General features: G+C 40.2%; 7 protein-coding genes across 8 annotated transcripts; 5 read left to right on the plus strand and 2 right to left on the minus strand.

Annotated features, from left to right (window-relative positions):
• Positions 1-2,062: 2,062 nt before the first annotated feature.
• On the minus strand, positions 2,063-3,109 carry LOC115819188 (ras-related and estrogen-regulated growth inhibitor-like protein). The gene is made up of 4 exons (XM_030782745.1): positions 2,989-3,109; positions 2,734-2,787; positions 2,569-2,645; positions 2,063-2,476 (listed from the first exon to the last, which is right to left on the minus strand). Exons 1-4 carry the CDS (start codon positions 3,107-3,109, stop codon positions 2,063-2,065), a joined length of 666 nt encoding a protein of 221 aa, XP_030638605.1.
• Positions 3,110-9,391: 6,282 nt separating this feature from the next.
• dcst2 (DC-STAMP domain containing 2) lies at positions 9,392-15,953 on the minus strand. Its single transcript, XM_030783116.1, has 15 exons — positions 15,695-15,953; positions 15,372-15,542; positions 15,013-15,114; positions 14,712-14,906; positions 13,781-13,846; positions 13,373-13,586; positions 12,922-13,079; positions 12,411-12,575; positions 12,062-12,229; positions 11,601-11,701; positions 11,216-11,346; positions 10,761-10,888; positions 10,342-10,435; positions 9,899-10,058; positions 9,392-9,457 (listed from the first exon to the last, which is right to left on the minus strand). The coding sequence occupies exons 1-15, from the start codon at positions 15,951-15,953 to the stop codon at positions 9,392-9,394; spliced, it is 2,178 nt and encodes a 725-aa protein (XP_030638976.1).
• A 341-nt stretch (positions 15,954-16,294) lies between these two features.
• dcst1 (DC-STAMP domain containing 1) lies at positions 16,295-23,492 on the plus strand. The gene is made up of 15 exons (XM_030783117.1): positions 16,295-16,442; positions 16,537-16,611; positions 16,697-16,825; positions 16,914-17,053; positions 17,155-17,323; positions 17,497-17,640; positions 18,077-18,198; positions 18,533-18,687; positions 18,865-18,964; positions 19,037-19,132; positions 19,356-19,482; positions 19,610-19,726; positions 20,570-20,712; positions 22,614-22,724; positions 23,253-23,492. The coding sequence occupies exons 1-15, from the start codon at positions 16,295-16,297 to the stop codon at positions 23,490-23,492; spliced, it is 2,016 nt and encodes a 671-aa protein (XP_030638977.1).
• Positions 23,493-24,740: 1,248 nt separating this feature from the next.
• On the plus strand, positions 24,741-46,466 carry adam15 (ADAM metallopeptidase domain 15). The gene is made up of 26 exons (XM_030783119.1): positions 24,741-24,978; positions 25,736-25,759; positions 26,419-26,513; positions 31,507-31,583; positions 31,723-31,801; positions 32,054-32,130; positions 32,897-33,101; positions 33,248-33,313; positions 34,276-34,347; positions 34,753-34,922; positions 35,321-35,405; positions 35,508-35,656; positions 36,039-36,216; positions 36,339-36,431; positions 36,662-36,857; positions 37,255-37,363; positions 37,630-37,825; positions 39,098-39,175; positions 39,264-39,375; positions 39,751-39,901; positions 41,209-41,317; positions 42,911-42,976; positions 43,903-43,983; positions 45,181-45,249; positions 45,436-45,617; positions 45,748-46,466. The coding sequence occupies exons 1-26, from the start codon at positions 24,741-24,743 to the stop codon at positions 45,812-45,814; spliced, it is 3,024 nt and encodes a 1,007-aa protein (XP_030638979.1). The 3' UTR covers positions 45,815-46,466.
• Positions 46,467-50,098: 3,632 nt separating this feature from the next.
• Positions 50,099-55,444, plus strand: sema4aa (sema domain, immunoglobulin domain (Ig), transmembrane domain (TM) and short cytoplasmic domain, (semaphorin) 4Aa). Its single transcript, XM_030783120.1, has 13 exons — positions 50,099-50,117; positions 50,501-50,661; positions 51,390-51,488; positions 51,594-51,690; positions 51,923-52,045; positions 52,361-52,488; positions 52,620-52,795; positions 52,915-53,056; positions 53,207-53,390; positions 53,474-53,589; positions 53,881-54,044; positions 54,258-54,349; positions 54,792-55,444. Exons 1-13 carry the CDS (start codon positions 50,099-50,101, stop codon positions 55,442-55,444), a joined length of 2,154 nt encoding a protein of 717 aa, XP_030638980.1.
• Positions 55,445-56,174: 730 nt separating this feature from the next.
• si:dkey-7j14.6 (membrane-spanning 4-domains subfamily A member 4A) lies at positions 56,175-60,118 on the plus strand. Its single transcript, XM_030781778.1, has 7 exons — positions 56,175-56,272; positions 56,689-56,893; positions 58,349-58,450; positions 58,721-58,777; positions 59,054-59,209; positions 59,411-59,530; positions 59,726-60,118. The coding sequence occupies exons 2-7, from the start codon at positions 56,720-56,722 to the stop codon at positions 59,831-59,833; spliced, it is 717 nt and encodes a 238-aa protein (XP_030637638.1). The 5' UTR covers positions 56,175-56,272; positions 56,689-56,719; the 3' UTR covers positions 59,834-60,118.
• A 5,554-nt stretch (positions 60,119-65,672) lies between these two features.
• nudt17 (nudix (nucleoside diphosphate linked moiety X)-type motif 17) lies at positions 65,673-68,176 on the plus strand. 2 transcript variants are annotated; one of them, XM_030782387.1, is made up of 9 exons: positions 65,673-65,833; positions 65,918-66,022; positions 66,150-66,263; positions 66,363-66,546; positions 66,817-66,842; positions 66,984-67,076; positions 67,319-67,417; positions 67,660-67,796; positions 67,938-68,176. In XM_030782387.1, the coding sequence occupies exons 2-9, from the start codon at positions 65,948-65,950 to the stop codon at positions 68,107-68,109; spliced, it is 900 nt and encodes a 299-aa protein (XP_030638247.1). In that variant the 5' UTR covers positions 65,673-65,833; positions 65,918-65,947; the 3' UTR covers positions 68,110-68,176. The 2 variants fall into 2 exon arrangements, with proteins under 2 accessions (XP_030638247.1, XP_030638246.1); XM_030782386.1 differs by having other exon boundaries at positions 65,673-66,022.
• Positions 68,177-68,946: the final 770 nt, after the last annotated feature.

The following is a 68,946-nucleotide window of genomic DNA, read 5'->3' on the forward strand; positions in this document are numbered from 1 at the left end:
GAAAGTGAGTGCTAATTGAGGTCCTAATTGAAGTCTTGTTTGACCTATGGTTGGTTTATTGTCAAAGCATCTCCGATTACGGAGGAAAGTATGGCAGTTGGTATTGTTTAGAAATGAACTTAATGGCCTTCTCATATATCAACATGGCTGGGTGAAAAGTAACAGTCACCCACATTAGACCTTTAGTCAAGAGGTACGGGTGCCTTATTGAGAGTTCGAGTTGAGTAGTGTGGAAGCCTTTGTGTCAGAGATGTTAACTGTGTAAGTCTATGTTTCACCATAAGAGGATCTCATTAGTTAGATTAATTTGAATAGATTTGAAGGAGGAAGTGCTATGTGACCAACAGACTGAACCAACTGAATGAGAATGTCAAATGATTGCTTTACATGTCCATCCTCAATGATTTTCTTAATGTAGCATTCTGACAGAAATATAAAATTCCATTTGCCTTCCAAAGTTTTAAGAACATTCTCTACATTTTTGGCTCGCGTGAACTTGGCAGTTTCAGTTCATGCATCATCATAAGACATCTCATATCCTCAGGTGTCAGATATTTCATGATGGAGATGCAAATTAAAGTGCTCTGTAAATCATCAATAGATTGTCAATTAGAACATGAAACCCTGCTGCACAACCAAAGCATCACTTTAGCTACAAATTATTCAAACATGAATGACTCCATATAGCAATCAGACCATAACAGAGGTTGAACATTCTGCAGTAAAACTCTGAAATGCGTGTGGTTCATGTTATTGTCACACATATGCAGAAATATTGTGTGTATGTACATTACACCTGTCTCTATATATCTGATATCTGATATCTGTTATGTTTGTTTTATGGTGACTGAATTTGAATTGGGAAGGTTTGATGGATTTGAATGTATTTAAATAAAAACTATGTGAAGTGCTTACAATATTAGATATAACAATGTATCAGTTTTAACCTGAGTTGTTGATGAAAGGATGTAAAGTAAGATGACGGATCAGTCAGTATTGTTTCAATTAATGTGTTTTCTCCTAGACAATTAGTGAAATTTAAACTGAAAAGATAATATCTAACAATTGAGAGAATCGTTTCTTTTTTTGTTTCCACTCATCATGTTAAGTTCATAGCAATGTATATTTTCAATATTTCTTTTATTATCTCTTCCTCAGCTGAGGTCAGACCATCTTTTCTTTGATTCACATAACTTGTCAACTGATCGCAATAGCGCAAGTCAGTGTGACATTACATTTTTAATAAATATACGTAACTTTGATTTCAGTTGTGTATGACAAAAAAGTAGATGGACAAAGCCAATATTGTATTCATATCTTAATTTGATCATTAAATTAACAACAACCAAGTGCCTTGAAATATTTATTTCTCAACAAAAGTTACATTTGTACATGCACAGCTCTTTCCAGAGATGTGGAATTATTATACATCACTCTTCTCAACCAACAGCCTTTTTTTTCCTGTCCCAGTCTTATTGTGCTGTTCCTCTGAAACCTGCTCCAGTTATCCTCATGAGCACCACAGACGTTAGAGGGTATTTATCATCTGCAACTGTAACTATACAAATGTAACTATACAAGCAGTGACAAAAAAAAAGTTTTTAAGTATTTTTTACACAGGTCGACTCAACCCCTTCAGTGTACCCCACATCTGGACCCTTAACTGCAGGGTTCCGAAAGGATGACCTGTTTCACCAAAGGACAAAACTCATGTCATATGGCAGCCTCTCAGATCATTGCACACTCACAGTCTGGTGTCTTAATTGGTTTATGAATCTGAAACTGGCTCTCTCTTCCCTCAGAAACATAAATTCATGTCTTGTGCCTTTTAAACATCAACTTCATCACTTTCTCACTACTGCTCAGGTTTCCAAGCAAGTAGCCTAAACAACTCGAGTTTCAACTTACAACTTCCTTGACCATCTCTCATCTTGACATTCAGTGTCCCATAGCCACTATCAGGCCAGACATTCGTCGCTCATGCCTTAACTTAGTCGCTGGACTACCCATACCGATTTTAGAGACTATCTATTTTGTCATCTCCAAAATCAAACTTGTCCATCTACTCCGATCGCTTCTTCCCGAAGACAGCAGACACGCTCCTGACGATGCCTTTGATTCCCGCGACTCCTTTTTTGAGAGCCCGGGACTCCTTGATGAGATCTAAAATTTCGTGAAACACCAACAGCACGCCGTGGTACGTTTCAGCAGCAGATATTTCAAAAAACCCGCAGTCTGCGGAGAGGGCGAAGAGTCGACCTTCCTCACTGGAGACTGCTCTCTGATGTTGTAGGTCTCTTTTGTTTCCAACAATAATTATGGGCGCTGACGCAGAAAGCTTTCTTGTCCGACGGATGAGCTGCACCTGCTGCCGCACCACATCAAAGCTGGATCGGTCACAGATGCTGTACACAAGAATCACACCGTCAGCCCAGTGCAGTTGCTTGTCGCTTATTGATTCCGTTGTTTCGCAACTCTGAAAGAAATCCAAAGATAAGTTAACACACGACGAAAAGAAGAAAAAATCTACATGAAACATGCACTGGCTTACGTAAGGTCGAGTCTTACCTGCGGATACAGCGAGTCCCATATGTTTAAGGAAATTTCTCGTCCATCGATTTTGTCATTGTGATTGTATATTGATTCTGAGAAGAAGAAGGAGCACAGTATTAAGACACTGTCTGGTCCCAGTCCCCATGTGTATAGGTAATGTTTGCTTTTTAGCAGACTCACCTATATCGCCGTATTCACCGATGAATCTTCGTGTGAGAAATCGTACAGTAAGAGCTGAAATTGAAAAAAAAAATCATGAGGGTGCTCGTGTATGATTACTTGAGTGGGAATGACGACAAATGTATCAGATTCACGTCGCAATTTTCAAACTTGCTAATCCATTGACTGATCGGTTTATTGACTGTTTTCGGTTCAGAAACGTTCTGCTGCAGAACAGGCATAAGATAACTGATAGTAAAGCTTAAGTAGACTCACCTGATTTTCCCACATTCTCTGCCCCAAGTAATAGAATATTCGCCTCCACTTTGCCTCCATGCTGACTTCCATCCATTGCTTTGCTGCAGTGGTGGGAATTTGGTTTGACTTGGACAACCATTTGAAAGGAAACAGTACAAACGTTTTGTGTCTGGGTCTTTATGGAGAGCTGAAGAGTGCAACTCGAAGTATTTATCCTCTTGAGGGGCTACTGTGGGTGGGTTTATCGGATCGCGGAGTCGTAGCTTAACCAATCAGAGCATGGACCGTCTGTGCGTAGGCTACTGCCATGTAACGCTCCGAAAAGATCTTGGCTGTGATTCGGGATTCAATAACGACTTTTTTTCACTGTAATTACACCTCTGTCTAATCCCAATTCTTCAAAATACTTTTGTCTGTGAAAAATTTGCATTGCTGTGAAATACGGTAAATTACACAACCTATATACAACCGATAAGTACACTACTAAAGCCAGATGAAAAGAGAACAATAGTCAGACATGTTTACGAAATAGCTGAAGGTGTTAGTAGTTGGAGTTGAGGATAATTGAGCGAACAGTCAAAAGAGAGATTTGTGAGTTTTGTGGTGAATATGTGTGCCATTACGTGTGATAGAAATAGATTATAGATATTTGCAGTTTGACAGGACTAAAATGCCAGTGAACAATGAGAAATTCACAAATTAGTGTTAACATTAACGTCTTTACACGGAGTAAATGTAACGACTGTTTTCAAAAGTGAATCACATCGCATGCTCACCCAGTTCTATATCAACTTGCTGCGTGCTATCGTTAAATTACACGGGCGCGTCTGCCCCCTGCTGGTGTGTTGTTTTGCAATAACCGCATAGTAGCCTATATATTCTGTTCAAAACGGTGTAAGTACAGTCTTTAACTTTTGTCATGTGTACAAAATGAGACGCTTTAATTGCAGATATCAACAATCGTTAGAAATATTAATTTGCCTAGATTTTACAGAATTTCTCGCCCAAAAAATTGATTGTTGGGTCTCCAGATCTCTACATACGTGAGTCCCCGTTGTTCCATTAAACACCAACAGAACTTTGTAAACATATCATGTATAAGGTCATGTTTTACACTATTAAGTAATGCTCATTTAAAATTCATGACATAACCAAAAGTGGAGAAACTGAGGAAAGTTAGATTAAAATGGTTAAAACTAGCATTCAAACATTGTTCAAAAATTAGTCTTTGTTTAGCATACTTCAAAATGATTTCTCATGTCTTTCTCTGCACAATAGTTTTTGGCATGGATCTGCAACTCCTTGTCGGTAACTCCCTCATTCTCTCTCATCCCTTCTTTATCTCTGCAGAATTCTCTACAGTCTCTTTCTCTGCACTGCTTTTCTCTCTATCACCCTTCAGATAAGAAAGGAGGGAGAAATGGAGTCCTCCTTTACCTCTTTTGACGGGATTCAGTGACATCCATCCTCCTCTCCCTGTGAAGGTAATATGAGGACTTAAGTTTATTAAACTGTATTGATGTTTAAAAAAGAGTAGTAAGTATGGCCACACAAAACTTAGTCCCAGTAGTTTTGGGCCGCGTACTGCGTATTATAAATAAAGTCTAATTTATAGACACCTTTGCCAGGCTTGTTGGCAGTGGGAAAGTCAGGGTGTGATAAAGAGCAGCTGGGTTGGGAGAGTTTAGCTGAGACTTGGTGAGATGAGTCTGGAAAGACGTAGTGGGGGCCTAGCTGGTTTAGATGAGTTCAAATGAGACATAGTGGGCTAAAGTAAGAGCAGATGAGTCATGGTGAGGAGCCCCAGGTAAAGGCGTGGGGACGAATGACGATGACAGGAGTCAGACACATCGCAAGCAGTGGAAGAATGAGAGTTTTGAGTTGGAAACTGTCCACTCAGGCTAGACATCAAGTTGGTCTGAATCATAGCATACCTGAGCAAAAGGGACAATTATGATAACAACCTCACAAAGATAAAAAAAAAAACGTCTATGACGGTTTAAAAAAAAAAGCATAAAAATATTAAGTTCTTGATAAACAGTTAATTTATTTGTACTTTTTCAAAAGTTCTTTCTCTCTAAGACCAGTTAATCAAATGTTGATTAACTCATTCTTCAAAGACCTAATGGAAAGATTAAAGACAAGTGGAGGAGGTTTACAGGAACTCAGTCTACAGCAAAACAAGCCACACATAACTCCAAATAACTCCACATAAGTTCAGTTCCCAGGTGGGGCCACTGCCAAACCTCTTTTCAAGAACTCACTCATTCACTTCTGTGAAAAGATAGGCAGCACTTTATAAGCATTAATACCACATTAGTTTAGGAAGTCTTACATAACTTTCAGGCAAAGCAGTCAAAGAAACAGGTGCTACATTCTTTGAGGTTTAGATTTACCTGTGTCCAATTCACCTAGGAACAGGAGTTCCTAGAGTTGAGTGCAGAAGGAGGGGGGAGGGGACTTTATGTTATGTTGTTTGTCAGGTCCCCTTAGGCCTTGAAAGATAAACAAAAACATGCCTGCAGCATTTTTTCAGATTACTAGGCATTATGTAACATATACTTCAGTGTGTAACGTAGTGTTGTACCTGTGTTTAACATGTTGTACATGTGTCTAATGTCTTTAATATTTTTTTTTTACTATATATCAATGGATATATCAATGTTAAATGATACAATTTAACAAAAAGAAACCAGTCGTTATCTATCGTTAATACTTTTATTAATACAGTACAATGAATCCTATCAAAAACAATAATTGCATACAAGATCCATGATTATTTGACCACAGTCAATTATTGTTATTATAATTATTACAATAAAACTGTATTGTATCTTTCACTTAAACGTAATAACAATATGCTCTAGCACCATACTGTGTTGCCATATTCAAGTTACTGTGTGTATTTGTGATAATATTTTCAAGTTACAGTGGATGGAATGGTACAGATGGTTCCAATGAATGAGGAGTTGCTTGAAGATAATATGAGAATGAAAAAGAAATGGGCAGTGAGGGAGGGACAGATAAGACCTGAGAGGCAGTCATGGACCATTTAAGTGATTTGCCGTAGAGAGCGGGAAGTGGGAGTGCCCGACAGCGGCCGTTTGCTCAGGGCTGGGCCAGGCCGGTCACCTGCCCCGGGTCTTAGAGCAGCAGACAGGTACACTTTATTTTCTTCTCTTTACTGAGCAGCCCGTGCTGATTGGTGGCCACATAGTCGACCAGTTTCCAAAAGTCTGTAAACGACACATCTGACTGTCCTTCTGCCACCTCCATCACCTCCAACACTTTGGTAAATCCCTCCTCATCGTCTGTAATCTGTACAAATGTACAGCAAGTTAAGCTTTAATCAAATGATAATCACTGAATGATCATAAAATGTGTTCACAAGCGAGATTTGGCAGATGGCATGAATAGCTCTGGATTTGACAGCATATAACTTAGAGTCTCATTCACACTATTACTCACTCTGTGTTTAGGATGAGATCATCATAATTACATTTATGAGAAGTAACAGCTCACAGCATGTGCAACAGCACCAAAGAGACCACGGTAAGATATTGGTTCGTGTAAAAAGAACATAAAAGCCTACATAATGTTTTACAAATTTGAATGTGGACTGAAATATTAGCATTACAGGTGTCAGCAGGCATTACATATTCCAGACTCAAAAGTTTATATGAATCAGAATTCATACTTGTACTGACTGACGACTTTACATATCAGGACTTACCTTAACCATATTGGGGAGCTCTGTGGAAAGAAGGGTTTTGAACTCCTCTACTTTCAGAGTTGGGCCATTATCAGGAGCAGCCTCATGAAACTGGGAGACCAGCGTATGTATGGCCAGCTCTAGCTCTGTATACTACAGGAGAGAAGGATTTACATTATCAAAAGTTTGTCTTACAACTGTCCTTACAACTGTCATTGTTAGAAGCAAATATTTTTCAAAATATTCAAATATTTTTTCCATCATTTCGTTGAAGAAAGGATGACAGATTCAGACATTTTGACAATATTCAATGGACACACAAAACGTAAGACCCCTCACTCCTGGGGCCGATACAATTTACCTAAACCCAAATTATAAACTCAAAAAGTAAGGATGGCCCAAAAAAAAAAAAAAAAAACCAACGCCTTTAAAAAAATTAAAAAGCTGAAAAATCTCAATGAGGACTAAAAAAAATACTGAGGAGTATTTTGGGTGGTGATTACTATTGCTTTCACGGAAGTCTGTTTACTCAGTTATTTGTAAACTACTTATTCTGTTGCTTTCTGGTTTACAACTAACAGTCTGCATGGAGATACCACGAAAGGATATTTGCTTTCTGGGCGTAGCTGGGACAAAGCAGTTTTGACTATGGGGCGGTCATAGGTGAGTCCACAGGTGAGGTTTGCTGCCGAATGTAGACTGCAAGACACCCGGTAGCTAAAGGATTATGCGGGAATTATATATAAAGCAATATCGAATTCATATTACTATCAAGATCGAAGGAATAAAACAACATATAAGCTCCCTGACTCCCGTGCTAAAAGATCAAATGACGAGCCGACCGCGCCAGAATTGAGAGTGTGCAGTTAACAACTATACAGAAGGAGTTTACCACTCAGTCGCTGACAGCAGCTTCTATGAAACACGTGCAATCCATTTCGTTTTAAATCAGAATGAAGTTTCGTAGATAGCTTAAAAGTTTGTCATTCGGTTGTTGAAACTACCTAACAGACATTTGTAAAGGTAATATAACAGGTTGTCATGTTGCGGGTGAAATTAACAAAATATTGTTTTTTGCTCGCTTATTTGTTCTAGCCAAAGCAGTAGTTCACATATATAAGATATTAAAACAAAAGCTCACCTGTGTCGCCATTCAGTCGGCTGCGCGTCCCAAACTTTGCGGAAACTACTACAAGTGAATCGGTGAAATGGTATTTTACCACTCCTCTGCTGGCTCAGGTCTGCGTGTCCTCCCACTTTACACGTCAGTCTGTCTGAAATGGACGCGACAACTCAAATGATGGATATCACATGCTTCAAGTCATGAAAACCGCATGAAATCTTCGGGATAAATCCTTAATTGAATTTTCAGTTACGGCTGTCGGTAATTTAGGAATGTCTGACCTCCAAGGAGTCACTCATTACTTAATATCACAGACAGTACACAACTTTTCTTTTTCTTTTTTTTATAATGAGGGGTGAACCTTGTGCTGAGGTTGCTCATATCGGGCATTCCAGAGGCACTAGGACATTCTAATGTAGGGGATTAACAAAAGCATAAACCAGCCCGTCCACATTCTGTTTGAAAAAGATAGCGAAGCTACTTCCTATCTCTCATTCTAACAGGTCTTTGGGTCGGACAATGTATGTTAAGGTATGCACAGACAAACATGTTGCACATGTAGCTTTAAAAATACACAGATGTGGGTTGCAGTAATAAGTCCTGAAGTTACTGAATTACATGTACTTAAATCACAACTGGAAGAACTAACAGATTCCACCAAATGTATTTTTCATTTTTACTCAGGTTTATTTGCAAAGAAAGAAAGAATAAAAGAAAGTTTTACTCATTATGACTCATTTTACTGTTTACTATCCTTCACATTATCAAACAGAATGACAGCTTTAATTTTAGGGCAGTAGTAGCACCAGTGGGTCAGAGTGGAAGATGGTGATCTTTTTTTCTAACTGCAGAGCTTGAGCAAGAATGTGCTTGTTGCTTATCTCGAAATGGTGCCAAAATGGATTTTTAGAAAAAGACAAATTCATTTCCGCCACCATTACATACCACTGTGAGTACGGTTATTTACTCAACTGAAGACGGTCCAAATGCCATAAACAGCATGACGCGCAGTGTTAGCATCAGGTAGCCTACGAAGTCTTACCTTATCCTTTCAACTCATCCCACAATAACCCCTCAGCCTTAACATATTTAGAACAGACTCATCTTTGTGGGGCAAAAAGTTTTGTGTGTCCAAATTTAAGCCATTGGTTTGAGTAGGCGTACCTTGTTTACCTAGAGGATTATTTAGAATACTGACACAGAGACAGCTTACTGTTAACTGTGATGAGAGTGCTGGTTTACTTTATTCTAGTGGTCATACTGATGTTAATTTAGTTTTCTGTGACTGATCACACTCCAGTCCTTAAAATGACGCTGAGAAATAAAGGCTGTGAAATGACTAGTTCACCCTTGGTGCTGAGGATATTCATTTAGTAATCAACCTTGACTCGTGTTGATTTTTTGAGCGCTGCTTTTACTTCAAATACAATCTTTGTTTTTTGGGGTTTTTTTTTAACAAACACCACTTGTATTTGAGAAGGGTTTTTGAATACAATAGAGAGGCAATGGGAGTTGGTAAGTGTCTTTTATTCTTTTTTTTTTTTTTTCATCTGTAAAACAAAGGCAAAACAACACTCCTCAAGACCCTAAACCTGGTTAGCTGGCCCTAAAGCAGTGGGATCGTACAGTTCTCTGTCCTGGGAGTGAAATGCCTGTTGGAGAAAGCAGCGGAGTCACTGGTCACTGTCTGACTCCTCCTGATTTACACATCCTGTTCCCATAAGGCCAGTAGGATGTGACCCAATGTTATGACTGTGGCACTCAGAGTTTCCCCATGTTGAGTGGACCTGACAGGTCGTATCTGGTTCACTAAAACAACAAACACGCACACACACACACACACACACATTTCCCCCTATAATAATAATGTAATAACAATAGTACGAAACAGCAAAAGCTGATCAACAGGCTGTTCTGGTCAACTGCTTTTTTGGCAAAACAGAAAAAAACTGATTCAGCAAATGAGTACATGAGGTACAACATAGTAACGGAGGTTGATTTTTCTGGCTTTTTGAGCATTTTGAGGACCAGCATTCAGAATCACACCAGATGCTGATTTCTCTGTTAATGTCATTACTACACTCAGTGCTCACATGCCTCATACTATGAAGGCTACAATGTTGCCCTCCTCGCCCCCTGGTCGCCACGGAGATGCGTCGCTTCATCACCTTCCTCATGTCCCTCCTCTGACTGATGTGTGGTGAGCTCAGTGCAGCCGTCCACAAGATGACTCTCTCATCATCACTGGAATCTCTGGAAATACACAGAAATTTCTTTAGCAAACATTTCTTAATAATATTATCTAAAGGAGATATAAACATATGTGTAGTTATGGATGTGTAAATAAACCATTTGGAAACAAACACATCACAGAGTGGAGACAGCTAAATATACAAGTCAATATTATCAGACACTAAACCGAAGTCTGTGGCTAGCTTGCATTTTGACTTTCTAAATAGTCTTTGTGAGCAGAAGCTGAATATAATTTTCTCATCCAGTAAGACTGTTATTTTTTTTTCTCCCCATTTTGACTCACAGCTCCTCCTCTGAGTCTTCCTGGAATGTCAAGGGCCCCATGCAGATGGCACAGATGTTTTTCATCAGCCTAAAGCACTGACTGCAGTAGACTCCTGAGAGACAAATGAACAGGATTTTATATCCTGTCTGATTCATAATTACTAGTATTTCCTTAATCAACCAAGATATGGTGAGAACTATTTCTGACTCATTTTTAAAGGCAGAGTCATGTTACTTCCCATTGGTAACTGAGCTCTTGGTGCCTGTGTTGAAGGCATAGAGACAGTGCTCTGAACCAGGATCAAGAAATTCTTCTTCACCCTTTACTAATTCAGTTTGGTTGCAGGAGCTCAGATGGGATCCAGACCACCCCGTCAATTAGCGGACTGCATAGAAAACACGTTGACACTAATGATGTCAAACGTTAAATGGTTTGACCTTTGCACTGTGAGGTACTGCAGACGTGCACATTGGGATCATCCTTCCCAGCCATCAACTTTCCACAGGTCATGCAGGAAACATCAAAGACACCCAGAAATCTGGCAATGGCTGGTCCACCAGGAAGGCTGAGAACACAAGACCAGATCAGACCTACAACACAACTGCGTCTCAGATGCTTTAGATGTATGAGATGTTTTCTAGCTCATGCCAGAAGAATGTCATTCAGATCAATAGCCAAGTACTACCAGTCAGATGTGAGCATGTTTACTAACTCATCAGATAATTCTGGTATGCTGATGTTTTCTTACTTAAAATCATCAAGCACGATATGTATGGTGTTCTGTATTTTTCAAGATTTCAAATTTTGTCAGCAGGTCACACTTACTGAAAATAAAGGGGGGGGGGGGGGTGGTATGTGTGTGTTTGTTTGTGCTTTCCCTATTTACACTCACTACAGGGACAGTGTTTGCAGCAAACTCATGTGTTGTCCATCCTCCTTGCCTCTGGCCACAGACCTGAGCAGGGCTTTACCTAAGGACTTGCGCTGGGACAGAATACGCTGGCGCAGTAGTAGAATCCTCTCCTGTTCCATAGTGAAAGAACAAGACACAGGGCTCTCTCCTTTTTTTTTTCTTCCTCGAACTACATGCTTGGAATTCTTGTCATACTCAAAATGCCGTTTAATCCAAAAGCATGGCGGGCAGCGTCTCTCTCATAGTTAAAGACAAACTGGTCAATAGAAAATAAAAATGTGATGCGAAAAAAAAATTGTTGCTAGTGTGCCCTGTTTTCTCGACTCCAAAAGCAATAATATTTAATTGCCTTATTGATGCTTACTCTCTCTCTTTGGGGGTGGTAACTGGCACAAACAAACCGGCGTAAACGCTTGATGTAGCCTCCAGTAATGACCGTAAAGGTAGCCAGGCCATAAAGAAATCCTGGGATGTAGTGTGCCAAGGGACAAAAGTCACTGTTGTGTCCAAATAAAAGTTAACATGAAATTGACACTCCTTTTTATTATGACAACCGTAAAATTAGAGTGAAGTGTCATTGAAAAAGTAAGAACAACATTTGGAGAAACATTAAATCGCACTGCTCTGGAAGGATAGAACAGTAAAAAGATCAATTTCAGCCAATGAATTCAAAACTTTCAAAAAACGTTTGCTGTGAGGAGGCAAACTTCGAAAATGTCAGTTGTTTTCACAATGGCCACAAGATGTCCTCGCAAAACCACAAGGTGTTTAAACAAGCATAGTTTTCTGTGCTCTCAAATAAAATAACTGCATATGAAAGTGTACCTATGACCAGATATCCTGTGTAGTCAGGTTCCAGTGGTTCCATAAGGCACTTTTTGTCAAGAACAGTGATGTTCCCTCTTTGCAAAACATCAAAAGAGGCCACTATGTCCTTGAAGATATCCGAGGCGTAGCCTGATCCATTCACTTGTATCTCAAATATAATGGGAGCTGGGGACAGACACAGAATTCATGAGGCTCTGCTGTAAAGTATTTAAAACACAAAGTAAATTTAAGAGGGTTAAGAGGGTTCAAATGTGTGTGAAGATGAGACCAGCCCCGCCCCCCCCCCCAACACACACGCACACCCACACACACACACACCCTCAGCATACCCACACAGCTGTCTCACCTCTAGCTACAATCTCCCCCTGGGCTTGGTGGTGTACAACATCAAATACCCAGAAGACCATGACATCCAGTGCAATGACAACACAGGCCATAGCCAGGTGCTTGAGGACGGACAGCATGCCAGCAGCAACTGTTCGTCTCTCCTCAGCAGTCAGGTACAAAGACCCTGGAGCAGATAAGCACGAGGAGAGAACTTGATGAACAGATTCTGTGCCATTCAAAGCTTGCGTTCAGTAAAAAATATATACGGTTATGTGTGAGGAAGACATTGACATTACTTGAACGCTGTTTACTCTTGCCCCTCTTGAGTAATTAACATATCTTTTGGTCTTTGAGCTATTTGCTTTAATTATCTTAGGACACTGTCTTGACTGCCTTTCCCTTCACTGAAGTTTCTCCCTCTAACTGTTATGCATTCTAGTCACATGACCTTTTAAGCTCTTTAAGGCCTTTTGACCCTTCTGTCTATCTAACTTGTTCTATAGCCTCACCCATAAAGGCTTGTCACTCACTTGGTCTGATGTAGGTACGCGCCTCTCTCTGGCTGAGTGGTAGCACTGCTGGCTGTCTCTGCCTGGACCATCTGAGGTCCATCTCCACAAACTGGTCAGTTATATAAATGTTGTCAAAGGTGTCACACTGAAGGTAGTTGTTTTTGTACAGAACAGCCCTACTCGAAGTCACACACACACAGTCAAATATGAGCCCAAACATATACGTGTGCTCATACAAGTGCAAACAACACAAAATATTATGCTTATTTGATGGTTTTTCATTGAACATATGCATAACATATACATCTATGCTTTGTTTGAACTCTTTTTAGAACAACTTGTCCATCATGTCATGTGGTCTAATTCATTAAACATGATTTTTAAGTGATCCATTAAGTCAGTTAACGTTGTTACTAAGTATGGACAGGGCGCTCGACAACCATCCGTTTAAATGTGATGAAGGACTTACTGAAGGTACATGAAGAGCAGTAGGACCAGGCTCATATAAGCCAGCAGTCCTGTGAGTCCCTGGAAATAGATCAGATCTTCACTCACTTCCTCCATCATATCCTGAGCCATCTCCTGAATCGATTGGCTGCTGTTGAGCTGCAGGTCATAGTGCGTCGAAGCTGAGATGTTGAACTCGAATTCTTTTTTTATTTGCTCAAATGCTGCTAGAGTTGCTACAGAGTGAAAAAAAACACACATTACGGCTTGAAACAAACTAAAACATGTCCTAAAATGCATTTAGCATTTTCGAAAGTCAAAAGGCATTTCGCCAATCATGTTCACCTAGCCCCACGAGGAATCTACGTAATAAAATAATCAAAATGAATGCAGTTTCTAAAAGAAACATTTCATTTTATATGTTACTCACAATCAGCTATCTTTGCCTTCAAGTGGCTCACAATATAAGTGGGAATGATACAGAAGAACTGTCCAGCTACAGAAAAATGGCAAAATAGGTCACAATGAGTAAATAAACAAAGACATGATATAATATTGCCTTATACTTAATATACATGTTAGTTTTGGTTGTGGACGATTATCTGCTGCGACCTGAGTCAAATATGGACTGTTAAACATCACAAAACATGTCCTTTGAGGTAAGAGTGGAACAAACAAAACTTGACCTAAGACAAGCATTTTGGGCTTATTTATGATGATGAAGTAATGACGAACTAGAGTACTGAATAAAAACAAAGAGACATACCTTAAAGTAGTTTTTTTTTAAAAACTGTGTAACTGGTTCAGATTGTATATCACTATCTCTTATTCTCCCCTAGTCTCTGTATTATGCGCTAATGTTTGGATCTACAATTCCAGTTGACAATTCCAGGCAGGCAGGACTGAGCCTGAAGCGGATATCAAACAATAATTCATTTGAGAAGAAAACATGGAGCAAAAGAGGGAAGTGAGTAACTCATAGGCACCCAGCACAGGAATGTCAGAGGAAACACCAGCCCTGTGTGCTGTTTCAGGTGACCACTAAAGCAGTTTTCAACACGGAATACTGCCAGTCTTCTTTTACCTTCAGCATTAGTAGTCAAGTAGTCACTGCAGAACCTCAAATGACAGTCACGTATACCACCACCACCAAAAACAAATTAGATTATTACTCTAACATTACTGAATATAATGATGAGGATGCTACAGTAAAAGAGAGATATTGTCAAAGAACACATCTGAAACATATAGACTATATGAGATACTCATGTTTGACTATGTCATTCCCTCAAAGTGTGCAGAAACTGTGTCAATTCAAAGATACTACATAAATAAGCTTTTGAAGCCCATGGGAAACTGACCACGGGCGAGGCCACAAAGAGGCCTGAAGCCCTCCACGATGTTGCAGAGGAAAGAGAAGATGGAGAGCTGCTCCATGCAGTCCTTGTGGGCTTCGTCAAAGAGCTTGTGGCACTTCTTCTGAGGTGTTCCCAGCTTCTCGTTGCACACCTCACCGATAGTGACCAGAAAATGGAGTACGTTCCTGAGTGTGCGAGCTAAAGAAGTGGTCACATCAGGAAACTCTAAAATTGTTCTACTATGCACAAAAATCAAATGATGCTAGTAGCGACAGAAACTATTAACCTTGTTCCTCTCACTCACCAACATGTCGAACGGATTCGGACAAGGCGTCGAAAAGCTTCTTCACCCTCCCTGTCATAGAGTAGACATTCCTGGTAACGGCTTTGATCTTCTTCAGCACGGCTGTATATGTGAACCAGTGAGAATAGAGTTATGCAGAGGGAAGCCTAATAGAATCAGTCAGTGTTTGCTGCCTGTCATTAAACATCACAGGTATATTATATTGAGCATCTTGTACACCTTGAAGATGAGATTTAGTTATTCACCAGAAATGCACGTAAAACGCTTTTTTCAACCTAATGAATTCTACCCCTGTGAGATGTAAAAACTTTTGCTGAAGTTCTTGTCTGACGTGTTCCTATCAGTATTAAAAGACTTACGCAGCAAAGGTGCGGCAGCCCGGCGCATCAGCTGCTGTGTCTGATTCATCACTAGTTCGGTTCCACACACAACGCTGTCCGCGGCACGGTCGAAGTTCTCCAATGTGTTGCCCATTGGGCCTTTCATGACGGCGGTGAAGGCGAGGAAGAGGAGGAACCTCTTACCATGCACTGACAGGCGATGACACACATGAACAGTGGAGATCGTCTTGAATTTACGATATTTAAAGTTGGAATAGGGCACATGGTCTGAGTTTAACAGCTTTGACTACACCATATAGATTTAATGTTCTGATCTGAGTTAACATACATTTAGAACTTACTTGAGCACAGCATCGGTAGCATGAGCATAACATTTGCGCGGACACGAGAGGAGAAGGCCATACCGAACGAGATGAAAACCGCTATGGTTACTGTACTGATTAAGCAGTACCAGAGATCATGTTTCTGCACAAGAAGAGCGGTCATGCCATAAACGAAAGCGAGAAATAGGCCGAGAAAGAACCCTGTGGCGTTGTCTTTCGCTTGGTGCACGGCAGAGCTGCGTAACAGACGGGTAACTCTTTGTCGAAAGCGTTTCATGACTGATGCTTCAGGCCTTGAAGTCCTATATCTGGGACAAATTAAAAGGAAATAGACAAAATAAGACTTCTGAATTTTGATGAAACATCAGTGCGATGACCCCGTCAGAGAAGGTCCAAGATAGTTGTCCTTTGGAATAGAATGGTTCGAGTACGTTCTAAGAAGCCACAATGTTATGACATCACGTCATGTCTGTTGATTTGAGAAACTATAAACATCGCACCACCTATGGATAATACCAGGGAGATCAAAATAACTAAAACACCTCACACAAGTAAGTAGACCTATTTCCTAGTGAAATCACTCATTTATCATAACTGGTTGCTCACCACTGAAAATTAATGGGGTTTTACCTATGCGTAGCTCTGGAGCAGGTCAGTGGACTTGTCCTTCCCACTCTGGCTCACAGGTTCCTGTTCAGTCAGCCATCAGAGTTTTCAGTGGCCCGGGTATTCCTTGGAGCTGCATTTGGGGCTGTCAGTGGTGCAGGTTTGACCGAGCTTTGCAGATAGAATTTTTACGATTTCATGTAAAGGAGTTGAAGTGTTGTCATTGTGAAAAAGGATAACGTTGCTTCTCTCAGGGTTATTCCTTGGACTCATGCACAACATCTCAATGACCATCACACACAGACTAATTGCCGGATGTGTTTTTGTAGGTAAGTAGTCTTCATTAATTATTATTATTATTAGATGAAGACTGCCACAAAAAGGTAAAACCAAAAAAATGCTGATGGTTTTCAGGTATATGTATCCTCGGTGGTATGTTCTCCTCATATTTCCGGTGCTCGGTTCTTTTGATGTTTCCCAGCATGCTTGGCTCCCGTGGGCGGGCCTACCTGATGCTTTTAGTTCTTAATGGTCTTTACCAAGGTACACCTTAAGTGTTATATCATACACATTCGTAAGACTCAGTAAACCATATTTAGCTCAGACTCACACAGTTTTTACTCTCTATCAGGTCCAATATTCAATATCCACCGCAATGTTCAAAATGTGGCTTTTTCTATGGGTTGCAACATCGACTTGCAGATAGAACACAGTAAGATCATGTGGAGGATGGTAACAGAACCTATGTTACAGGTCATGCAAGACATTGTGGTAAGTCAAAAAAAAAAAAAGAAGAAGAAGAAGAATGAAAGATAGCGTGGTGATGATGTGATCTTTAATCATTGCTGTGGGGGTGTCCTCCTCTTGATAAGCATGACAATAAAGAGTTCCAGCATGAAGCCAGGAATGTGAGCACACAATTCAACCGGATCAGAGATGAGGTGATGGGCCAGTATGGATATGATGCTCTCCAGCACTCCACCTCCTCAGGAAATTCCACCCAAGATATGTTTTCAGCCAAGACTATGATGCGATGTGATTGTGAGTCACATACTTTTTCCCCCAAAGCTCGGACATATGCTTAGAGTTCCAGTTCAGTAGTAACAACCAACAACACCATTTCAGTTAATGCAGATAATACGTATGATATGGGCTTTTGTGAAGGATCAACATGATAATCACTTGATAAGATAGTTTAATGGTCCACTTGACAGATGTGGTGGAGCAGGGCATAGGCCGTTGTCGAGAATGGTTCAGCAGTAAGTGGCAGGAGTGCATGGATGCCATCAAAGCCCCTGTGATCAACCACTTGCTTTGTGTGCCTATGAAATTTGACTTCCTGTGCAATGTGATGAGAGGTAGGCACAAAGGCCAGTAGGTATGTCACAGTATTCCAAATGCTGGGGTGGTCAGTCCCCCTCCTCAAGAGACAAATTTGAGGAGGATTTTGTTCTGACTCTAATGTAACACTAAATATAACATACAGTGGCTTCTTGGGGCCTTGATTGGGTGGATGAAGTATGTTTGTGTAAATATGGAGCAAAAGCCTGTGGTTCTCCATTAGAGGGATTGCATTTCACGTGTCTATCTTATTGTCGACGTAGATGTCATTCATTTACTATCATATTGTCAGATTAATATCCTCTATGGCACCTTAAAGGTCGTGATGTTTTAACTACCACTGTAACAATATGAGTTAAATTACATTGCTGATGAAATGACAATCAGAGCGTCTTAATATGAGGACAATCAGAGGTGTGACCTCCAATTCACTAAGAGTTGTTTTCCATTCAGTTATGACACCATGGTGCAGAGAACACATTCCAGTGGAAGGAAACTTTGGGCAAACCTTCGACAGGCTCAATTTGTCTATTAGTAGACTGGCTGAGGAGTTCACTGCCAAAGTTGTGGTTCAGGTGGTTCTCACACTCAGTCCGCACACCTGCCAGGCAGCGGTCTCCCTGCTGTTTTTACTGTGACTCACAGCTGACTTTGGCTCCTAATGAAGAAACTCAAATATGCCATTAAACTATCTACCGTTTGTTAAGTCCTCAAATCTCACCTTTATAGTGATGCACACATGCTCATACCTTTTACATCAGTAAAGTAAGAGCTCAGTCAGTCAGTCATCTAATTTAACATCATCTCTTTTCAATGTGTTTCACAACATAGACAGGGAGGTTTCAGACATGATTCAGAAATTAGGATATGTAATCTTCGGATGTGTGTTCTGTGGTATTTTGCCTTTAGAAATTGGAACAGCAAGCTGTTTTAGGAGTGACAGTCCTTAAGGAATTCACAAAGGAACTGAGAAAAGCTTTTGAAGAAAAGATGATTGTTTTCGAACAAATAGCAGAAGTTGTTCAGATCCTTCTCTCATTTACTTTCATCACCATCTTCACCTCGTAAGTTGAAATATGTTGTTTCATCCTGAGCTAAGAGATAAGAGATAGATTGACTGTGAAAGAAGATATTTGTACCATGTGTGGGTTTTATGTTTGACCATCTTATTAGTTATGTGATACTAGTTTATTAATATGCCTCCTGTAACTCTTCTATGATTTCACTTTTTTTTTCTGAAGAGCATTTGGGTATGCAAGACACTACTGCCGTCATATTCGCTTTGACAACGTGTACATTACGACTTACTTCAAGCAGATTGATGAACGAAGGAGAAGAGCGGTAAGAGGAATGTCTCATAAAATAATATGCCGTTCTTGAGTTCAGCATGTAAATGTGTCCAAATTGTTTCAGGGCAAAAGGTATTTATTACCTCTGAAGAAAGTTGAACAAAGCGGCTTCATCAACCCTTGGAGTTTGTCCATCCATCCCAGTGAACTTAAACTTGTGGTATCATGATGTTTTTTTGTTTTTTTTTGATTATGGAAATCTCAGTATTAGAGTTTAAATCTTGACTTCCATGACTGCTTAGTTTTGCCTTCTCTGTGTAGACTGCAGCAAAAGATTTCTTTCTCGTGTGAGTGAGCTAGTATACAGCCTGCTGAAAGCAAAGTAGTCGACCTGTATAAAAAATATATGTGAAGAGCACTTATGTGGAGTGTGTTATGTCCAGGCTCTGGGTCTAATACAGGTCCTCTTGCTGACTCTGTTTGTGTGCATTCTTCTCACCGTTGATGGGATCCTTTATCACATCTTCGATATCATCCGGAGACACACTTTCACACAGTTCTCTGTTACCAGTAAGGCTGCAAAGACATAGACACACAGTCATCTGAATAGCTGAAAAACTGAATGTATTCACATATACTGTCGCTATCAAGGTATATATGTCTGTCCACTCACACTAATAGATGAGTTTTTTACTAGGCAGTCATCATGTGGATATTGACATCACTGGAGAGTCCATGTTGGCTAAACTGCTGAGGAAAACCATTGGTGCTTTCAATACCTCCTCAAACTTAGACATACAGACCAGTAATCAGCGTAAGTGGACCACTGACCTCACACAGATCGACTTAGAACTTAGAAATTCAGGTTCAGAGCTGCTTTGTTACACACCGCAGATTGTTAAACGCTTGATGTTTGACATGTTTGATGTGGTTGGAAAAGAGCTTCACTGCACAGGACACCTGGAGATTTATTGACGATTTGTTACATTATAAGCTAAAAATGATGTTGTGAGGTCATCACTCAGTTCTGAATGAAAATATTTCACAAAATCTGTACTATTACAGAGCATGAGATCTGCTCACAGATCAGTTTGTTCACTCTTTGTCTTCACAAAGTTCTTCACAAAGCTCTGTGAAACCCAAACCCCCCGTGCCTGGCTGAAGTTCATATGTTCCAGCCATTGATTCATTCATGCCAAGCTCTTCATGTAGCCAACTGACATCTGTTGTCTGGCTGTGCCGCTAGGCTAATAAGAGATTGTTAATGGGCCTTTTAAAACCTGGAGAGCTGCCTGGGTTTCATCCAAGTAGGTCTCATTTGACTGGCACTGACATGGCTACTCATGTCTGAGCTCAGGCTGACTGCTGTCTGGAGTGCTGTTTATAATTCCACTGTAACAAAGACACACATACTAATCTGGGTCTGCTCCTTTTTGCCACTTCTTTTTAAACAACACCCATCATAGCTTTCTCTGTAACTACCTAACAGAACAACGAGCCTTGTTTAGAATGACTAATCAGGAAAAATCCGTGTCTGAGACCTGTAAGCAATCAAAACCTCCAAGATATCAAATTGTCATAAGAGAGAATCACAGTCTAACAGCTTAATATTGTTCATTGGATTTTATGATTAAATGTGTTGTTGACCTCCGGGCAGATTGTTTACCCCAGCCGCGTGCCTTGGCCCCAGAGGACTACCTGTGGACCTTTCTGCCCCTGTTCATGATGGCTCTCATGTGCTGCCTGCAAGCCTACAGCAACCGCCTACGCAGGGTCATCGCCGCCTTCTATTTCCCCAAGGCAAGATTCAGCATGCCACACATCCTCCACACTCATCTAACAGTGCCAACTGCAAAAAAAATAAAGTCATATTCACACAGTTTGTACGGTATAAATGGGATAACAGCATTTGCAGGTTTTCATCAGAAGAGTTGTATGTTAGTAATTTACTCACCCAAGCCTTCTAAGGTCTAAATTGAATGTGAATTGAGAATAGTGTTGTATAGCTGAAAGTGACAGAGTCTAGGTGCTGACTAGGTGAGTAGGTTTATAACCCTAAACAGGATCTTTCTCCTCAGCTGAGCAGCTCTCATGAATGAATCAATATGTGGTGCATTTGGCCGCTGTCCATGACAGTCACGTTTATCATGTTATGTAACTGAGCAGAAGCTGAATTAATGTCTGGAGTGATTATGTTTAGACTGTATCACATATGCACATGGTTAATTCCTTAATCTCCAATCTCTAAATCTTATTACAAACTGCACAATCTCGCCTCCCAATCTCATACAGTCACGCCTTAAAAATGTAAGGTAAGGAAAATATGGAGCAATGAACTGCTGTCCAAGTTCTTGTTCCTGCTAGTATTACTTTTTTTTCCAGACACAAGCTCTTGCCTATCCAGATAAAAATTTTAAGACAGAGATGAAACTATAGCAAGAAATATCTGGCTATACGGTACAGTTAGCTGATGGATGCTGTGGTTTGTCTCATTGCACAACATCTTGCTGTTCTTAACTGTGTATGATTTGTATTTTGTGTTTTTAGTCCCTGAAAACCAGTAGCTCTTATGCAGTATGCTGTGCTCTCTGAAGAACATGTTGGCATCTCTCCCAGTCAGTTAATGTTTATTCAACCAGACTTTCCAGCAGAAGGATATTTATTATTGTGCAGCCTTTCTAGGACTGACACAGGACGATTTGAACAAATATGAAACGTCTTTTATATCTATCATGATCAAAACAAACTAATGGTATAACGACATCCTGGAAGACTTTCCCTCATATTGCTCCTATTTACTGTAGCTTTAATATGACAAATAATATTTTGGATTCCATTTTTTTCCTAACAGATCCTTGTTCCGATATATTGTGGAAGTCTGAGCAAATGCTGTGCAGATTTTAAGGGCTAAAAGGAAATTAAGAACATCAGTGTTTAAGAAATTGTTTATTATCTTAGTAAAAAAAAAAAAAAAAGCACTTTAGCAGCCTTGTTTTAAACATTCAAGTTAGGTTACAATTCTGATGCTCTCACTTAAAAATTGAGAACCACGAGGGAGCGAGCATTCAACTACAAAAGCAGGATCATGGCTTTTCTTTTTGGAAATAGGTATTTAACCATACCTCTGAGCAAATATAAGTTATTATTTAACCAATACGTAAATAAAGGCATGGCTATAGCTGGTTGTAGCCCTCATGTGGTACTTTTGACTGTGTTGAAAAGGGTGAGACAGCATGTGTGTAGCATGAACGCCGTTCTTTTCTCCAATCCGATAAGAAATGCATTTTTGCCCGAGTGCGCTGAAAGGAGTGCTGAGCTCAGAGGGTTTAGTATAATAGCATTAGACACAGTCAACTGGGAAGGCCTGGTCTGTGGTGAGGTGAATTAGGCTCCTTTGGTGAGTTCCTTAACCCTGAATCATCTGAAGAATGGTTACTATTTTCATTCCATTTATTAGAGTCTCACAAAGTAAGAAAATGAGGAAATGAGGGGGGGGGGGGTGAGGAAATGGTGTAACATTTTACATTTTCAAACACATAGTTTGCAAATATTTCATTTAACTACTGCTTAATTTTTAAATATTTTATCCATGGTCAGAGCAGCTGTTTCTTACGATGTGTCAAATTCAGACATTAAGTCATTCTCGTCCTTTTTTTGTTTTCTTTATTTCCAACATCCTGGTGAACTCTGCATTTGTACAGCGAGAGAAGAGAAGAACTTTGTTCCTCTACAACTTACAAATCCAGAGACGCATCTCTTATGTCAAAAGACTACGTAAGCAGCTTTTGAGACATGGAAAGCAACCAAAAACAGTAAGTATGCTTTCTTAAATCATCAAAAGAGACCCCAAAACTAAGACCCACAGGGGAATATAGTTAATACAGTGGTATAATGCTAATATTTCCTAATGGAAATGTCAGGAGCAGCTGCTGGAAAGCTGTCTGATGTCTGAAGCCAAGTCATTATCGAATGAGGTATTCTGTGATCACACAACATAGAGAGTTAGATGTTCGATTTGCCCTGGGCCAGTCAGTATCTGTGATGCATACCTCAGGAGCTCCCTGGGAAACCTTGGTTTGTTTAAGAATATTCTTGAAGACATTCAGCGGCATGACAAAATGAGAATCAATGGGGTAGAATTTGGAAATCTTGTGGGTGTACTCTGGGAGATTATTTACATGTGACCAAAAAAATAGACATTTTAAGAAACTTCTGTGTGCCTGTTCTTTTTCTTTCTTTCTTTCTTTCTTTCTTTCTTTCTTTCTTTCTTTCTTTCTTTCTTTCTTTCTCTCTTTCTTCCTTTCTTTCTTTGACTCCCTCTCTCTCTCTCTCTGTCTCAGGTGTTCACAGGGATAATAGCTGTGTTGGACAGGCTGGGCTGGAGGCTGCGGTGGTGCTGTGTATGTGGAGAGCGTCAGAGAGGAGCCCAGGCTGTGGAGTGCACTGTCCCAGGCTGTGGAACAGTCTACTGTGCTCAGTGCTGGAGAGATCTGGGTACATTCTGTCTGTTCTGTGCTACCCTCAGACGAACTGAAGCGAGAGACAGTGGCACTGATTCGGATGTTTACTACGATGATTAAATCATCTAAGCACTTAGTGTCTCAAGGAAGATTACCACACATGACACACCACATGTATATGTACACACACACACACACACACACACACTCACACTCACGTACACATGCACTCACGTACACTCACGCAAGTGTACACATAACACACACTCACACAATTTTATGTTTCATTTGTGATTTTTCATTAATAAGCATGCACAACATATAATATTTCTCTTTACTTTTAGCCCTTTTGAGAACCACACACATGGGCTAACCTCTTCTATGTGATGCCATGAATTCCTGTGAGAATCATACCCTACCTGTAGAATTTTCTCATACACATATGACCATATTTGTAACATGCCTCAGAAGAACAATAGTATATTGACCATTTTTCCAGCATTTTTTTTGGAAAGAGTAAAATTCAGACACAACTCATAAATGGCCGATGGTAGATGTTACAGAGATTTACAATATGAATATATATATATATATATATATAATATAACGTAATATATAATGTAGGTAATTTGAAACGGTTCTTACCTTATCTTGGTTTCTTGGGGGCATTTTTGTGTACGTCTTCAAAATAACTAATGAGGACAGAGTGTAGACCACACTTGCCTCACAGAGTGTCGGTCACGAAGGAGTTAATGACGTAGAGGAAATCCCGCCTAGTCTGTCCTTACGCAGGGAAATAAGATTACACCATCCCTGTAAACATTTAGTTTATAGCGGGTCGTCGGATACTTCGGATAGTAAAGCACCATACGCTGATTCAGAGATCTCAGAAAAGTGCTGGGCTCAGTCAGACTCATTGCGACGCTTGTAGGAAGTAAAACCAAAAGTTTGGCACCTTCAGCGTGATCTGACAACATCGCATATCTCTCTCATTTGGGTAACGTTAGACATGAAGGCTTGGACGGGATGTCGACTTCCCATTAGAGAAAGCGCTGGGAGCCGAGATGCAGTGCTTAAATTGAACAATGAACTGTTGTACAGCAGGTGAAAGACCGGTTCAATGTACGAGGCATTTAATGTAACTACAGTTCCGCACGTTTTAACACTGTTACTGCTGCTCTTTTCCTGCACTACTGTTGCCTTTGAATTGGAACTGCGCAAAGGGCTGTGCATGCGTCAATTCGAAAAGAGAGGGGGTCTTTGCAAAACACGAAGTATTAACTCTAGTCAAACTTCTTCTCTACTTGTATGCCTCTGGACCCGCACAGGAACGCCGGTGTCAACATCCGTGTGGATTAGTACATCAGAATGAACCACAGTCTTCATTTGTGTATGTTGGTTTCTCGAGCCTTAATGACTGTATGGTTGCTTGGGGGCACGTCGCTAATTAGATTTAGAGGTACCCTCTCAGCAACTTTCGTGTTACCAAGTAACAGCAGCGTTGAACTTCTAGAGGACCGCGTGGAGAAAATAGCCAATATTGACAGAACGCCGACAGACCCACCTGACGAGGGTTCTTTGGGAGTAACACTCGCCTCACACATAGGTAGGAACTAGCAGTCATTGTCATCAAAACATAGAAAGATCAAATGATCATTACGAGCAAGTGAAGGAGCAGAGCTTTAGACTACTGGTGTCATTTAGACACGGGTAAACAAAAAATATAACCTGAAGTGAAGGTGGTAGACTTGACTAACCTATTGTTTACTAATCGCAGTTTATTTTAAGTAGCCTGCGGTCTGGGGTTACAGGTTTACGGCGAATAATCACACTTTGAATAGTTGAATGAAGTCTGCGAATACACACGTAGAGTAACACGAGGTTGATATAGTTTATAAACTTATTCAAAGCTAAATTGGTGCAGTCTGGTTAAAATAGTCAAGTAGACGTTTCCGAGGTACTGCGTTATGTGCTTCCAAGATAATCATGTTAACTAGTTAAGTCGCCTGAAGCCTACACCGGGCAGTTACTTTCACCATCATATCACTCTCATTCATGAGCAGTTGTCAGTGTAAAGGTGAGGTCGCGGCCTGACATCCACACCAACATGTGTTATGCTGGCCCAGACGATGAGGCCCAGTTCACGGTCATTTTGTCTAAATTGATAAACTCTTCTGTCGGATTTTATTCTGAGAGAAAAAAGAATCATTGTAAGCTTCCTATGCTTGACAGTTCTTTTTTAGTCTAGGGCTCTGAGAGCAGCAGGAACCTGTGTTACCATTTGTACATCCCATGAGACATCTGCCCATTACTGACTAAACAACCACTATCCCACACACTGCCCGTCGCTAACTAAACAACAGCGATCCAGCACACTGCACACAACTGTTGTCATTACAAGTCAGTGGAGCTGGCGCAGCTGTGGAGTTGAACAGATGTGTGCATGATCAGTCAGGCTACCCAGAGAACATGTAGGGACACAAACACACACAACCACTGTTTGTGACCTTTCACTTATCATTTCTTTGTTGAAACTTGGGAACTGAGCAACTGCTACTCAGTTGATCCTGAGACTGTCTGACAAATTCTGTAGAATAATGCAATCAAATAAAACACATAGCCAAAATAAACTGTTAATGTTATGAATCAGATATCACTGTGTGTTCTGTTTCAGTGAAAGTCGGTTTTTGGGTATCGTGAAGCACTTTTCAGATCCACCGCATATGGTATCCTGACTACTATTATACGGTTATAGTGTGTGGTATAATTACATAAGGCTTTGGGGAATTCATACAGTACTTAATAATGCCTCTTAAGTGTCATGTCCATGGAACCACAGGAAGATAGTAGATGCCTCAACAGACCAAAAGCGTATACCCCAAACAGTGTAAAAGAAAATATATAATCGTGTAATTACTTGAGCATGGCGTGTAGCGTTGGATGCAGTTTCCTGACTGTACTCCCTTGAGGTTTCTTAAAGGTTTATCTTCGCATTTTTTCATTGCTGGCATCCCTAACCATGGTTCTTCATCTCCTCTCTCTCCAGTAACAGCGTACAGGAAAGGACGAAAACCTCTGGAGAAGACAACGCCTTTTGTCCTTGTGGACGGACACAGGAGGAGTCTTAGGGAAGCTTTGCAGGTGAGGGAGGGGGTACATTGATTAACAGGAGCCTAGCAATGGCTACTTCTACTGATGACTTTATGGTTTTTCTTTTGGTTGTGTAGCCCCTACCACTCTGTGACTCTTCAATAGACTTCTTTTGCGCTTTTTTTGCCATTTATTTCAAATTTTAGTACGTCTATCATTCAGCTGTCATCACTGTAATGATCATTTCTACTCCTGGGTGGGGGAATTCCTAAGGATATGACTTCAGTCCCCCTGTCAGCTGCACAGGATGTGCCCGTCCTCTTAATGTGAGCCCGAGTTCCTGTCCCTTTCTGATCATACTTTATATGCAGGAAGCTTCCACTAAAATATACCAATGCACCTATTTCCTTCCTCTTTTATGGGAGTGCAAGAAAGGGAAACTAGCAAGCAAATTCGGCTCCATAAAATAACACCCAAATTTAATGTAACGTTTGAAAGGTCAAAACTCACATGACAGACCTAAATCTCTGTACAGTGAGAGGATGTATATAATCAAATCTTTTCTACAAGCCTCAAAATTTACGGTAGAAAAAGACTTCTATATCTAGAACTAACAAGGCCTGTGCTTTTATTGATTGCTGACCAATCTCACAAGCAACTGTGTCAGAAACAACTTCGTGACACAAACTTTCTCACAAACAACTGTGTCATAGTGGAGTGACTCACATGTCACACTGGAATTACAGACATTTAACATAAACCACTAGTAAGTCAGTGACATTCATTCCACAGATCTCTTTCCCCCCGTACTTTCATTTGTTCTGACTCTTATTTTGACTGAATTAGCCAGGACTGAATGCACCATGGCAACCACTGGTCTGTTTTTAGGTTGTTTTTAAGGGGGGGGGGTCGTTTAGGATGGGTGTGTGAGTGTGTGTTTAGACCAGACTTTTCCACCCACCCTCATCAACGTCCATCCATGAACAAAGTCTGCAATTTTTCTCTCTCCCTCGACCATTCAAACGATTATCATCAACAAGTCCCAGCCCAGTTTAGGTTCAGAAGATTTGTTTGTGCCCAGAATGTGTTTAATTAAACTAATATCAAATCCAGATTAGGTACAATTACTTGTAAATATTATCATAGATGATTTTTGGAGCCACATCAGAGACTGTTTGTCAAACATCCGTGATTACACTGGCTAGCAACTGATCTTAGTTTGCTCACATGTCAAAGGGTGTGATGCATGCATTTGATTTTTAGCTCTGATTGTACATTAAGGCTCACTTCTTTAGTTAATCAAATAAAAATGTTTGGACCGAAGTTTTTTGATGTCTGTTGGTTTGCTGTGAGGAAGCGTTTTTCAGAGTCGATACTGAAAGTACATTTTGGTTTCCATTTAAGCAGCACAGCTCTCTTTGTGTCCTGTTGTGCAGTTCCTGTGTCTAGTCTCTGAATATCCTTCACGTTGTGTGTCTCCTGAGCAGTCTAATCTAAACTCTGTGGCCTCCCCGTCGTGGAGATGAATGGATTTCTGTGACACACACATACACACACACACGCACACACACACACACTCACTCCGTGCCACAAGACTGTAATGCGGATTAGGCAACAGATCTCAGCTAATTCACTGAACTGATGGTCCTAGTGCTCTTTACCCCTCTATGTCCAAACCCTCTTTCTGAAAAGTACAATGGAATAGAAAGATGTTGGGGGTGTCGTTTACCTTCTGCCAAGGCAGGGACGAGGTTCTTGTTAGAATCTCAGTCTAATCCTCTGAAAATACTCTGAGAAAGTGTTTGGTGTATCAGGAGGAGAATCGTATTCTGAGCTGGTATATTTTAATAACACAAGCAACATTGATATTGAAATAAAAATCATCAAATAATGTTTACATTGAAATAAAATCAGTTTAAAAATAATCATTTTTCATTTTTTGGGTTTTTTTTTTTTTTGCTTTTGATACTATAAAGCTTTGGACGAAAAGTTTGGATGAAAAGTTCTAAATTTGCATGCAAGGATTGACCTGTTTTTAATAGATCCAAGACATTGTTTATGGGAATTTGCTGATGATGGAAAAAAATATGATGAAAGACGTGTTCGTCCTTCTTTTATATCAGCTTGCATGCGATGTGCAAATTGTTGCTAAGGAACCTTGCTGTTGTCAGGGCAGTTCAATTAAACTGAAGCTCTTCCTCAAATCTGCCTTAGTCATTTGTTTAGATTGGCACATTGCAACATCGCTTGACCTACTATAACACAGCTTTATAAACAGGAACTTACTTTTGCTGACACAGACACAAAGCCAAAATTATTGGAGCTGTATAGTTTTTATTTCTGAAAAATTCAAAGGAGGGCAGGTCTTTCCTTCGGAGCTGGAATTTGGGACCTTTCCTGTCTTCTCCTCAATCCCATCCACCCCTCCTCTTTCCTTCCATTTCTTTGCTCCTCCTCCCAAGGCAAGCTGCGTTCAACGGACCCCACCCCAGGATTCATGTGGTAGTGAGGTCATGTAGCTGGCGGGAGCATGTGTTCGGGGACATTACCTCATTGTGAAGGGAGAGAGAGGGAGAGGGAGTCAGAACATGAACGGTATAAGGTGGAAGGGAATATTGATGTGAGGATTTTAGGGCACAAAACACCCAAATCAAAATTGGAACAGAATGAGGAAAGGAGAGATTGCTAAAATGTTTGAGAGAGAGAAGAGATAAAATTACAGAGAGAGGAGAAAAGAGAGTATTGAAGGGTCCGGTGGTTTGTCAGGGAGCACAGGAGAAAAACAAAGAGGAGGCAGCGATGGTGGAGGAGGAGAAATAGAGGTGACTTGTGGTTGGAGCTTTTGTTAACGGCCAGGTTTCTAAAAGGGATTCAACATTAATTCTTTGTCCAGACAGCTCAAAATAGGTCTTGCGTCTTCTGTGATCGCAAACTCTTCCCACAGGCCAGCAACACTGGCCAACATCTGAGTCACTCCTTTTCTTTCTCTCTCTCTCTCTCTCTCTCTCTCTCTCTCTCTCTCTCTCTCTCTCTCTTTCTCTCCCCCTCTCCCAATCTGTCTTTGGTATGCTTTTCTTCTCTTAGGCTGCTTAAACTGGTTTCTCCCTAGTCTGAAAGTAGACACACACCCATTTGTTTGAAGTGTTTATTGGTGACAAGTTGGACATTTGCCAGGGGAATACAAAAGTGGGGATCCACCCAGTAGTGTGCCCTAGATTTGTAGTGAATTTTCAATTATAATATTAGGACTAGAAATAAACTTTTTTTAAATTGCTGGTCAGCCATTCACAGTGTTCTCAGCAAACATATACCTTTAGCACTTTATAATGTTGGTTTAATTTTTTTAAATTTTGCTTATTAGTTGGCATTATGATGAAATAGCAGAAGCCAGCTCAGATATAAGATTTTGATCAGACAAGCCTTTTGCTCAGACAGGCCAGGAGAATCATGCTTGTGCCACATACTGGGTAATGCATGTTTTGTGGCACCAAACTTGTTCTTTATGACGCATAGAAAACATGATTAACTACTGACGCAGCTGTGACACACTGTGAAACTTTCAGTTAGGGATTTCATTGTGGGATAGAGGACGTCTGTGAAAACTCCCTCAGCCAGGACAACTAATCGTATGATATTAGTTCCTTACACTGTGTGTAAAAAAAACTCATTCTTAGCCTTAGGTTAGAACAGTCTCAAAACAAAAGCTGAACACTGAGCATTTTTACCCTGGCAAAATAGAATCTTGGAAAAAACAAAGACTGCAACTATAATATTTGAAAGGAATTCAACTCTTAGCTGGTTGAAAATTTCTATCCTGTTCTCTTCAGAGCAGGTGCTCGGGGGGGATATCGTAAAAACTTGCTAAAAAACCAACAAATTTGTATTGTTAAAAGGCTTTAAGGGAGACCTCCCTCTACTCTATAACAACTTGTCTGTCTTGCGCTAAAAGCGCTAAAAGCCATCTCTTTGGTGTGCCAGTACTCAGGGGGAAAAGCTAGAGAAAACCAGGAAACAGCAGCCGTGTCACAGGAAACCACGGGGGGTTTCACTCTTTTTTTTTTTATAAAGAAAGGGAAGGAGGAGATGGTGTTAGTGCGGAGGCCAGCGGCACAGTGAGAGGAAGAGGTGTTGAGAGGAGCAGAGCCAGGCTGGGCCAGCTTTAATGGTAGAGGGAGGAGGTGGCAGGGAGCTTTTCCTGCTAGACCTCGTCTGGCGCAGGGCAGCCCACCGGTCTCATCAGAGAAGAAAGGGAAGTCAGCATGTGATGCTTCTGCTGAGAGAGGCGAAAGAATAGGTCGGGGAGGGGGGCGGTTTACAGGGGGGCACACGAGTGAATTTATAGCTGTCCCTCTTGCCTTGTAAATTATTTAACGTCAGCAGCTAACTGAGCAGACCTAGCCCTCCCCCCCCCCGTTTTTGTACTGATACTGTTCCTGAAAGTGACACTGAAAGAAAGGATTCTGATTCTAAAATAAACATTTATTGAGTATCTGCATGGTTATTGTAAACATTTGCTTTGATTTGGGTGGCAGAGAGAGTGCATGCTAGTCCATGTGAGGAAACGTTTCATCGGGAGTGTTTACCATACACAGGATGATCCTGTAGGATTTATCCCAAATCCAATTGCGAAATGCACAGGAATGCGAGTGCAACACACATTCAGGGAGACATTGTTGGTCAACAACATTGTTTATAATTGCTTACAATGCTTAATGTATTAATTGACGTTTCGATGAAAACGAAGGCTTTAAAAACCAAGTCAAGGTGGCTTGACTTCATTTTCAGTGAAACTTAAACTCTTCGGCCTGTTTACGGAAAGTGTTGTGTCAAATGCTGTGCTATATTTATCAATCCAATCAATCAGTAATTACAAAAACTCTCTAGGGGCAGGACTGAAGACAAGAAGAAGAAGAGGTAAAAACATCACCTTGAACAAACGAAACGCAGAAACGTATGGCGTGTTTTTCTCGTGTTTTGTACCTCATCCTGTGGTAAACGCTTCATAAAACAGACAATGTAACATTGTTTTTTCTTTTATCCTCAGAATGGTTATCCAGATAAATTTCAGTGTGGTCTGCAGATTGGGGGTAGTCTATATGTGCTGGACCTGGAGAAAAACCAGTAAGTGTTTTGCCAACTTGTTTGTCTGCAGTATAAAACTGAAGAAATGATGCCAGTTTTTAAATTGAAATCTGGCATGCCCATGCATCTGCTATAACCAATATCAGTAAAGTGCACTCACCATCTGTTTATTGCACAGAGACCTGCTGCCCCTGCCGCCTAATGTATTTTACTACCTGCCAGATGGGACTGGGGTTTCCATGGACGAAAGTTCAGTGGTAAAAAAAAATTTTACATAAAATTTAACTCTCTCCTCTAAAAAATGCACAGCCTTACCAAGCTGATGGAATAAGATCTTTCCCATGCAGATGTTTTAGTGACAACCGTGGAATTGTCTGGCGTCTTACATGTTCCTGATTTGTTTGCAGCGGACTTAAGTAACTCTGGAAGCACTGTGCATATTATAGTACTGGTTGTTAGACTTCATGGCAAGTGTTTAGCGGCCCTAATGGCTCTTTCATCCATAACAGACACACTGTTACTATCATGGCTCAGTGATGGGGTTCCCACGGTCTCGAGTGGCCCTCAGCACCTGCTCTGGACTCCAGTAAGTTCTGCCTCCACTTCTTTGTGGCCCTTTGTTTTACTCATGTGTAAGATATTTTTCTGAGCAGTGCTTGCTTTAATTGTCTCGTATCTGTCTGTAGTGGATAGTGTGGATAGTGTAGCCATAGACAGTGTAAGGGTTGAAGAAGTACTATTTCTTATATGCATTTAATGTTATGCTATTTAAGAGATTACAGTGCACACCCGAAGACATACTGATACTGTTATTAAAGCCTTAAAGCGTGGTAGGCTGGTTGAGCAGTTGATTTGAATTACTGAACTGAAAATGTTGAGTTTTCGTCAAGGTGGAAACGTGAGCAAGGAGAAGTGTGACCGTACTCAACCCTTTCATCTTCTTTAATCTTATCCGGATTACAGGGTAACCTTAACCCTGTTTCTTAATCTCCCATTAAAAAAAAGCACAGTTTCAGTTTGGAGTGCCTATGGGAATACCAAGACACTGTGAGGTCAAGTTCACAGAGGGCCTTCTGGATATTTTTCATAAGTTGTTTAAAATGAGTGTATTGTAAATCAGGATCTGAGTACAGTTTACACTCCTTCATGCTGAGGTAACACATAGTTGCTGACTAAATCTATGGGATACAGTTCCAAAAGTCAGTCTGGACTACATGCTTGGCTACTATGACACTCTGTTTCGCTTATAAATTGCTAAAAAATTAGCAAACTAAAGGCTTGGATACTATAATAGCACAATATACAGACAGAATACACTTGTCATATAACTTGTGATCTCATTCTGTCTTTAGAGGTGTCATTTTCATCAATGCCACGCTGAGTTTTGAGGTGCAGCCTAAGGAAGATGATGGCGAATATGAGGAAGGTAGCGGAGGGCCAGAGGAGGAGGGTGTGCACGTTCTCTACCCGACACGCTCGCGGAGTTCGGAAACCGGGGGGTGCGGCATCTCCCATGCTCCTGTACCCCCTCTCCACATCGTGCCTGAAATTCACAGGGTGAGACGTGGCCGAGTGTGCGCACGAGTGTTTGCACGTGGGATTATGTTATGAGTGTGTGAGTGGTGCGTGTGCGTGTGCGATTAAGAGAGATTAAACGATGCTTGTTCAGTGCTTATGCTCTCGTTCTCTGTGTTTTATTATAGAGTAAGAGAGACATTCTGTCTGAAACAAAGTACATCGAACTTGTGCTGGTGGCAGACCATAAAGAGGTAAATGAAAAAATAGAGAAATTCATAGTCATCTTGGGGACAATAAATCATAAGCTGTTCTTATGGCAAACAGCTCACAGTGCCCTCACTAGTCATATTCCACAGAAAAGTGATAGGTGTGGGCAAAATATTGCTTTGCTTTATGGCTGTAACTCTTAGAAGGAAAATGTGCGTCATGACTATTGTCATGATGAAGTGTTAATATTATAGGGACCTGTGCTTGCTTGATTATTATATGCTTCAAAAATGTATCTGTGTGTTAGAACAATGAGCATTTATCATGTGGAAGACAAGGCCTCTGTGTTTATGTAACACCTGGGTGCGAACACCAATTATTCAGTGCTCTATGAGAGAAGTTATCTTGTATACCCCCACACATGTCCTTGGAAGTCTGTCTCACTGTATGAAAAGCTCTGCACTCCCTAACCTCAGTGAGAACTGCACTTTGTCTCTGAGGTGTGATCCTTTAATGAAAAAGAAATGATTCATCACATCTGATGTTTTTTGTCTCTGAGAATTAGCAACTCTCATTACAGGGGACTCCAAATTTCCCTTTCATAGACACTGTGTTACAGATACCCAGAAATAAGAGATGTAAAGTAAAATATCTGAGGTATTTTTAGCACTGAAGTCTTCTCTCTGAGTAAATGATCACATGTTGAGAAGCAAATATGAGAAAATGCTCAGGTGCACTTAGTGAGAGCAACAGATGTTTTGGCTGAGTTAGACTTTATCAGTGTATCAAGAGACGGTTCCATTTCAGACGAAAATGGATCAGTCAAATACATAAACATTGATGTAAGATGTTATTAGGGTATATGATAACAGCAGATAGTTACTGTTAAACACAGCACCCTCTAGTGGTACTAAAAATCCCTCATAATTTACTAGATCATATTGCATTTTGTACAGCACTGGGAACCTTTCTGTCGTTTTTTTTAACCATTTCTTTGGCTCAACAGTATCTCAACTATCAGAAGAATAACAAGACCATTGTTTACCGGATGTTGGATGTTGCCAACCAAGTAGACTGGGTGAGTCATTTGTGCCTGTTGGAAATGATTTCTTTGTCAATTCTTATGGTCTCATTACTTCTCCACCTGTTTACTTTATTTTTATCACATTCTTCTTCTTTTCCTTCTTCTTCTTTTCCTCTTGTAGTTAGAAGTAGTATTAGCAGGAGTAGCAGTAGTAGCATTGATTTGTAATAATATATCACAGTGTATTCTTATTTGAAATGGTCTTTTGACATCTGATATCCTTACTGTATGTATTGTCAGTTTGGCTTCAGGGACTCATTTATATTAACATATTTTGTTAATGTTCTCTTGAATTGAATCTTGAATCTTCTCTTGAACTGGTTTGAACCTACAGTATATTTGCATATGAGTTTCAGTTGGAGTTTGTAACTCTTTGGTGATGTGTGTGTTCTCTTGCAGTTCTACAGGCCTCTGAATGTGCGTGTGGCTCTGGTGGGACTTGAGATCTGGAGTGATCAGGACAAGATCCTGGTGGATAAAAGCCCCACGGACACTCTGAACCGGTTCCTAGAGTGGAGGACACGAGAGCTCCTCCCCCGGCTGCGCCATGACAACGCCCAGCTCATCATGTGAGTAACGTGCCTGTAATGGAATGAATAATGGACACAGAGTTCCTAGGATTTCCCCAAAAATATGAGTTAGGTTCAGCCATAAGGATAATTAAAAAAAAAAATTTTCCAAAGGGTTTGGTCCAAATAATCAGTAAAGTCAGCTAAACTGATCAAGAGAGCTAACTTTCTGCAAAAGTTGACCATAAATGGCTGTACTAGTGATTGATATGATGTAACAGTTCCTTAATAATAATAGTACTACTACTACTACTACTAATAATAATAATAGTGACAAGGATGTTGATGTTGATGTTGATGATGATGATGATGATGACGATGATGATAAGACTTGCAGGCATGCAGTGTTCACTCTGAGGACATAAACAATGTTGGTGTTGACCTGTCCACTCTGACAGGGGTGACTCGTTTGATGGTACGACAGTGGGCATGGCCTCGCAGTCTTCCATGTGCTCTAAGGATCGCTCTGGAGGAGTCAATGTGGTGAGAGCCTCTGTGCCGTTGGAGGATCTTACTTTCCTTGAACCTTGCTTCAGTCCTGGTTTTTTGGGGGTTTTTTTTCTGAAACAATCTGATTTTCTGCAGGACCATCTGGTCAGCGTTCTTGGCGTGGCCTCCACCGTCGCCCACGAACTGGGACACAACCTGGGGATGAGCCACGACACCGCCGACCGGGAGTGCAAGTGCCAGAATGAGCCACGGATGGGCGGCTGCATTATGGAGCCTTCCACTGGGTGAGACAGCTTTTGAGGAGATGAGTCTGGAGTCCAGTACAAACCAAAACTGCTTCTACTCACTCTTCCAATAGCAGCTCACAGCTGGCCTGTACAGTAGAAGTGGTTCCCTTAGAATTGTCAGTAGTGGTCTTTCTGACCATATCAATTGTTTATGAATGTTATTGCTCTCACAACTTGACATGTGGACTCCGACAACATCAGTTCAGTTCAATTCAATTCAATTCAATTCACCTTTGAATTCATTTGAGGGCTTGATTCTTTCTGAGTGGGAATATGACCTCTCCCTGTGACAAATTTTAACATAATAGCAGAACAGCTTTAAAAGATTAAATACACAGGCTTGTATTGTTGTAAGGCTGACAACTGAACACTGTGTTAGGTTCATGCCAGGACAGCTCTTCAGCAGCTGTAGTGCCCAGGATCTGTCTCTCAGCCTGCTCCACGGCGGGGGCATGTGCCTTTTCAATGTGCCTCAGCCAGAGAACCTCCTGGGAGGCCCCCGCTGTGGCAACCTCTACGTGGAGAAAGGAGAAGAGTGTGACTGCGGCCTACTGGATGTGAGGAGAGCCCGCGTAGCACATTCAAACACACGCAGAAACAAAGTTATCACTCCCTGCCTCAAAAATGTATGTCTTCTTTTTTTGCTATTTTCGTTTGTTTTCTCTGTCTGCGCGCGCAGGAGTGTAACGATCCATGCTGCAACGCAAGCACCTGCAAATTAGTTCCCGGGGCGCAGTGTTCCTCCGATGGCATTTGCTGTGATAACTGCAAGGTGATTACGTCTCTCTAATGTTCCGTACCTGAATATGTGAAAAGTGTCAACTCACCGTTATCCTCCCCTTCTTGTTTTTTTTTTTCTTCTCTGAGCTACGTTTCAGTCTAATGAGCGTTATTGTAACACGTGGTTTATCTCAGCCCTTTACAGACGACCGTCACTCCTTGTCTTTCGGTCTGTCGGATTAAAATTCTGGTTTGTTATCTGTCTTCTCTGTGACTGTGCAGCTGCGCACGGCAGGCTGGGTGTGTCGGGAGGCCTTGGGGGAGTGCGATTTGCCGGAGCACTGCACGGGCTCCTCTCCCTACTGTCCGCCCAACGTCTTCCTGCAGAACGGGGAGCCCTGTGAAAGCGGCTCCTCCTACTGCTACGGCGGGGTGTGTGCCAGCCTGGACACACAGTGCCAGATGCTGTGGGGACCCAGTGAGTAATAAGAGGGCATACGCATATTAAAGGACTGCATGTTAATTCACTGTGATCTACCACCTACCCTTGTTTTGTTTTTTTTCCCTCATGACGTCTTTCTGAAGTTTCTGATGCCGAAGAACTGAGTTATGAATTGCGGACTATTAAAGAAAACGTATCGAGTCTGATATTCTGTTCCATGTGGTTCAATGTAGTGATCTATGAGTAATAGTTTAGAGTTCATCTGAATAGGGTGGAAATGTATGTTCTTATTGAAGTGACGACAATAAGCAGCTATTCATATAGACCGTGAGGAAACATACGCTTTTTTCTGCACTTGTAATGTACATTCTGCCGTGTTCTGTTTCTCTCTTGGATGACATGAACTCTGCTCATTGTCCTCTGCTCTTCCCAGACGCGACCCGTGCTCCTCCTCTCTGCTTCTCCTCTGTCAACAAACAAGGCAATAAGTATGGCAACTGTGGCCAAATGCCCAATGGCAGTTACATCCCATGTTCCAATGCGTAAGTAATAGAAAATATAGATGTGTGGGTGTCACACCTATACATGCAGCATCTCTTCCAACTGATCTGTGCTGTCTGATGCCCACCATGTTATTGTTGTTGTGCCATGTGGAACTGTACTTGTTATCGTGGTTACGTCAGTACAGTATGTTCAACAAAGAACGGTTTGTGGGTAAAAAGAACAGTGGAGCTCATTCTCTGCTGTTGGTTATTGGTTTAACACCATTTTTTTTTTCTCAGCTCTATTCATCTTCTCCTTTTCTCAGGGATGTGTTCTGTGGAAGGATCCAGTGTCAGGGTGGGAATGATCGCCCTCTGCTGGGCTCTAATGCAGAGATCCTAACCACCAAAGTCCGTCTCAACCACAGTGATTTCACCTGCCGCGGGACCTACTTTCACCTGGGGGATGATGTCTCAGATCCAGCCATGGTTTCCCAGGGCACCTCCTGTGGGCCTGGCAAGGTGAGCATCTGCTTTGTACCACTGTAATTACAATTAGAGTTTGGATTCTTTTATCTAACTTGTTTTTTTTAGGTGCTATTTTATTTATTTATTTATTTAATCTATTTTGTATGTATTTGTGTTTGTGTCGATTCTGTATTAGGACAACTGAAAAAAGGACAAAACTGAAATAATCTTATTTGGGAAAAATGAGGAGAGACTCATTTGAGGATTGCTACTCGTCTTGACCCAAAAGGACTTAAAACAAAGGACACTGTTGAAAACCTCGGTGTCTTAATTGATTGCGATCTCAGTTTTAATAACCATGTGAAAGCAATAACTAAATCAGCTTTTAACCATCTCAAAAACATAGCCAAACTTAGAGGCTTTATGTCAAAACGTGACTTAGAAGAAATCATTCACGCTTTTATTTCCAGCAGCGATGACAACTGCAACGGTCTTTTCACAGGCCTTCCTAACCGAACGATCAAACAGCTTCAGCTTGTACAAAATGCAGCTGCTAGTGTTCTTACAAAAACCAAAAGAACTGATCACATTAATCTGATACTTACGTTCTTACACTGGCTTCCAGAAAGTCACAGAATTGACTTAAAAGCACTGCTACGAGTTTATAAATTACTAAATGGGGCAGGACCAAAATACCTCTCTGATATGTTATAGCAATACTATAACATATCAGAGAGCTACGCCTCTCAGATCACTGGAGAGAAGTCTGTTGGTAATACCTACTGTCAGAATTAAACGTTGTGAGGCAGCTTTTAGCTGCTATGCTGCTCACCTCCAGAGCCAACTTCCTGATGACATCAAAGGTGCTCCAACTGTAGCCAATTTCAAATCTAGACTTAAAACCCAACTGTTCTCAGATGCTTTTTGTTAACTGATAGAATGCACTCTTATGTTCTTTTATGAACTCTTCCTTTTTAATGTTTTAATTTTTTTGTCTTCTTTTAACTCTTTTAATGCACTCTAGCTTTGTTAATCTCCTGTTTTCTATGTCCTTTTATCTGCTCATATGTAAAGCACTTTGAATTGCTAATGTGTATGAATTGCGCTTTATAAACAAACTTGCCTTGCCTTGTATTATACCCATTTCAGAACTGGTTGAAGCCGACATATCCTCTTAGGCTATCGCTGAATTGTAGTTAGTTTTAGCTATATATTATCTTACATGATGTTGCAGTGATTTGTTTAAAAATACGTGGTACAGATCTCGGTTGAGTGTTTGGTAAACTTTAGTCTTATCTGTGCCCTTGTTCTCTTTCTTTTTGTCAGGCTTGTTTAGGCCAGCGGTGTCAGGACGTGTCTGTGTTTGGAGTTGAGGAGTGCCACAGGAAATGCAATGGTCATGGGGTTAGTGTCCTTTGTGCCGGTTTTGCGTTCAGATGTGAAAGAGGAAATGCAGTGCACTTTGGACTAAATGCAGTTTCGTGTCTGTTAGGTTTGCAACAGCAATAATAATTGCCATTGTAAAGAGGGCTGGGCTCCTCCAGATTGTAAATACGCCGGTTTCGGAGGCAGTGTGGACAGCGGGCCTGCAAGAGAGCCTAAAGGTAACCATAACAACCAATACCTCCCACTGGCGTCAAGCAAAGTGCTTCCATTTCACCATCCCATTAGACTTTGCTCTGTTGCCTTTGCTATATTTATTTGCTGCGTGTGTTGCTTTCTTTTACATACTGAATACAGTGCAATGTTTGCTGATACTAAGTCGATGCATTGCACACTTAAACACCGTGCAGAGAAGCACTCTCTCTTCAGTACTGGCACATGCATTTTGAAATTGATGCTTAAATATAACAGATATATAATAAGTATATCAGATGTCACTGAAAAAATGTTTAGTGTCTAATTACCATTCAGTCTAATCACACTGGTCATGATTTATCCAGATGGCTGACAACTGTAACGTTTATCTTTGCATTTAGACTCTAATCCTGCCCGTGTAGCCCTGCTGGTCATCTTCCTGTTTGTGTTGCCGGTGATGGTGCTGTTTGTGGTACTACGATACCCCCGCTGCAGACGTAGAATCCCTTTTTTCCGCTCAAGTCCTTTCAACAAAGGCCGTCACCAGAGCCGGTAAGACGACTCTAATTCAAAGTATTTTAATTCGATTTGGAAATTTATCGCTCCATTTTCATGGTATGTGAGACCAGAAGCAAGTAAAAATGGTCTGTTCTGTTCTGTTTTACCCACAATCCAGTTCAATTTCAGTTGCCCACATTCATTGTTTGGGTTTAACATTTCCGGAGGGACATTTGTCAAGGTACTGGTAGATTTAGCAAAATGTCTATTGAAATTACATGTGACCAATGGTGACATTAGAGGAGAGTTGTAGAAAATCATTTGATTTAATGATTTGATTTAATCTGACATTACACCTTCCAAAATCCGTAGTATTCTCAAAGAGTGACTGCAACTTAAAATTTTAAGGCAGCTCTCACCCTGTCTTGATTTATTCAACCTGTAGGCAAGGGTTCTTTTAAGGAGAACATTTATGTCCACAGTTTGAGAAACCTTGCCTGCAAGAGTAAACTCAAAATGATCATATACCATGTTGCCTTGAAATTTTGAGCTGCTTCTGCGTTTTTGTTTTGTTTTTTTATTCATGTAGTTAATTCTTTTTCATTTTTAGATTATTCCACATGAGCATCCTAAAGAGTTGTCTAATAGGAACGGCGACTGTTTAACGAAGAAATTGTTTATAAAGAATTTCTCCTGCCCCTAATTTGCACATTCAGCTATAATGTGTCCCATCTCTCCCTGATTTGGATGCCTCACACCTGAACAGACGTCTGACTTGTCAGAACAAGCACCTACACTGCCGTGTTGAAGGCTGTAATCATAACTTGAGTAATTAATTGTCTGTCCTGGCTTTTTAACTAATGCTTTGATTGGCCGGTTTGTAGTAAAAGTGAAAATATATCTTTGACAATACCAGTTTTCAGAGCCATCTGTGACACGTAGTTATCACAGAGGTACAGATTTGTATGATGGAGAGTTTGAATTCCCAGCCACTGAAGGACTATTTACATGCTGCCTCATAATGGAGTGAAGTGCATAGAACAGGGACTGTTACAGAAGAAAGTGCCTGACCCTGTGCTATGAAATAAGTTCAAATAAGTTAGATGCTTAATAAAAGCTCAGTGTGCAAATCACTTGGTGAAGTGTCTGGTAGCTCTGTGATGCTGTAGTGTGTATGTGAATGTATTCATGAGCAATGATTCTCAGCATATGTTTTGTACTGAAAAACCATGCCAGACTAATCATATAAACTCAATGAACTGTCAATTTTATTGTTAGTCTTCTGACGGCCCTCTTATGCACTATGATTGTGATTGTGAGACTGTTTCTAAGCACATTATTCTCCTCTGCACTATTCTCAGGACCCCAGCCACAGAACGTTCCAGTTCTCGTAATGGAGAGCAAGTCCTCCCTTTAAGATACCACTGGGCCCCCCAGAATGACATTCCGCTCACCCAGTCCGTCAATAAGGTATGGACCCAGTTCCCTCTGACCGTTACAGAACCCAGCTGCCAAACTCTCCCAATCATTCAGTCCTCAGTGGTTGGTATGGTCACGGATTCTTTTAATATCCAGGTTTCATGAAAAAACACTTTCATTCCACACATTTCTAGCGTGAAATGTCGGAGCGTAGCAGATGTGAAGTTCTTAAACCCAGATTAACAAGAAAAAGCAGAGTGCTGCTTGTGGTGTGTCATGACTTCCCTGTTTTCTCCCAAGTCCCAAGTTTCAAGTTTCAAATTGTGTTTGTGACAGGCCAAGGTACAGTGTGCAGTAAACAGTGAAATGAAGGTCGGCAGCAGGGCAGACACAGTTACAAAAAAGTATAATTCAAGAAATAACTTAGTAAGAAAAAGGAGGGGAAGAAAAGAGCTATAGAGAAAAAAATAGCTACATAGACAGTCAGGTCGGATACCACCCTGAGTCGGATACCACCCTAAATGACAGACGTACCATACATAGTGAGTGCAGCTATGCATAATATATATATATATGACGGCAGCCACTGGAGGAGTCTGTGGTTAGGGTGTTTGGGGTTCACACTCACTTTCAGTCGAGACGACTGAGACAAACACAGGCTTCCTCCATCAACCCTGCAAATCCGACGCTTGTTTTGCTACGCTATGAGTCATTTACTGTTGTTACGTGACAAAACTTGTTTGAAGAGTGCTAATCATTAATCTTTATCAGGGGTTGTTTGACCATCGAAACACCACTAGTAAATTTAAGGCCAGTTGTATTCTCATGGACCCTGGGCCACGGTCAGCAGGTGTTGCTCTGAGGTTGTTGAATTGAGAATCGCAGGTTTAGGATACACCTCTGCACTTTCTGGCAATGCCTTAATTGCATACAGCACTTGGAGGTTCAGTCACAATATTTTAGTGACCAAATTTGTTTTGGTCTGTGTTGCCATGGCAAGTGGCGCTTTACTGAGAAGAGCAGTGGGGGTGGGGACAAAAATAACATCACTCTTGTGTGTGTCTCTTCTTTCGCCCTTTCAGGTTTTTCCCCTCTAATAACATACTCTGCTGTATTGCGGTGTAATAAAAGGAGTAAACTCATTTCAGTTATTTACTGGAATACTGTTTTCTATTGCAACTTTTATCTTTGTCTCCATCTTATCAGCATCTAACAGCATCTTTTGTTCCTGTATTTAGAGTTGCTTCTAAACACTTAAAATTGATGGGGCTCATGGACTGTATAGGAAATGCAGTGTGTTTAATGATTGTTCATGCATATTTCTGTCGGTGACACAAATTAAAATGTACAACAGATGGAGGAAAAATATTCTACCTTTAATGGCATTACTCTGGACGTAGTGGCACTCTCATTTCTCACGGCTCTTGACCAAACGAAACAGGTGACATTTAAAAAAAAAAAAAAAAAACCTCAGACACTTCCATGTTTATTTTCGTAAACTGCTTTCGGTGTTCTAGAGCAGACTGCTAACAGCCGCACTCATTTTCAAGCCAACTAAACCCTTCTCAACTTCTTCATTGTCTATGCATGTGCTGTAATGGCTGCTGCTTTTCCTCCTCTTGTATTTTTTTTTTTTCCTGTCAGGTTCAGGACAGGCCTGCTCCTCCTAACAAACCTTTGCCGCCCGACCCTACCACTAAACCTGCCCAGGTAAAAACCCGCCACTGTGCCCCACTGTGGGAGTGGGGGATGAAATGGAAATTCCACACTCTGTTCATTCTCTCTTCTCTGGAAGTGTGTGGAATATGACGTTGTGTGTCATATGTGTTACGTGTCGTTGATAGATTTTGTTGGCTTGCCTCTCACAGTTTTAAATCTCACTGCTTGTCAGAACGAATAAGAGCACCTAACAATGCTTTTCATTTTCTTCTGTTCACCTGTTTGTAAAGGTCCTCTCTTAGCAAACAAGAAGTTGTCTGCTAGCTCTGTGTAACCCTTTTTTTCAGTGTCTGGTAAACTTTTCACTCTTTCAGTGAGCAGAACTGCCCCTTTAAGATATATCACATGTTGAAAAAAGATCCTGGGTCGCATAAGCAGTCAGTGGCATGTTAATGTGACTGTGTAGTTTAATATTAGCAGTTCAAAACAAAGATGCTGCAATTCTTTTATCCCATTAACAGAACTCTTGTAAATTATGAGCCTTAGAACTCCGATTCAGAATCCACCATGATGGATAAATGGGACCATAGTTCATGAGCCAAAAAATGCTTACTGGCCTCCTCTATCAGTTACCTACTGAAAATGGCAGTCGTTGGCTTTCCCCAGAAGTTTACCAGTTGCTGAAAGGAAGAAAAATTGCATGAGGCAATGTGAGGCTACATGAGCTGTCTCTGTTATGTATGTGCGTGTGCACGTTCCAATGCCATGAACAACGGTACTTATGGGGGGGGGGGGGGGGGATACTTTGATTCTTTTTGATCTGCTCATAAAGTGAATGTTGGTCAACACCGGTGGGAACTTCGGTGTGTGAGCATGTGTGTTTACCCATTGTGTGTTTGTTTGTGGGTACGCGTGTTTTTATTGATGTGCTTTGTCTGCTACTGCTGTTGCTGACATTGCTCTGTCTGCTGCCTCAGTCAGCAGAAGAACGGCCCGACCCTCCGAACAAGCCCCTCCCCCCTGACCCCGTTCCCCCAGAGAGCAAGACGCAGTCAAAGGTAGACGTGCGCCGCAGCCGCACGGGGCTCTTTAACGGGCACAGTTGGTTACCGGCCATTTCTGTGTGTCCTGCACTGTTCCAATCATCCCATTTAATCCACATTAGCCAAATTTGGGCTGTGGGTGGTAGTGCATGTCCTGTTTGTGGTGACTTGTCGTGTGAACAGATGATAAAGATAATCATTTGTTTAACTTGTTCGGTCGTTTGGTCAGCAGCAAGTTACTAGGTCAGCATGTGTTTTGGTGTTGCAGCCGAGTAAACAGCTTCATACCAATTTCCTGTTTCCTGGCTCAGTTGCACACAGCAACATCTTGACAGATTACAATAAAGATGGTTATTAAACTATTATCAGCAAAATATGTATCTAACTTACCATATAGCCAACTGATGAAATATCAGTTGATGAAATTGAGTTTAATACACAGGCAGATTGTGCGTAGAGATTTCTTGATTGGTACAAGATGTTGATTTGTACAGCTGAAGAAGTGATTTAGAAGGTCGTGCAAGATTATGTGCCCTTTTTAGCTGTGACCAAAAGGCTTCCGCCGACAGTAAACAAGACTCTATAATTGAGCTGCCTGTGCATGAGGACCACCATCAAGCTCTGTGGTCTTTATGAACATCTCAGTGATCTGTGCCAGCAGTCACAGCAAGCATGAGAAGACACACCAGAACATAGATCAACAGCTCTGTACGAGTATTGCAAAACAGGCCATTCACATCTTTAATCGGGTCACACTCCAGTTTCAGCCACATTCAAAATATTACTCAACATGTCATGACTTATTCAGTCGTATTCCACCATTGATGTCGTTACTGGGAATATAGAGAAGAATCAAACAATAATGTTTGTTTCATTAATACACGAATTGGTGTGATATTATAGGTTCACGAATTGGTTTCACATTCCAAAAAGCATTTTCAACAAAAACATCAACCAGATAAATAAGAGAAGTGAAAGTGTCTCCAGACTTGCTTTGTCTCCAGTAGCAGCAGACGCTGAGGAGAAATTACTGATCGGTCAGCTTATAATTGTCTAGCTGTGTAGCTACAGTTGCATGGCTTAGAGGTTTCTTTGTGAAAGCTGGAATGATTAGCATCTTTGATTGGGTTTGCTGGGGAATCATACTGGTATGAGGCATCAGGATGGTCTCATCCACTCTTTCCTCTCTCTGTTCATCGTCTACGGCTCCAGCTGACAGTGACACGACCAGCACCTCCTAGCAAGCCTCTTCCACCAGACCCTGTGCTTTCACACAGCCAGGTACTACTGTGGCTTTACAGATGTGTGGTAGAGAGGCGTGGACTAGTAGCTCACTTCTATGAGGCATCTTCTGTGTTTTGTTTTTTTTTTTCTCTTTTTTTTTTTTTATTGAAGCATTCCTCGATTTCAGGAAGTTCAATTGTGACATGTTTCATGACTCTTTCATATTATGTTTTTTCCTGTCAGAATCTTCAGAACCCTGTGCGTCCAAAACCTCCTGTTCCCAAGAAACCTTTGCCTGTTGCCCCATCATCCTACCAACCATCACCTTCTGCAGTTCCCTCTGCTGCCTCAGCCACACACCACGCAGCGGCAAATACACCTTCAACCTCCACCTTTGGGCCAACTGTCACTATTACTCCAGCTAGGTGAGTCTGTCTTATTGGATTGGTGCTATTTTGCCCGGACATATGTTTTTTTTTTTTTATAACGGACATATGATAAATGAAGACAAGTTTTAATTTTCTAAATTTATTTAATTTGATCTTTACTGTTCAGAAGTGCCCCGTTGCCTCCAATACGGACATCTCAGCCACAGAAATCCCATTCACCTTCCCCAGTTTAACTGGGAGTGACCTTTAGCCTGCCATGGATGTCATGTGAAGCTGGTGACACAGCAGTAATTGCACTGATGCTGTGGGAGGGCGTTGTGAAAGTAATGCCTTTTGGACTGCACGTCTGAGTCTGTGCCCCGCAGCCTAGCGCTGCATTCACATAGGCTTCTCTCTCTGTGATGTTGGCCTTGCCTTGGTTGGACCAGACTAGATACTATTGAGAACTGAGAAAAAAACTGAGCTGGAATGAGATTCTGTGGACCCATGATCACTGTTCAGACCAGGGAACACTGCATTACCAAGGTGCTGAAGACATCAATGGGAGATCATATGATTTTGGAGAAGAAATCAATCACCATGAAGCTGAGGTATGGATGGAAAATATTCATTCAGATGTTACCTTGGTGGAGAACAAACTGATGAAGATCAATACGTAGTGTTTTGGTCTTGATGGGCTATCGGACGTTTTTGGAAGGGCTTGGACTGTTTTGCCGGCAAGTTCGTGCATCCAGGTCACCATCACTAATAAGGATTCTTGCACTTCTGCTCCGCTGTCATGCTAAAGTAACTTCTCCAGTGGAGACTGCACTGAAAGTGCTGTCTTATACCTTAACATGTCCATAGCCTTTATACATTCAGTCACACATGGCCTCAGCGGAATTGCATTTCTGTATCAAAATGTTTAATAGAAAAATGCATTCAATAAACTGTTGCCATGGAAATAAAGACGGCTCTGATGGTAAAAAGGAGATGATGTCAGAGATTCCAAATGTGCATTCTTAAATATGCAGTATTTTTGCAATAAACATGGTAACTTTTTTCCAAAGTGTTTATTGCCTTCTTAAAAAGAGATCTTGGCAAGTTTGTGCCCACTGGTTCAAAGGCAAAGATCTTCCATATCCCTACAGAATACTTGAAGGGTTTCTTTGTTTTGGGTGGAATTTTTTTTCCTTTTGGTTTGGTAGCATTTAATGAGAACACATAATGAGGTCCTTATTATGTCACAATAGCAAAGGCTTGTTGTTAAAACAACATAACTGAATTATTTTGTGACAATATGAAAAGTTGTGTTGAAATTACCAAATATTATGTATTTTTTTATGTAGTCATTTTTAATGCTATACATTGCTTGAGAAATACCTTACACTACATGACATACTTAGTTGTAATTTCAGGATCCTAATTTAATTCAAGTAGTTTGAGTTTGTCGTCGCTCCTAGTTCTCAAACTCATGAGGAAAAAACAGTAGGGGCTCCTCTGCTCTTTTATGGTTTGGAAGTGAACTTCAGTAGTCATTAGAGGAAGATTCCACATTTCTAGATTTTGCTCTCTAGATTTCACATCCCAGGTCTCCAGCAACCTGTCTGTTAATACACTTATACCGAACTTGAATCTACCATTCTCAGAGTGTTAGCATGTATTCAGTGATGTCATTGTCATGGCTGGACTGTACAGGACAGGTAAAGCTAATGTAAAAGCATGTTGCCCATGGTATTCTCATTCCAACCCAAATAGGGAGACCTGTATACTTGCAAATGTTCTTGTCATTTCAGAATTGGCATTTCCATGCAGTTTTCTCTACCTCTAATGTTGTACGCAGAAGAAAATCAGGGACATTAAAAGATTCAAATCTAAATGTCACGCCTTAATCTTTATTTCTTAGTTGCAGTGGTCATAAAAAGCAAACAGTAATACTTTAGCATTAAGATGGAAACTTTTCAAATCCAGGTATCTGTTGAGGAATTTAAGATTATTTTTTGATAGCTATGTAAAAGTAATATTTTTTTAAAAAATATGTTATAACATATTTTCTTTTTGTCCTCTTTTTCACTCAATTTGGAATGACTAGTACCCTGTACTCCTCTAATGTCCTGGCATAGTACAACCTCAGAGGTTGAAGGCTTTTGTACACATGCAAAGTCAGCCTCTGCTTCTTTTCACCTGCCAATTTACAACTTTCTCCACGGAAACAAATAGTATGTGGAAGCTCGTGCAATTCGCCTTGATTCACCACCCACTGATGCTAGGAGACGATGAAGTGCAGTGATGAGCAGAATTAGCTCTGCAGCCAATAGAACGTGGCCAGTTGTGCTATTTGTCACCACGACCCACCTGCCGTTATCACAGACATTCAAACTCATGACCTCAGTGATGAGCCACAGTGCAAGTACTAGCACATTTAATATTTACCGCATGTAAAGAATCTGAAGCTGAAGTCTTTACAAATCACCATCATCATAGGTAAGCATGCAGCTAACAAGTGCAGCTGCCATTCCTCATAAGACCTATAGTCTTGCCATATGTTTTAAGATATAGACCCGAAAGTAAAATTTTACACCTGAAGTCAAGGGCTCAAAAAGTTTGAACTTACTGCAGATTCACTTTGAATTAACAGCAAGTTTCATGAGGTGTGATGCACAAAGAGATTAAATATGCTATTATTTACACATTTCCTTCAAAGTCCATGCTTGCAGGTCACGATGTGTGACCAGATTCTGGGTTGATTTTGGTGGTAGTGATGCTAAACGATGAGCTCCATTAGCTTGCATGGAACCCACTTAAAACCGATCTTCCTAAGTTGATGAACACCATGCACTTTTAAAACATTGCAGAAATTCATGCTGAAGTTCAGCCAAATGAGGTTGCCTAAAGAAAATGACCTGCTTTAAGAGAATCAGCTGCCATACACATTTAGAAAGTTTTCATGTTTTCTCCCCCCCAAAATCGAACTCTGCATTCAAGAGTTACTAACCTCTCTTGCACTTTTGTTAAGGTCGCAGAAAGACAAGATGGGTACAGAAAGGGTACAGTTATCCAAGAAAATAAAGGATATAGTAAAGGATGGGTAAAACCTGCAATATTTTGCTGTAGGCACATATTTATTCACATAAGTAGAATGTCACATATTCACAAAATACAACATAAAGAAAAGTTACCTATTAATTTTTCCCTAAAAACAGTCTGAACACATTAAGATTTTCTCAGATTAAGGATTATCTAAAATTTTGAGGATATTTTTTTTTGAACAGAGATTCCTGTTCTGTATTTGTGAAACAGGAGCCTCTGTTGAAAGGTCGCACTTGTCAATCCATTACCCTCTTTAGACCTCATTATACCACATTTTAAATAGTATTTTTGGGAGGTACACTCGACTGTTTACTGGCACTTGTGTAATCTATTATTAAATTAATTTGATAACGTACTTTGTTTTAGCATATATGAATAAATACTTCAATATTTTAATACAAATATATTTAATTTAATGTGGAATAAACATGATCAGTATTTGATAGAAAGATATGAAAACGTATTGCAATATACAACGACTCAAAAGTTCTAAGCTACACACGCCTCTGCTTCCCCTTCAGTCACAGGAAGTGTGATGATATACATGCTCTGGAACGATACCTGACCGTTTTCTGTTCTTCCGAAGAGCGCGGCCTCAGCATGGCACGTCTGAGGCTAGTTTTGATCATTTCTGTTTTACTGGAGGTTATGGGTGTCTGCAATGGTTTGTCATCACCTCGAACATCTTTTGTCTTTGGTTAGTAAAACTATGAATGTTCTCTCTTTTCTTACTAATCTTATTCATGCAGTGCTTGTTGGGTTGGATTCCATTTCTTCATTTTCTTGCTGTGTATCTTGCTGGTGTATGGCATTTTTGTTCATAAGACATGTGTTTGACATTGCATGAAGTCCTACCTTTTGTCTCTTGAAAGTGTTAAAGTAGTAGTGCATTGTAGTGTTTTTTTTATATATTGTTTTTTATATTTCACAATATTACATAAAGCATCATTTCAGGTCAACTAAATCCAAAATATATAAATGATCCGCACATGGGAAATGTACATATGAAACTTTATTAAAGCAGTTTTAAGGTATTCATGTGTATAGGTCAACTGAAGATCTCTGTAGGAAGCACAGAATGATAACGTCACTGATTGGAGTTTTTTTTTTTTTTTTTTTTTTTAAAGGGGAGCTTATATTTTCAGATGAAGTTTGTTTATGCCCCTTTCTCAGTCTTTGGTATAATGGATGTGCATCTTATTTTGCACATTGCATGCTCCTCTCTTGATCACCATCGCATTTGGCCTATAAACTCTGAGAAGAGTGTAAAGAGCACTGACATTTGCTGCCTGGCCTTGTGGGAGAAATACAGAGAAAATAACTCAGGGCCACCATGTGCATCACAGGAAACTGGATGATGAAAGCTGCTATAGATGAGAGTTACTGGTATTGCATGGTTGAAAAAATACACAGTGGCTCTTAACTGGAACACAATGTTACCTTAAGACATGGATAACTGTGCTGCAGGTGAAGTCCTCTGCTAGTTAAGATCTTTACTTAAAGGCATTTACTTTTTGCAAGAAGCTGTTCTCGCTGGGATCTCGTTTCACATAAATAACAGGCTAGTGTATTTCCAGTCCGACAGTGGTTACATGCTCTGATGTAATCATGTTTAACAGGTATGCTTGCAAAACAAATTAACAGTGTCGAAATTGTGAGAATTTGCCTCCTCGCTACTGGACACACACTCGTTTCAAAATTCCTTTCAATTTTAAAAATGCCATTAGATTTGCTCATTCCCGTCGTGCTCCATCTGTAACGTAACGGACAAGTAAGAAAATTTTGGTCTGACTGAATCATTGCCTTTGACGCAAACCATAAGTAAGCAAGTTTTAATTCCCCTTTCTCAGGAAGCGCCGGTAGATTTGTTGCCCGTTTCACAAGACCTGATGTGAGAAATACCACTACGCTTTTACTAAGTGCAGAAGGTGACACCTTGTTTGTGGGAGCCCGTGATGCAGTGCTTTCACTTGATGTGAGTCAACCTGACAAACTCACACTGATAAACAAGGTGAGCACTGCTTCCATGTCACTTTCAGTGAACTGCGAGAGATGCACAGAATGTTTCCACCACTTATTTGGTAAACCACAAAACAAGACATGTGACAAAAAAATTCACAACACAAACACAAAACAAGACGTGACAAAAAAATTCACACAAGCCAGCTGCTTTCTGTTGCTTTGGTGTTGCATATTTTTCCCAAAAGATTTGCTCAAACAGTTCATCTCTTTCAATTTTTTTCTTTTCTAATATTGTTTTAGTTTCAGTGTTTTGAATAAAATTTTCAGTATTAATTATGTAATATCCATGATTATCTGCAATATACTGTATGTATCATTACTGGACTTTATCACATTGTAATCATTACCAAGATAAACCATTAGATTTGAATCACAGAAAACATGGAGCTGATAAATATTGTAAAGTGTATAAGTGTATTGTCAAATATGAGTATGCTACCTCAAATGTCTGTCTTTGTTCTTTCTCTCCTCATTATTGCTGACTTAATTTGGTGATTCGGACTTATCATCTCCTCCTCCAGTTTGATTGGAAAGCACCCCCAAACACTGGCATTTGTTCAATGGATAATTACAAGGTATATCAAATTAACTGACTTTAGTGTGATCATCTGCACTGATATTACCATGGTAAAAGTACTACATATTTTGGGTGATTTTTCATTTTGAATTTTACCCAGACCACTGATATTTGTGGAAAATTCTTTTCTCTCTTTTCAGAAATATTGTTTCAATTACATCCGGGTATTGCAATTCCTCAATTCTACTCATCTTTATGTCTGCGGAACCTCTGCTTTCAAGCCACACGACACAATAATTGTAAGAAGCCAAACCCCACATCTTCCAGCCACATTTTATCAATTCAGTCTGTAAAATATAATTGGAACATATGTAACATATGACTTTTTCTCTGTATCTCTTCAGAACACAGAGGCAAACAGCAATGTTAAAATAGAAGGAAAGGAGGCCAAAGATCGCTGTCCACATCACCCAAACCAAAGGAACACAGCTGTCGCTGTTGGTAAGAGGCTCAGCAGAAACAGTTTTGATGGGATTAAAATCTGCTTATTTTCTTGCACCATCTTCTTTATAAACATCTGCGTTCAATTAAATGGGGGCATTCAACTTAAGCTTGTACTCCTCAGTTTGCATATTTCTAAGGTCCTTGTACCGGTGATTTGTAGTAGGATTCAGGTAGTTTAATTCTATCAGCGTCCTGAAGGTCATTTTGAACTGTGTACTTCTGCCCACAGATGGAGAGCTGTATATGGGTACAGTGTCTGGATTCTGGGGAAACAAAGCAGTCATCTCACGCTACTTTAGTAAAGATGGGCGGAAAGACATAAGTCTTGAAAATTCTTTAGGATCACTGATTGGTTTGTGTCTTTCTTTGGTCTACTGATGGAATAAGTTTGATGTGATATGTATACATGTAGAAAACAATCTAAACTTTTGGGACGTTCAGCCTGAAACAAAGAGGGAAAAGCACTGACAATACCCACGCTACGGGAGAAAAGCTAAATATTTAGCAGATATATTTAAAAATCAGTATGGATCGATATAAGATGACTTAAGTCTCTTTTTCATTTGCTCCAAGTGTTTTATACACCATACTGACTGTTGGTCTTTTACATGTTAAGAACTTCTAATACTAATGGTTTAACATGTCTTTAATATTCCTTCTTATTCAGAGCCAACTTTCATCAGTTCCTCCTTCATCCCGAGTGAGGGAAAGGTGTATTTCTTCCTGACGGAGACTGCCAAAGAATACAGTTTTATGGATCAGCTTACTGTGCCTCGTGTGGCCCAAGTCTGCACGGTAAAACCCTCCCTCTGTATAGCCCATCTAAGCATATGCATTTAGGTTCTGTTTGTAAATGAGTTATAAACATTAGTCTTCTGCTTGAGCAATGTACAAATTTCATTAAAAAAAGTGTTTTATTGAGCTAGGACGACAATGGGGGAATGCGCATTCTTCAGAAACACTGGACAACTTTTGCCAAGGCACAGCTTGTGTGCAAGCCAGAGAAAGAACTGCCCTTCGGTGTGCTAGAAGACATGGTGACCCTGCCAAATGAAGAGTCTCCTGATGACACATTGTTCTATGGTGTCTTCAGATCCCAGTGGTTAGTATGAAGCCCTCTAAATTACAAATATTCATGGCCATGCAATAGGAAGGTTATGGGTACACAGTTGACTCTGTTTGACTAGTTGCCTCTCTCTCTCATGCTGTTTCCTGAGCCAGGTCTTTGGTTTCTGAACAGTCAGCAGTCTGTGCTTTCCGGCTTGGAGACATAAAAGCAGTCTTCTCAGACGAATATAGGACATTAGATAGAAGTTCCAACCAGTGGAGCTCTCAACCAATCAAGCATAATGTACTGGGCAAGGTAAAGTGCCATTACATGTTGAAGACTATGAAGGAGACTGTGAAGATCCAAGCTTTTATGGCATTTTTTGTCAATTTATGAGTTATGTAAAATGATTATTTTACTAATCTGTACCTTGCAGATTAGTATAATACACTTCTTATTTTTCAGTGTGGGTCACATAACGACAATGATTTAAATATAGTAAAGACAACCTTCCTGACTGCGAGAAATGTAGAAGCTGTGGGCCAAAAAGTAACCCTCATGTCAACAGAGCACCTCTATAGCCGGATGGCAGCACAAACCACCCAGGCTGCCAATGGCCACAATTTCACTGTGCTCTTCCTGCTTAGTGGTAGGACTCACCACCTATAAGAGGCTTTATCCAACCTATTTTTTCTCCTCTGTATATTAATGTTCATCTTGTTTGCTATTCAGAATCTGGATTCCTTCACAAAGTTGTCTTGCTGGAGAGTGGACCTCACATTATAGAGGAAATTCAAGTCTTCAAGCCACCGCAGATCATGAAAAACATCCTTCTCTCTGTCACTAAGGCACTGTATCATTTTTTTTTTCATTCATCAAGTGCTCTGTTGCTTTTCTTTTTCAACTATTTGTCCTTGTTGAGGTGTGATCAGCAAACGATTTATAGGGGGATGAGGGGGGAATGCCATCCCCCTTGTTGGGAAAATGACCAAAATGCACCCCCCTTCTTAACCTGCCATCCCTCTGTATACTCTGTAGAGTAGTGTCAGTGACCATTGGGCCATCCCCTCTGTTAAATAATAACAAAATCACCTACTGGGTGTGAATATTATTTGTCTGTTTGGATTTTTTTTTTACAGGGTGTGGTTTTTGTGGGGACCTCCGATGGTGTGTCCCGCGTGCCTGTTTCTAACTGCTCGTTTTACTTATCATGTTCTGAGTGTGTACTGGCTCAGGATCCATTTTGTGGCTGGGATCCTGCTACCAGTGTTTGCACAACTGTGTCCTCCATCCAGGCTAATCTGTAAGCACTCTTATTATAATTTCTTCTCTCATCACTTGGTGCCACTGCTAGCTCTAATGAGCTTCACAGAAGTACTGAGCACTGAAACTGTGTAGACGCTGACTAAACGTAGACACAGATGGCTTTGAAGTACAGGATGGAGAAATTACGGGTATTATTTTGATTTTGTTCTTGAATGCGAGTCATGATACAATTACTATGGTTGATATTCAGAGCTCAGGATGTGGAGCATGGCAACATCACTGAACAGTGTAAAGACTTAGAGAGAGGCCATTCTATGACTGTCCCAAGAAAAACTATTTCAGGTATGTTTATTCTAAATTTTTATTTTCATTTGTCACAAACTATAAAGCTCATGGTGAGTGAAATATTTTCCATAGTTCAGGAGATTCTAATCAAAGGACTAGTTATGCCAAATGTTCATTTGTTTCAATCACCACCATCACATCTTGTAAAACAAAATAAGGGCCTTGTGGTTACTTGACTATTTGAATTAGTTGTGCAGGTATTGAAATGTGTATAGTGGAGAGAAGATCTATTTTGAGAAGAGTACACAGCGTCATCAAACAGACCTAACACAACCAGCCCACAGCCCTATCTGGCAAATGGTATTGGTAATACCTTTTGTTCCTAGACCACCCAGACCTGCACACGGCTTCTGAACTAAATTGAACTGAACTGGATTTCTCCAACTGAACGCCTCAACATATAATTTGTACCTTTAATTATTAATACTCTCTCCTACAGTGGTTTTGTCTGAGCGGGTAATTTTGCCATGTCAATCAAGATCCAAACTGGCTACACTGAGCTGGAGGTCCGAGAACAACAGCATTGACCAAAAGAACTACATTCAGAGTGAGGATGGGAGTCTTATGTTCCTGGCCAGCCCTGCGACTCTGGGGACCTACAGCTGCATCTCTACTGAGAGAGGCTTCCATCAAATCTTGGCAATCTTCTCACTGAGCCAAAGTGTCTCTCCCCGTGCAATGGTGTCCCCAGGCAAACCAAATCACAACACACCAAATTCAGAGCCAGGAACTCCATCTGAGACTGGGCAAACAACAGATATGGAAATTGTGCCAGAGTCAGATATAATAGGTGGTCATAATGAAGAATCAGTTGACTCAGAAACCACAGATGAAAATAAAGAGCATTTTCACTCTACAGTTGGTGGAGCAGCCTCTGATCCAAAAACAACAGGACAAACACAAAATTCTGGATTAAAACCAGTAACAGAAGCAAAGAGTTACTATCGTGAACTGGTGACGGTTACTCTGCTTTTCTGCATTTGTCTCTGTATGCTCCTTTTCAGTGGATTCCACTGGTGGAAGTGGAGGAGAATAAGTAATACTGGTCCACAGCTCATCCCTGTGAAAGAGTTTGAGGTAAAACAATCTTAGGTTTAAGATACCTCTATGCAGACTAAGGATGTATGCCTATATTAAGATGCATAACTTTACCTTAAGAGGAAAATTACATCTCTTGCACGGATGTTTAAAAGGTTCAGTAAAGACTTTTTAGTGACTCATTAGAACTACTGTCACCATGAATTGGTAACAGTCAGCTAAGGCTGTTTTTTTTTTTTCCAAAAAGGAGGGCTTAACCATGTGACAACAACTGCTTAGCACTTTTAAAATTCATTAAATCTTGTCATCTTTGTTCATATTTTAATATAGTATTTTTAAGAATGACAGGCAGCTTGAGTGACAGACTTTTAAGGGTGTGTGTGTGTGTGTCTGAGTGTGTGAGAGAAATAATATTCCAAACGTTTTATCAAAAAGTTGCTGTAACTCACAAATAAATTATATAATCACTCCTTTAAATCACTCGATATATGACTCTTTCATTTTTACACCTCCTGTATGTTCATTGTAAACCATCATTTATCCAATGGCTTACATCACATTCAGCCAAGTATTGTACATGGTAAATTGGTGAATGTCCTATGCGCTATACAGCATATTTTTTTAACACCATAGATGAGACAGAGAAGTGTCTGTGGCAGAAAGACAGTATGTACCTCTACATTGGTAAATGAGGTGTTGCTTACTCCCTATTGTCAAAATAATCATTGTCTCAAATGGGTTAAGAAGGAGGAGTCAAGTTCAACTTCCCGTAAAAATAAATTAAAAAAAAAAAACTTCCGTGAAGAATTTTGGTGCGGACTATTTGTGATCGACCCAACAGATAAAATCGACTAACTCTTCGCAGTCACCATCTCATCAAGGGTAAGAAAACGTATATCGCAATCCACTTGTTGTTTTCAGTTGGCTGCTTTTTTCAGAAAAAGCGTACAACTGTGGCCAGTTTTAACTGCGCCAGTGTAGTTACAGGAAGTAACAGTTGCTGCTGGTTTTTGTCTAGCTGAAGAACATGCTTAGCGAACCAGTAAAATTTAGAGTCTCCAAATTTTTGCTGTTTGTTATAAGAAAAAGAACCATTAACGCGATATGTATGTTACATAACTGTTGCCATTGTCTCCGTTACGTTATTTGCACCTGTTATGTTCACCTCTTGAAATGTTTGTATTGGTATCGAAAACAAAGGAACTAAAATAACATTAACGGGGATCTGAAGCTGTCAGATGTTCTTTATGATAGAGATGGAACGCATCCTAAAATAATGCTTGTTAACTCTTTTTAAGCGTTTGCTGTTGGTGAATCAGCAGAAGCAAAATGCCAGCTTCGGTTACAACCACGGCCCACGGTGTGCGTGTTGTCACTCATATATACCCATTAGACGAGAAGACAGAAACTTCCGTAACCGGTGGGATTAAAGTACATTCATCAAAACCGAAACTTTCAGAAATGACAAGGATGTTCTTTCGCGGGCAGCCGGAAATTCTTGGGGTAAGATCAAGAATAACATACTCTCTGTAAATGGTCTCATCGGCCCGGTTAACTCCAAAACTTAAATGGTAAAAATAAATCAGTTCAGACTGGAACACACTGAATAAATCCATGCCTTGATATCTAAATTCTTAGCTCTTGCATAAGATTAGGTTGCCTACAGACTGTGATGCTCTCCAAAGGGAAGTTGAGCTATAAGTCCAACATGGGAAGTCCAAGTGTGGACTGCCCCTTTGAAAACCCCATAGTGGGCCCAGTGGAGAAACAGAGCTGTGGGATTTGTCTGGACTGGCCCAAGTGCCGTTTGCCCTTCTGGGTTTTGTATGGGCTTGGCATTGCTTGCATTGACTGTATCCAGAATGCCCATAGTGGGCCACGATGGGTCTTACTGCTGGGATGGCTAGTAGTAGTAAACATACCTAATTGACTAGGTAATTGTTAGCACAAATGTCTCACCGAATTTGTCTCACAAGAAGGAAGATTATAACTGGATCACTTTCAGCTACAGTTTGAATGTACCAAAGCAGATAAATGGGATTATTAAAGATATGGGATTACATCTTTTCACAGCCACACTGCTCTGAACATCATGAGGGTCTGGCCATATTGGGATTTGTCTAACGTTTTAGGTTCCAGAGCAGACAAATCAGATCTTCATTCTGCCAGACTTATAAATGTATAATGTGTCCAGCTGACAGGATCACGTCCAGGTGCCAAGTACAAATGTGTGTGTTTTTAACCAAGTCATGCATATAATTGAATTGACTCCTGTCACTTTCTTCACCTACCTCATTCTACAAGAATACATTTTTGCATCAAGTTAAACTGTAATTCATAGGCTATGTTAATATCAAATGTAAATAGGTCAGTGAGACAAGTCATATGTTAACAAATATTTGCATATTTTTGAAGAATTAGATGTTACATATAAATAATGCTGCAAAAATGATAAAAGTTGAAATAATTTGTAGTATTTAGAACTTAATGATAAAGTGATGGCCTTGGAGAAATGAGATCAGTCCCTCTTGGTCGCAATCATGAGAAGTCAGGGGTCTCTGATTTGGCTGGGGTCATCAATCATACTATGCATAATGGTACAGCAATAACTGACATTAAATTTTTTCTCCTATAAATCATTAAGTCATCATGACTTTGTATAAAAAAATTATGCTTGAAAGAGGGGCTTTGTTGTTTTACATTTAATTCTATTTGAATGAGAAAAAAAGTGATGTGAAATAAGAAGTGCATTGTACATCCGTCTATAATAAATGAGCACTGTTGTCTTTCCAAAATGAGTAGAAATAATCTACTCCAAAAATTCATGCACCATTTTACATGCAACATTCCATGTGATTTTGGCTTATGAAAGGAGCTTTGACAATATACTGCCTACTTTAAAGCCTTCACCATTTCTTAAAGGTGAGGTTGATCTCTAACTGCGTTTTGTTATTTCAGATTGTCCAGATCTTTACTGGATTGCTGATGGTGGTAATTGGCATAAACACAGCCATCGCCTCCACTTTACTTTGGGAAATTCCTGTTGGTCTTGGAATAGCAGTGAGTATTACAAGCTTGGTGAAACAAATATTGCTTTTTTTTCTTTTTTTTTAGAAAGGGAACATGGATTAAAAAAAAAATCAAAATTCAGTTATTTTAAAATAGTTTAATCTGCAAAACAGTGATTGTAGTACTCTTTAGATTATTCATTATGTACTAAATAGTGAGTGTTTTTGGTTGCAACATTGCAAAATTTGATTGAATGTAATCAATCAATGAATGTAAAAAGCAAACAAACATATTAATGACGCTTTGGATTTTACCTTACAGTGCATTATCTCAGGATCTGTATCGGTGGCTGCACGTCGAGGGACAAATTCCCACCTGGTAAATTGACTGATTACAGAGTAGAACAACGTGAAAACAACACAAACAGTTTCTATCAACAGGAACACACGCATGTTAACATTAACAGAATACAAAGATCTAAAAAAAATTTGGTATACCTCTTTTTCAGCTTTCATCACATGTTGACAGGTATCATGTAACTCCCCTGAGTTTCTTTTGAATGTCCTTTTTTGGTTTTTTGTCAGGCTTAGAAAACATAACATCTAAAAGCAGTTCTTTTAAAATGGGCATCACTGGTTCTGTTTCCCTGTCCAGATCAAAGGTACCTTTGCCATGAACATCATCAGCTCTGTGCTAGCTTTGGCAGGTGTGGTGTACTTCTGTATTGCATTAAGTGACAGACCAGAATCAAGTGGCTGCAAGGAGTATCGTTATTCCTGGAATTGCCAGTGGATGTTTATACGCTACATGGTCAGTATAACCATCACCTGTCACACTTGTGAGTGCAGAAGGCCAGTATGTTCAAAATAAAGGTTGATATAATTTAAAATAATAGTTTGTCATTTCTTAATATATCTCTGAGTGTTAAACGTGTGATCGCGTCTTGTCCTAAGCAGCAGGAAAAGGGGTTTTGGGCACACAGGAAGTGAACACTTATACTTTATTTTCTAGAATATGCTGGATGGAATCAAAGGCCTGCTGCTTACCTTGGCTGTGCTGGAAATCTGTGTCTCTGTCTCACTATCAGTCTTCTCTGCCAAAGCCATTCGTCGTACCTCGGAGCCTGAATCCGTAAGCAATTTTTTTTGTATGCTTTGACAGCAGTTTAGCTGTAAAAGCAACTGATGCTAATATTATACTAATACTCTTAATCCCATACCAGTAAAGCTGGTATTTTGAAATGGTTAGTGTCTTTTCCACTGGCTGTCAGAAGAGTAATTCCTCAGTCATGGTAAACTCATTAACTAAATGTTTTACTCCTTGTAGGTGCCACTGACAGACCCAGAGAGTGATGAGGACTCTCACTACAGCAGTAAATCCAAACTGGTGAACGATTGTGCTGTTCCTCTAAATCCACCAAGCTATGAGCCATGAGTGGGGGGGGGGAATTATGTGGCTATTGTTTAGTCTTAGCACTTTTATCACATTTCATTTTACTGACATCACCAGGTTGATTTTAATCAACTACTATATTCTCAAGAGGCCGAAGGCGTTAAATTACCTTTACTATATCCTACCGTATCAGACCTATATGCTCTTTTTTAATTACCACTGTTATGGTAATGTGCTGCAAGCTGTTCCTTCACACTAAGCCAAGATGTAAAACACTGTTTAAGGCTTCTACTGAATAAAGTCTCTATGCAAACCCTTTGTATTGGTTATTGCAAGCTACTAATGACTCCTGACTTTAAAGTTCAGTATAGAGCCTCATCTGCTGTCAACTTAGCATTCCCGGCAGGTGAAATACCCCCCCCCCCCCCAAACACACACACACACACACACACACACACAACATGATTTTTAAACATGCTCTCCTCATAATATAAAATGTTGCAAGACCTTCATCTTTCAGTGCAAACTTTAGACTGCAGATGCACTACCTGATATTCTTATTTCAACTTTCACAAACATGAAATCTACACATCATAATTTATAATCAGATTAAATATGCATCAGACGAGCAATTCACATAGCACGAGACACAAACTATAGGGCGGCTCTCAAAAAGAGCGATCACTGAGTTTTCGTCGGACCACATCCCAGGCTAACCCAGTTTAAAATCAGCAAACTCGCCTCCCTAGCTTACATAAACACTGGGCACATCACTCTACCTAGCCTGCTGCGACCACTCCTCTATTTTTGGAGACCAGAGACTTTCTGTGAACAAGGAAGGTAGGCTGTATTAACGTTTAATATGAGAACAGAGAACCGTTAGTGTCCGCTTGTCATGCAATATTTGTCACATATTTCGCACTTATTAAACAAAATTAGTTAAATGAATTCATGCATTCAAAGCCACGAACACGCCCTTTATTTTTACGAATGATGCATGACTGTCCACACGTGTGTTTTGTGTTTTTATCATTAATTTATTCAAGGTGTCCGTTGTATCAGTAGCTCTTTTACAGCGTTACAGCATCATTTAGACAATGACTACATACAAGCAGGGTTCTCTCTACTCAGCTCAAATAAAAGCGTTTTCGAGCGGGGAGCCCAAAACTCTTGGGGTGAGTGTCTTGTTTGTTAATGCCTTGTATTGTTCTTAAAGATTACTGGAATCAACCTGGTTACAGAGCTGTTATTGATAAATGGATGTTTGTCTCACCACATTACAGAGAGGCTTGTTCTGTCTCGTTAGGTCTCTGTGGCATAAACAATTTCAGACGTCTAAATATAGCCTATATATATATAAAGAGTATCAGCAGCAAGTTAAAAATTGTTGAGGGAATGAATGAATTTCTGATTCAGACCATGTTTTCCACACCCCTTACGTGTTTGTAATATGCACAATCGTTGCTTGTCTTGGTAGCGCCTAGTAAAATAGAGAACACAAATTCCTAGATGAGGATGGGTGTGACAGGTGCAGTGCTTTTCATGGTATCCGGCACACCATTTATGATATGCACATACATTCATAGAGGTATCATCATGTTTTCATATTATACCTATCCCGTCGTTGCAGATAAGTAATTTTCAGAGCTTCAAAGCGTAACGGGAATGTAAATTTTAATTTACACTCCCAAGTCAAATTTGTCGAAAGGAAGTAAACATCATTGTAGCATTAGAGATGGAAAAAAATAGTTCAAAGCTTAGCGTGTAGAAGGAGCGTGTGCGTTAGGCATGGACAGCACACCAGTAATTCCTTGAAGCGCATTGCAGCCGTTTACATAAAGCGCATGCGTGTTTTCGACTGACTCCCAAACTTGAGTCCGTGTTACAAAACACAATCTGTCTGTGTCTTTATGGATTTGGAACCTGTCATATTAGTGCATGCTGGACGGATATGCATTGTAGAGTTTTAGAAATATCAGAAGTAAATTAAACCTACAATGGGATTGTATCATTTCTGTGGGACAGTTTGCAATAAACAGGCTGATGTGTCTTCATTTGTGACAATTTCCAGGCCATTGAAATCATTATCGGCGCGTTTATTGCCATCGTGGGCACAATCGTCTATAAACTGCACCTTTACATCCAACGTGAAGTAATTATACTGATTATAAATGGCGGCACGGTAAGACCTTTGCTTGATGTGATAGAATGTGCAGAGAGCTTGTGGTTTTGGATCATTACATTTTTAGGTCTGTTGAATTAAATAATCAACAAATAAGCTGAAAAGAAAAACTTTTTTGTTGTATCTGATCTCTCACAGCTCGTCTTGATCGGAATTGTCTTAGTGCACGCGGGCAGGAAGCCATCGAAATGCTGGGTATGATCATAAAGTCTTTGTCAGCAATAATACAGGCAGCAATTGTCAAACAGTAGGCAAACCACACACAGTGTGTAAGAGGCCATAAAGTTAGGAGAAAGAGTAAACACAAACGTGACTTTTTAATATATTTTCCAATCATATAACAAGTGATCAAATAGAAAGAGTTCAGATTTCTCTGTTTCGTGTCAGTATTTCTTACAAGAACGGATAGAGTGAGGAAAAAACCAAAATGTTCAAAAGTAAGCTCTTAACTAGCAAAAACTCCCTATGACAATTTGAAACCCTGGTATGTATGTATTACAGGATTTCAAAACATTTTTCAAAGTGTAAAATCCAGAAAACTTCATATATGAGGTGATGTGACCTTTTAATGGAAGTTAATCACACCATCATCTGGTGGAAGTTTTTTTGCTTGTTTGTTTGTTTTTTAGGTCTACTCTCTATCCCTTCACTGTTTCAGTGGATTTAACAAACACATCCCTGTGTACCTCTGCCCTCAGTATTAATGACAATATCTGTGTGACTGACCTCACACCATTAATTTGAGCTTTGTAATGGTTATCTCACTGTATGAAGGTGTAGACTTCATACTCTATACTATGATGCCTGAGACACTTTGTAGCTGAATGAAAGGTAGATTTGGAAAATTATTGAATTAGTCAACATCTGTAGCCATATTTTCATGTCTTATTGTAATCTCTCCTGAATTTGGATTTGTGAATCAAAGTCAGACTAACATGTCAATGAAAGGCCAGTTACAAAGTAAGTAGGTAACTATTAAAATAGTTATGTTATTCCATGTGATTTGATGGTGTATCTGAGACACATTGTGTTGACCATTGTACACATGATTGTAAGTCGCTTTGGCTAAAAGCGTCTGCCAAATGCTAAAGTGTAAATTGTACACACACACACACTACAGCTGAAGAAAAGAAAATTTGCAACAGTTTTTGCAGAAAGAAAATGTGTAACAGAGTCATGGTATTTCTCCTGACATATTCCTCTAATTGGCTCTGTTCCTCAGGTGATCACCAACATTGTTTTGCAGTTATTGACTGCAGCATTTGATATTGTGGCATTTGGGCTTGCAGCCAGACAGATACCTTTCAGGGGGAGCTCCTACAATCTCATCGACTATGAGGTAAACAGAGAAACTGCTGTCCAGTATTCATTCACAGCCCCTGTCACAAAGAAAGACATTACACTGAATTGCACCATGCACCACGTATTGCAAGCCAATCAGATATACCAAATCCTTACCAACTGACAGGTTGTGGTTTCTGTCATGTCCTACACAGTTGATCTAGTAATTAATTTATTTAGAGAATGTGAATTATTGGACTCCATTGCATTGAAGTGCATGCTTGTGTGTGATTGTCAGTGAGTGAGAGAGTGTGTGTGTGTGTGTGTGCGCACATGCATGTATGTGTTTATATTCTGACTCTTTACAGACACTGCTGTTGGTATTTAATTGTTTTGCATTATATGTAATATTGTTTTTCTTATATTTGTGAGTTTGAACTGTGTCACTGTTGTGTTTTTACAGTTTTTAGTTAATGGCATTCTGTGCACCCTGATTGCTTTCTTGGTGTTGGCGTGCATAATTGGTTTGGTAGTAGTGCTTTATGGACTCTACACATTGTCCGTCAGTGCTCTCAAGGTTAGTGGATTCCATAATTCTAAAAAAAAAATATATATATATATCAATGAAGAATTGCAATAATTTCAAGATGTGTTTGTCATAAAATTGACTATTCAAAGTATTTAGGCTATACATAGCAAATATTTTAGTCTCTTTGTATTTGTGTATGTCTAATTCTTTACCTGATAATTCTTTACCTCATGTATATCTTCTGAGACACAGACATGCACCTCAAGGGGCTGCCAAATGTGTTAACTTTGTAATAATACCTCTAGGAACCCACTCCCATCCCTGGACCCACTACAGACCCACTGTTCAATGCTACACGAGGAGACAGACTCATGGACGGAAACTGACAAGGCAAAAGACACTTAAAAGAATGGTCCACCATTTTCACACAGCTTCTGCAACTTGAAGAGAAGAGTGCTGCATTATTTACACACCCACACCCACCGTACAAAGTGCTCTGGCTATGACGCAGTTACTTTGCATGGAAAAAGATTGTCTCACTTTTGTTTCCCATTTCCAAATTACAAAACATGGATAATTTTGGGGAGGTTTCTACATCATTTATAGACCTAGGTTTTGAGCATGGTGATATCAAGTAGATTATTTATATTTGAGATGTCATTTTAAGCACTCAGCAAAGACAAATATAATGCTTGTAGAATTTTCAAATAGACTGCATACCGCTGGCAGTAGATCAAGTAGTACCTCTGATACATATTTTAGATTAGGCTAAATACTGCACTGCTTCAGGAGACAGATGGACCATAGCTTAAGCTTTGCTGATTCGTAGTAATAGAACCACTACTGCATGGAGCGTTTTCTATTGTGAAATGCAGAAAAACTTATTCCAGTGAAACAGAGAGGGTAACATTTCTCAAGCTTTTACCAAAAGATAGTCATGAGTGAATGTAATTGTAACTTGAGAGTTAATATTCAAATTATTACTGATTAAGCCCAACCAAAATGGTACAAATGTATGAATAAAGAACAAAAAGGTCTAGGATGATGTAGTTTTAGTCTTGTTCACTGAATGAAGGGGAGTAACTTTACATTAAACTGAAAAGCTTGAAAAATCTGGCCCTTAATGGGAGGAAGGACTGATGTTTCACAAGGAGAAAAGTTGCGCAACGTATGAAAAGTAGGCTAAACATCCAGCAAATAACTTGGCAACATTGCTTGGCTTTTTAATCAACTTGTTTATCTTTACTGATATGTCAAACAAGCTATGAGAACTGCCAACTGTGTAAGTGCCACGACTAATGACCAATTCCAATAATTACCGGTCGTCCTAGTGACAAAACATCAGGTGTTCAACTCCCGTGAAAGGGGGCATGTGTTGTCGGTTCACACTGTTGTGGTGTAAGCATTGCGTCTATGATAGCATGAATGAACACATTGTGCCTGTATTATACAGTTTGTTAAAATATAATAGTTCACGTGTTTATGAATGAGCTACATACACAATAAAGGTGATTTACATGTTTTACTACTTACTTATTGTTCCTGCAAGTGCCGAGTATTGTTCTCTGTTTTCGAAGCCATAGATAATTATATCTCAGATAATTACATTGGTTTAATGTCTTTTGGGCGGACCTGAGTGAAAACGGATTCCTCAGTCGTCATGTCGTATTAATTGTTGAGGCAGTTGTATACAGTATTACGCTGTATTAGCCTACTGTTTTGCCAACATATGTGCCAACATACGAACGTTCAAAAAATTACAAATAACAAACCATCAAGTAATTAGCCCGAGAGCACCTTGCTAGGAAGAAAGTACAACCGTGAACTTTTATTTTGAAAAGCTATTCATTAGCGGCGGTTCATAGCGCATGTCTTAAGCAGGCCTTAGGTATTTCCATATGACTTTACATCTCTCAAAGTTTACTTATTAAGAACTCTTCTTTATGAGACTATGATGTGTGTTAGCCATAATCCCAGAATTGTTTACGTTAGAGGTGCCTTGTTCGAGGGATGGCAAAAAGTGATCTTGGCTTTCATGAGTCATTTTTAGGTGAATGGGATATTTCACACTAGTTAGCATAGCTTCCTGGAGAGAACTTCACAGCGAGCCTTGAATCTTTGCTGTTTTTAACAGTTTAACGTTGCGTACAAACGATTGTCAACCATGGAGAAGGTCCGAAAAATCTTAGTACACTTGTCCAAAGACAATTCTGCGCCTCGCTGTGCACGATTTGTACAGGTCAGTTGTGCAAGATTTGTTGTCACTGATTTGGATCAAGCGCATACACTTTCTCTTCAGCAATTTACAACTATGCACATGGCTATATACATCAAATATACCTGAAGTTATTTGCTCTCCACTACAGAGCATAACTGGACACTTTACAGAGAACCTTGATGAAGTGAAGGTGAACTGTTCTCTGGAAAACAACCGCTTCGTTTTGTGTCCCCAAGATCGTGGAGGAGGTGTACCACTCAAGGTTAGATCGCAAATTGTACATTAAAACGCATGTAAAACGCACGATTTATGCCGTCTACACCTATATTACATGTTTATGAAATGCTTTGTGGTCCTCTAGAGGGCGTCATTTTGTCCCTTCAAGTACCTGTCAGCCTCAGATGCAGCAACACTACCTCAAGACGTCCTGAGCCGCGGGGTGGATGTGGGTGTGGCTGTACTATTACAGTCGGTAAATCAGAGGTTACTGTTGACACGACGAGCATCCAGTCTCAGGATCTTCCCAAATGTCTGGGTCCCTCCTGGTAAGTGGTTATTAGACTAAAGTTCAAGGTCTGGTCCCATTCCAGAACCTGTGAAATCACACATGAGGCCAAGGTGTTGACTGTTTAGAAAAGCCGTTCTGTACACTAATGGATCTGCTCCCACCTACACTTGCTTCGAAGCATTTAAAACCCAAATCTGCATTGTGAATTTGCGAAAAATTGAGAGCGATGTAAGAAAAAAAAAAAAAAAAAGGGAACCCATTGTGTGCTGCTGTCCTTGACTTAACAAGGAATATTTTTTTTCTGCAGGTGGCCATGTGGAACTGGATGAAAGGGTAATTCCTGGTTCATGGTAAAATACCATGTTTTCAGTGCTCAGTGGATATGTTACCCTGTACATGCAAGCTATCAGAACAAATTACTTTCTCATTTCAGGAAGAAAATGCCTGATTGTCTCTTTACTTTGTTTGATTTAGCTGCTGGATGCTGGTTTGAGGGAGCTGAGAGAGGAGACTGGCCTGAAACTTGACCCAGCGGAAATCTCCTCTCAGTTGCTTGGTCTTTGGGAGGTACTGACGTGACTTATATATAAAGATGGGTTGTACTGCAAGAGAATATCATATTTCCCCTTTTAAATGTACTTCCTGCTTCTACAAATTCTGATCTAGCCAAACATTAAGAAGTATAATGCAACCATTTGAAGATAAGTATGCTGATTGCGAGATATTGAATGTAACCTCCTGTGTGTTCAGTATGTGTAATCTTATATTATACACTACCGAATGTTATTCTTTCATTTTTTTTCTTCCAGTCAGTCTTTCCACCCATGTTGTCTAGAGGCCTTCCTCGGAGACATCACATTGTGGTCTACATGCTGTTGCAAAGTCAACTCACTCACATGCAGCTTCAGGTACATTCTCCATTCTGTGCTTTCAGCAACTAACTTCAGTATGATATTCCTCCATCTTCTTTACACAGTCAAAACTGTATGAAAAGTGGGAATTAAAAGCAGGACCTTTGTTCTTTTTTGCATTTCTTTCCTGTTGTTGTTATTGTTGTATATAGTGTTGATGAGAGTGGAGAACTACTCTACTAGTGCTTTGTTTTTTCTTTACTTTTCTTTCCTTCTTTTTTTTTCTTTAATCCCCCAAGGCCTGTTTGAGACCTGAGCCAGCAGAAGTAAGTGGCTGTGTGTGGTTGGATGCAGAGGTAGTGAAAGCCATCGTGAGGGCAGTGGATGGAGAGGAAGGAACCGTTAATGTGCCTGCAGACATACCTCAGAACATCAGGTGCTCAGTGTTTCACGGTTCAGTCCTCCAATGACTTAATGATTGAAACTCACTGGAACTAATAAGTGATTTAGACCATTTAGTCTCTCTCTCAGCTAAAAAATGAATATGTCTGTTTGTGTCTCTTCTTGGTTTTGTCAGTGTGTCCGAGGTCTCCCCTGAAGGTGAGATCAGCGAGTCGTCATTGCCAGTGACTGTCTTCTGTAACCGGGCTCCCGCTCAAGGAGAAGACGTGGAACGTGTCAGCACTGGCACTAAGTACGCCTTGGAGCTTTGGCTGAAAACACTGGAGTCCCGCAGTGAGAGCGGTTGAAACCATCGTTGAAATTTATTTTAGTTATACCCAAATAAACAGTTGACTATGAAAATCAATAAGCTGAGGTGACTTTCCTTTGTGAATTTGTGTATCATTGTTTGTATTGTTATTTCAAGTTTCACCCTGAGGGCATTTCTGAGAATCTGAAGAGACCTGTCATAAATAGCTTTCAGGACCAGATTTACCTACATCATCGCATTTTTGCAAAACCAGCATTGTGTATGCATCGACCATGTTACTGTTTGCAGGAGTTAAAAAGAAGTTCCATACACTGAAGACTTTGCCACAAGAGGGCAGAGCTGATTCACAATGTGCTTATGAAAATCAAACACTTGAGATGCCATCATTTTTGTTTTCCATTTTAAAAATCTGCCAAATAGTCTACTCTGTGAGTGTTGGCACATTTGATGAAGATGAACAAAAAAAGTTATATAAGACCAATAATATCAGTGTTGAGATATCAGGTGCATTGCCATGACTTGGTGCAGTCACCCCCAAAAATAAACCATATTTGTCACTTTATATGTACATTTCCACAAGAGTTTGACCAGTACTGACACATGTACTTTTTAGCACTCAGTGCAGTGTCCTATGGCAAGGGTAACATCACTAAGCCTTTGTGGATAACATTTCATAAGGTTGTAGAACATGAATGGAGGGGCTATGGACAATTCCTCCATGTCATACCTATACCAGACCCTTGTTGTCCTTAGTTCTGTGCTTTTAGGACCTCCCTCTTCAATTCGGACCTTCGGGTTTTTTTCGGGTGTAACTCCTGGCACTAAGATGGCCGTTGCTAATGGTTGATTTTGTTTTCAGTCAGCCATTTTCTTC

Source organism: Chanos chanos, chromosome 8 (genome assembly GCF_902362185.1).
Source record: "Chanos chanos chromosome 8, fChaCha1.1, whole genome shotgun sequence".
Classification (NCBI taxonomy): Eukaryota; Metazoa; Chordata; class Actinopteri; order Gonorynchiformes; family Chanidae; genus Chanos; species Chanos chanos.

What these genes read in the sequence shown, in the direction of transcription:
- nudt17 (XM_030782386.1), top strand. Translation starts at nt 65,948, where the DNA reads ATGGAGAAGGTCCGAAAAATCTTAGTACACTTGTCCAAAGACAATTCT. An exon ending in ATGTGGAACTGGATGAAAGG is followed by an intron (nt 66,843 to 66,983) that starts GTAATTCCTGGT and finishes TGTTTGATTTAG; the next exon opens with CTGCTGGATGCTGGTTTGAG. An exon ending in TCACTCACATGCAGCTTCAG is followed by an intron (nt 67,418 to 67,659) that starts GTACATTCTCCA and finishes TAATCCCCCAAG; the next exon opens with GCCTGTTTGAGACCTGAGCC.
- dcst1 (XM_030783117.1), top strand. Translation starts at nt 16,295, where the DNA reads ATGGGGTTTTACCTATGCGTAGCTCTGGAGCAGGTCAGTGGACTTGTC. An exon ending in TGCCGGATGTGTTTTTGTAG is followed by an intron (nt 16,612 to 16,696) that starts GTAAGTAGTCTT and finishes GATGGTTTTCAG; the next exon opens with GTATATGTATCCTCGGTGGT. An exon ending in ATGAACGAAGGAGAAGAGCG is followed by an intron (nt 18,965 to 19,036) that starts GTAAGAGGAATG and finishes AAATTGTTTCAG; the next exon opens with GGCAAAAGGTATTTATTACC.
- si:dkey-7j14.6 (XM_030781778.1), top strand. Translation starts at nt 56,720, where the DNA reads ATGCCAGCTTCGGTTACAACCACGGCCCACGGTGTGCGTGTTGTCACT. An exon ending in GAGGGACAAATTCCCACCTG is followed by an intron (nt 58,778 to 59,053) that starts GTAAATTGACTG and finishes TTCCCTGTCCAG; the next exon opens with ATCAAAGGTACCTTTGCCAT. An exon ending in GGATGTTTATACGCTACATG is followed by an intron (nt 59,210 to 59,410) that starts GTCAGTATAACC and finishes TTTATTTTCTAG; the next exon opens with AATATGCTGGATGGAATCAA.
- adam15 (XM_030783119.1), top strand. Translation starts at nt 24,741, where the DNA reads ATGAACCACAGTCTTCATTTGTGTATGTTGGTTTCTCGAGCCTTAATG. An exon ending in CCAGCACACTGCACACAACT is followed by an intron (nt 25,760 to 26,418) that starts GTTGTCATTACA and finishes CTCTCTCTCCAG; the next exon opens with TAACAGCGTACAGGAAAGGA. An exon ending in CCATGGACGAAAGTTCAGTG is followed by an intron (nt 31,802 to 32,053) that starts GTAAAAAAAAAT and finishes CATCCATAACAG; the next exon opens with ACACACTGTTACTATCATGG.
- dcst2 (XM_030783116.1), bottom strand. Translation starts at nt 15,953, where the DNA reads ATGAAACGCTTTCGACAAAGAGTTACCCGTCTGTTACGCAGCTCTGCC. An exon ending in ACCACCCCCAAAGAGAGAGA is followed by an intron (nt 11,347 to 11,600) that starts GTAAGCATCAAT and finishes ACTATGGAACAG; the next exon opens with GAGAGGATTCTACTACTGCG. An exon ending in GCCTTCATAGTATGAGGCAT is followed by an intron (nt 9,458 to 9,898) that starts GTGAGCACTGAG and finishes TTTCTCCAACAG; the next exon opens with GCATTTCACTCCCAGGACAG.
- LOC115819188 (XM_030782745.1), bottom strand. Translation starts at nt 3,109, where the DNA reads ATGGTTGTCCAAGTCAAACCAAATTCCCACCACTGCAGCAAAGCAATG. An exon ending in CGGTGAATACGGCGATATAG is followed by an intron (nt 2,646 to 2,733) that starts GTGAGTCTGCTA and finishes TCTTCTTCTCAG; the next exon opens with AATCAATATACAATCACAAT. An exon ending in GGGACTCGCTGTATCCGCAG is followed by an intron (nt 2,477 to 2,568) that starts GTAAGACTCGAC and finishes GATTTCTTTCAG; the next exon opens with AGTTGCGAAACAACGGAATC.
- sema4aa (XM_030783120.1), top strand. An exon ending in GTGTGGCCCAAGTCTGCACG is followed by an intron (nt 52,489 to 52,619) that starts GTAAAACCCTCC and finishes TTATTGAGCTAG; the next exon opens with GACGACAATGGGGGAATGCG. An exon ending in CCCAAGAAAAACTATTTCAG is followed by an intron (nt 54,350 to 54,791) that starts GTATGTTTATTC and finishes TCTCTCCTACAG; the next exon opens with TGGTTTTGTCTGAGCGGGTA.